Source organism: Barbus barbus, assembly GCF_936440315.1.
Source record: "Barbus barbus genome assembly, chromosome: 50".
In the NCBI taxonomy this organism is placed as follows: Eukaryota; Metazoa; Chordata; class Actinopteri; order Cypriniformes; family Cyprinidae; genus Barbus; species Barbus barbus.
Genome location: NC_136728.1, coordinates 1,414,243 through 1,486,331, shown reverse-complemented (window position 1 = coordinate 1,486,331; position 72,089 = coordinate 1,414,243). Strand labels below are relative to the sequence as shown.

At 38.3% G+C, this 72,089-nt stretch overlaps 1 protein-coding gene across 1 annotated transcript; it reads right to left on the bottom strand.

Moving 5' to 3' along the window:
- Positions 1–21,078: 21,078 nt before the first annotated feature.
- Positions 21,079–48,141, bottom strand: LOC306868191 (interferon-induced GTP-binding protein Mx3-like). Its single transcript, XM_079414262.1, has 13 exons — positions 47,845–48,141; positions 29,322–29,521; positions 28,956–29,093; positions 28,460–28,614; positions 28,235–28,373; positions 27,940–28,138; positions 27,577–27,655; positions 27,234–27,356; positions 24,517–24,649; positions 24,238–24,393; positions 23,993–24,069; positions 23,695–23,904; positions 21,079–23,598 (listed from the first exon to the last, which is right to left on the bottom strand). The coding sequence occupies exons 1-13, from the start codon at positions 47,925–47,927 to the stop codon at positions 23,374–23,376; spliced, it is 1,917 nt and encodes a 638-aa protein (XP_079270388.1). The 5' UTR covers positions 47,928–48,141; the 3' UTR covers positions 21,079–23,373.
- Positions 48,142–72,089: the final 23,948 nt, after the last annotated feature.

The following is a 72,089-nucleotide window of genomic DNA, read 5'->3' as shown; positions in this document are numbered from 1 at the left end:
TCTAAAAGAAAGAATACAATTTAGCTCAATACAAATTACTACCACACACACCAACGGTAAAGATTGTAGGTTAAAGCAATAATTTCATGAAAACACAAAAATAGTAACCTTTCCCCACAGGTACTTGCATGTACTTCAATGATGTCTTCTGAATACATGGCAGAACACACAGGACAAGGTACCTTACAAACAAATGCAGTGAAACACTTTAAAAATGCAGAAAACCTAAATAAAAACAAATATCATAATCAAGTAAAAACGAATTACCTTTAACATTAAATAACCTGAAAATTAATCTGAAAATAAAATGTACTCATTTTTAAAATTACAACATTTCCTTCTGTAAAACTGCACTAAATAGTCCTGCATGCATTGGTCTTACCTTGACATTAATCACTGCTGAAGAAGAATCCAACTCATCCCCTAACTGTGGATGTAAACAAATGTAAAATATATGATTCAATGTGAGAAATCACTTCATAATTTTTAATTTAGATGATTATTTACATTCCCACTAAAACTATAAATTTTTGTGGAAGTAGATGGCACTTCTGTATCTGTAGGGTCCTTTTATGTAAATCACGAGTTGTCAGACATGGTTGCATTCATTAGGGTAACACAAAATAATGATCTTGTACCAATTAAAAAAGTAGTAGACTTGCAGTCAATCTGACTTGTGTCTGACGTGTTAATCATGTTAAATCAATTATTAAAGGGGAATTATACATTATTCAGAAGTTAAACTGATATACGCATGACACTGAACAACCTACATTGGCATGATCATCCTCCACTTTTGTGGAAAAGGAAGGCACTTCTGTATCAGACAGCGAGTAATCTCTGGGCTCCTGTAACAAATAAAATGCTAATTAAAAATTTTGACAATTTTACTTCAAATTTTATTTACTATGAGTGAAATGAAAATATTATTTAAAAAATGAAATTGACTTTACTGATTCACAATCACTGATGTCGATACACATGTCTATCTCGCACTTCTGGACATGCACAGCCAGCAGCTGAACAGGCATATCTGTGAGACATTTAGCGCATCGTGCCTGCGGCATTTTTTCAAACTCTTTTGCGGAGTACGGTAAAGGGGAGATGTCTAGAGTATTCTGTAGAGGCATGATATAAAGACAGCCCTTTGCTCCTGCAGTTTTGATGAGATAGGACCCTGTGTATCCTTCAGCTTCCGGTGCAACAATGTTCAGCTTTCGCTGACCTGATCCACCTGAGTGAAAAAGATCAGAAGCAATTATCAGCTTATATCAAATAAATGTTTCAGAAATTATTGAATATTCTATTTCACGCTATTGATAGCCAAGGTAAACAAACTAAGACAAAGTAATTTTGTGAGAACTTTTAAAGCGGTCTTACTTTTAGCAGAGATGCCACTCAAAGTAACAATCCAGTCTAATGATGTGTTATGTTGAAGTCACAATAAAACTTAATAAAATATCAACCAAGTTATCTTACCAACAGCTTTATAGAGCATCCAGGCTCCCTCCAATGAGTCCATTTTTGTGTACATCTCCAACAGTAGTTTAGATATCTGGAGGTATTAAACACCTCAAGCTTTATTAAGACAAGGCTGGCTACATAAAACAATCAGACAATTAAATATATAACGAGACAAATTATATATAGTGAGCCTAATTAAGCTGAATGTGTAAATTGTTTACATGTCTTAACTATGCCTGCTTTTAGGCAAATAAACAGTAATTTTGAAAAGGGTCCTTTTATATGTAAAAATTGAAGTGCAAGACCTCAGAGTGGTCAGCATCCTCTGGGATGGCAATAGTCCTCCGTCCTAATCCAGCCTGTAGAAGTATCAACTCATCAGAGGCTTTTGGGGTCCTTTCAACACTTTTATTAAGCAGAAAAAACTGGATTGGCGTTGACCTGGCGGGCCTTTTTTTAGCAGTAGGGATAAAGCCTTTTCGTCCCTTGAACAGACCAGGGAATGCTCTGAGAGGAAAAACAATCTGATATGTCAATGATGTAATATTCTATCAGTCTTGAAGCATAATACCAAAGGGCTCATCTAAACTTCCAATAACAGGACTGTTATAACTTATAAATGTTTTGGAAGATATGCTTGAGACTTATGCCTAAGGTTTGCTTCATGCTACTTGAGGATTGCTACTTTAGGTATTTTAACGTGTCATAATGTTATGTCATGTTGTTATTATTATTATTTGTCTACCAGTACTTTGTTGGCACATACTTAAAATGTCAAACAGAACGAGAATTTTAAGGGTTTAAATTATTATAATGTGAACTATAAAACTGGGTTATTTGATAGATCCAAACCTGGCCATACTCTGGTCCACTGAATTTCCTGACGCAACACTAAGGGTCCGCTGTGGTCTCATTGCAGACTGCACCCTGTTGCCAGGGTTTGCCTGACCCTGTAGCATCCTGCCTGCTGTGACCTGCTCTCTCTGAACCTGCCTTTCATCTGTTGAAACCATTCAAAACTGTATACAAAACTGAATCCTTTGTGCCTATATACTACTCAAAGCAATATTACTATGGCCAATGGAAAATATTACATTCCAATGAAAGACAGGTGTGCAACGTTTATTTTCAATGAAATGCCGGACAACACAATTAACTTACCCATCCATGATGATGAGCTTGACTCACTAGTAGTTAGGGCACTGCGTAAAAGGGACACAACATGCCTGGCAGCATTCTGCAACTCAGCCTAATGTAAATGAATAGAGAAAGCATTATTAGCCCCAACTCTGAGAACAAAGTAGCAAGAAAACCACATGTATAACGTTATAAATTAGTCCAATAATAGTAATTATTCCACTGTTAATCTATTAAAAAAGTACTTACGAGTATTCGTCTATTTATTTGCTTTAATTACTAACGTTACATACATAAAGCATAGTCAAACCATGTTTATGGTTGTTGTGGTTACTAAGTTAGCTGCAAGCTAACCTTAGTTAGTTAACTGGCTTCATAGAAAACTGAACAGAAATCATATATTGGACAGCTAATCTGCACCTTTACAATGTTTTCAAACAAATAAGCATAAACCAAACATGAAAAAATAATTTGCCAATCACTAACATTACCTACGTTACCTCTCTTTGATCCATCTTGCCAATGCTGAATATTGATCGTTAATGGCTCTGGGTCGTACCTTTGCCGCTCTTGATTGAAAATAACTGGCGTCCAATCACAACTGACTTCCGGAAAAGTGGAAGTAACCAATGACATTTGATGTTATTAAAACAGTAAGTCCCGCCCCTCTACTGACAAAAATAAAACAGTTCGAGCGAGCAAAAGCGGCAGGTGAGAGAAGATCAAGCGAGAGGGCGTGGGGAATGATCATGCGTGCGCGCGAGGGCTTGTATTGCGTGCAGAGGAGATGTCATGCGCGCGCGGGGGGTTTGAATGAGCTCGCGAGTTCCCGTTTCCTCGTGTGTAGATCTGTTATGCTCTCGCGGAAGTCATTTACCGCGCGCGCCAGCATTAGTTGTGTGCTCGGTGATTATTGTCATTGATTTGCCGCCATAGTTGAACTTGTTGACTTTTGATGAGTTTGAGCGTGTGATGCGCGCTGTGAAAAAGTGTGTTGGAAACACTGTAAAACGATTTGCAATATTGTACTCAAATTGAGGACCAATCTGCGCCTTATTGATGACCTGTGGCGTTAATACTGCATCTGTGTCAGCGCGTGATGTAATAAAACTGCAGCTCATTAATAAATTATTTTTTAATTTATCTTTTTTTATCCATTTTATTCAATCCGCCTTCATTTAGCATGTGCACTCGCGCAAGTTCAACACTTTTTGTTGCATTCAGTTGTTGTGGATGCTGCTGATTCACCGAGACCGCCGCGGCTCAGCAAGAGACATGCGTTTGTGTTTTCTTTTGAAAAAGTTTCCCCAGAAATACTTTATTTCATGCATTTTTCCTTACAAATTGTTCTATCGCCATAACAATTTGAGTAATGTACATGATGCCATACTTCTAGAACAATGTGCATTTGTTAAAACTGTAACATAAATGATCAAGTCTTATTTCTTTATTGCAAAACAAAATGATGTTGTGTAAGAGCAATTCCAGAATAAATGTGAAACAGTTTCATTGTTTTCTAAACAGAAAGAACAGTTGGTATTAATATCATTCTTAAGTCTTTTAAAAGAGCACTTATCCTGGTAAATTCTATGAATCAACGTAAATGCAATTTCTCTCATTTTGTTAGTAATGAAATATTTGTGAGGTAATGACCAAACTTTCTTCCAGGAAATATCACTTACTAAACCATTCCAATAAGAGATTACATAAAGCACAGAAATAGACTCCATCTGAAACAAAACTCTCATTTTTATGCAAAGCAATGCAAAGCAAAAACTGGCACCGTTTTGGAGAGAAATGGGCTCTCATTTTAACCCATATCATGGTGTGTGATGCTGAACTCTAATGGTGTTTGTATTTGCACTATTTTAAACATTAATATTTTATGTGCAACAACAGCATGCTCTCAGTGGCCTTACACGTTATTTTAAATCTATTTTTCAAACTTTATGATTTAAATGGGGATAATTGTACTGAGAATAACTTTCATCTTTTCTTCAACTGAATACTGTTTCCATGCTGTTTTGATGTGTTTTAAAGAGTTGGCAGTCAAAATCAATCAAAACTGCTGGATTATAGATATTCTTCATTCTTTATGACAAACAAGATAATGTGAATTCCAGAATGTACAACGTTTTTTTAAAGGTGACCCTGGACCACAAAACCATAAGTGACAATTTTTCAAAACATCATTTATACAAAGCTGAGTAAATAATCTGTCCATTGATGTATGGTTTGTTAGGATAGGACAATATTTGTCTGAGATACAACTATTTGAAAATCTGGAATCTGAGGGAGCAAAAAAATCTAAATATTGAGAAAATCTCCTTTAAAGTTGTCCAAATTAAGTTCTTAGCAATGCATATTACTAATCAAAAATGAAGTTTTGATATATTTACGGTAGGAAATTTACAAAATATCTTCATGGAACATGATCTTTACTTAATATCCTAATGATTTTTGGCATAAAAGAAGAATCAAAAATTTTGACCCATACATTGTATTTTTGGCTATTGCTACAAATATTCCTCAGCGTCTTAAGACTGCTTTTGTGCAGCAGGGTCACACATGTATAAATTGCAGTGTACAGCGTTTATTATGACGGGGTAGAATCCACAGCTCAGTACTCACTACTCAATACTCAGGAGTACTTTTAAATAGGCTACTCTTTTACTCATACTCAAGTAGTTTTTTAGGACAAGTACTTTTACTCTACTCAAACTACATTTTTTTGAAGGTAATGGTACTTTTACTTGAGTATATATTTTTAGTACTCTTTCCACCACTGGTGATCAGTGTCCAAACACCGCGAGAGCATCACTACCGGGAGCAAGTGTCCATCTTCACGTCTCTGCTTTCAATTCCGCCCCCGACTGCAAGCGGCTGCTCTCGGCGATAGGTCTGTGCGGCGCTGCATGTAGTCGAACACACCTATACTTACCACTGTTGAGGATCATATGATAAGTGTTCATGTCTAAAAGCCTAAGCTGATACAGTTCTACTTGTTTTTCCCAATATTTAAGCATTACAGTGGCATTTGATATTTATCTGGCAGGGGAGACACCATGATCAAGCAGGCGGTTCACCCAGGGTGCAGATTATTGTTCGATGTTTGCAGTCCTTAACGTTTGTTCTGGTTTAGCATATATAACAGAACAACATGTCGGCCTCTTTGGTGCGAAGGAAGTCTGGTTTGAGCTTCTGGAAGGATTGGAGATGGACCGTCTGAATTTCAGCAGGAACATCTTACAGACTGTACTTGGATACTAACCCTTGCAACTGGATTATATCTTCGCTTTGCCTGGTAGGATAGTTTTTGAAGTGGTTTTCACCACCTTTTCTGCTTATGAGCTTTGTGTGGAAAGATTCAATTCAAAGAAAACTGTGACTCCCTGTCTTCAGAAAATCCAGTTGACTCCATTGTCTGAAAGAGCTAGACGTCAGAACTGTAACTGTTTTGATATATTCTGATTAAAGTAGAAGATATTGCTACTTGGTTGTCTATGCATTGCACTGTTTTGAATACCTCTTTGATGAGGATGGGATTAAAACTGGAGCATCTAAATTTCAAGTGCGTTTGAAGAAAGACGCTGAGGGTAATTACCATCACCTTCCCTCATTAATCCAATTAGGCCCAATTAGGGGCTATATTTTCTATAATGGACAAGCAAAAGAATGCAGGAAATGTGGCTCCTTAGATCATATAGCTGCCAACTGTGAACTAGAAATTTGTAGACATTGTAAAAGCAAAGAACATGGCTCCAAAGATTGCCAGTTACCAAAGAAATACAACCTTTGTGGAGCAGAAAGCCACAGATTTCGTGATTGTCCCCATGCTTACTCTAATAAAATGATACAACAGAATCATGGAGAAATGACTTTGAAGACTTGGGGAGTACTACTGGAGATCTTGTTTCTACTGGGAATCAGCAGCTTTTCGCCCACGATGGTATGGTTCCTCAACTCCAGGGGCCTCATTTATAAAATATTGCGCAGAAACCATCCTAAATTTGATCTAACGATTATTTCTAAGATGTATGTGTAATTCATAGAATGAACATACGAACAGAAAACGTGCGTACGCATCTCTTTCAGATGTGAAATCTATGAATCGCAACTGATCTTGAATTTGCATGCAATTGAATGGTTTCAGCTCTCTGCCTTGTAAACGACTCCTAATTAATATCATTAACATATAAAATATCACCAATCATAATTTAGAACAGCAACCTGCAAGCACAGCTTATATTTAAAAAAACCTGCAATACTCTGACAATAAAAAGTGCGTACGTCTGCTCAGACCCTGACGTGCCGCTAAGCACTTTTCCACGTCAAAGACTGCTTTTATAAAATTTTAATTTTATAAAAAATTTATTTAAGCGTACGCACACTTTATAAATGAGGCCCCAGATAAAGAAGTTCAGAAAGGGAATATCCTCTTGGAGGTAGCTAAAGCTTTGAAGACTTCTTCAAGAAGGTAATATACCTTATAAGTCTAATTATAGACCCTTTCAAGATAGATGGAAATATGGACATTCTATATGATCAGGTGATAATAAGAATAAGTCGTCTGGGGTAGTCATTCTCTTTAGAGGTTGGTATTTTGAGATTCAACAGGTTCAGGAAGTTGTTAGTGGGAGACTTTTGTATGTGGACGTGAAATTAAATGGTATAGCTTTTCGTATAATTAACGTATATTTCCCTCTATATTTACAAGATTTACTTCTTTTTCTCGTATTGATTTTGTATTTTCCTCACCTACAAAAGGTAGTGGATTCTTCCTTGAAACCGGTGTTCTTTTCCGATCATGCTAAAGTAGATTGTGTAGTAAAGATAAATGGAAGTAGTACTAGAGGACCTGGATTATGGAAATTAAATATAAACTTTAAAAGATCCTTAATTTTAATTTAATTCTAGTTGGAATAAGGAGGTTTTTTATACAGGAAAGTAAGAAAGCTTCGTCGAAAAGTAATTTCCGTCTTAAAAAATGTCAGAGAGATTTACAAATCTTATATTCTATGGCTCATTTTGGATTTGATGTAGTTGAAGATATAGCAAAACTTAAGAAAGAAATGTCTAAAATAATGGCTCATAAGAGTAAGATCTACATTATGAGTAGAGTTCAGCATATGGAATCTAATGAAAAATGCACTAGTTATTTCCTTAGGTAACTTACTGGTTCCTCAAGTTTGGACTCTTTAAAAATCCAAGATGACCAAATAATAAGAGGAACCCATAATATAGTATCCCATGTTCATTCGTTTTATAAGAACTTGTATAGATCTAAAAATATAGAAGATATGATGACCTTTCTCTCTGAGGTTGGAAATAATATTCGAGGAGATTTTAGAATGGATGATATTAACCTCTGTGTAAGATGACCTAACTAAAGCAGTAATGAGCATGCGTAATCATAAATGCCCGGGAGCAGATGGTCTACCTAAGGAATTTTATATAACCTTTTGGGAAGATTTAAAAGACCATTTGCTAACGAGAGTCTAATGGAGAGTCTACGCATAGGAAAACTCCCATCTTCTTTAAGAGGAGTCATCTCATTGATGTTTAAGAAAGGAGACAAACAAGATCTAAAAAATTGGTGCACCTTGACTTTATAAATATTGTCTAAAGCTCTTTTTTTTAAGATTCAGCCTATTATGCCTAAACTTATTGGTAGCGATAAAACATGTGGCATTAAGGGGTGCTCCTTACAAGATAATTTGGCATTAGCCAGAGATATTTATTTGTTTGCACATGACCGTAGACTGTCTTTGGCGATTTTAGGACTAGATCTTGAAAAAGCCTTTGACAGAATAGATTAACATTGCTATTTACATAGATTATGTGAACGTTTAGGTTTTGCCCCATCTATATGCTCATGGATTAAGCTTCTTTATACAGATTGCCAAAGTAAAGTATAGGTAAATAACTATTTATCAGACCCTTTTGAGATTTGCTTGGGCGTACGACAAGGTTGTAGCTTGTCCCCATTGCTATTTATTTTAGCGGTGGAGCCATTAGCTTGTGCGCTTAGGCAAAACCCATAAATTAAAGGGTTTCCGATTCCGGGTAGTTCAGGTAGGGAGGCTAAGGTCTCACTTTATATGGATGATCTTACCCTCTTCCTTATTGATAATAATTCCATTAAGGAAACTTTGCAAATCTGTGAAAAGTTTACTTTAGCTGCCAGTGCGAAAAAAAAGACAGAAATTTTGTATTCCTTTTGGAAAGAACCTAAAATAAAATTAGGCTTTAAAGATCAGGTAGAATTAATTAGGATTTTAGGGCTTTTGATTGGCAGCAATATGGAGAAGATCAATTGGGATCAGAGACTTAAGATTAAATGGAAAGTAAAACAGTGGGAGGATCGAGACATTACTTTGAGAGGGAAAGAGCTAGTAATAAATGCCGAAATTTTGGTTTCCTTTACCTTCCTAGCTGCAACTTTGCCGGCACCAGTCAATTTTATAAGATCTATTAAAAAAGTCTTGTTTGGTTTCCTTTGGGGTTCCAAACATGAAAGAATGAGAAGAGAGATATTGTATAAATCAGTGGAAAAAGGGGGGCTGGTTGTTCCAGAAATAGGCATTAAATTGGAATCAATGTTTTTGACTCTTATTCTGAAAGCTTGTTTAAGTGAGAATCGAGAAATTTTGTGGCATTGTTTTGCTAAGCTTTGGGTAGGCCAACAGGTAGACAATGTTTGGAAGATTAGATGTCCAAAAAATAAACCTCCTGCTGAAATTAGACCAAACATATACGAAAAGGTGTTATCTTTCTTAAGAAAAGTTAGTTTCAGACATTCCTATTAAGAAAATAAATTGCATGATGGTGCAAAATATGTTATGCCCAGAAAGCTCATTGGGTCTGATTGTATTCAAGTCTGGAAGAATGTAAGCAATGTGTTTTTATTTAATTCACATAAAGACATTGCTTGGCAAGTAGTGCATCAAAGTCTACCTAATCGAGTGTTTTTGAAAAAAAAAAAAGAATTGTTCAAAATGTCCAAAATCTAAATGTGGAGAAGATGAGTCCATCGGCCTTTTATTCTGGTCTTGTAAATATGCTGAGGAGGTATGATTTTCTACGAGAATGGTTAACTGACTTATACAGATTCCCAAGTGAAATAGATGTTCTGTATGGAGAGCTGAACAATATAGACTCTGAGGAATGGATTAGATGGTGGACAGTTATCAATGTTATCAAAGAAGGGATATATTATAAGAAATATTATATTTTAAGAAAGGAAATATTTCTTGCTTTAAAGGATATGACGTACCAGCGGGAATAGTGATTACTTAAAGTCTTGTTTCAATCAGAGACTATGTGCTAAGAGATAGAAACATTTTCTCTTTGATGGAAACACTAAAGAAATGGAAATGTTCTGTTCATTCTCCAATTTTTGAACGTCTTGGATGATGTGGTGAGTTCTCCTTTTTTTGCCTTTTTTCGAGTGATGTTGTAACTATGTATGTAACTCTTAGAATTGAATGAAAAATAAAAATGTTTTTATAAAAAAAAAAAAAAAAAAAACATTTGTTTGCCATTCAGGTTTTAATGTGGTAGATGATAATATGAGACTTAAAAAAAGAATTGCAGACATTTACGCAGATCAAAGTATGAGTTTTATTATAAGAAGTAGAATACAACATATTGAATCAAATGAAAAATGTACTCGATATGTTTTTAGGAAAGTGTTTCGGTCTAAGACTGTATAAAAAATGAAGATAATGAAGTCATAACCGAAACAGAGAATCTAATTTAATATACTAATATATTTAATACTCCTTTTAGCAAAACCTTTACTCTGAAAGGAAAATAGATGAGAGGGTTACGGGTGAGTATATTTTTAAGTGTTGTTGTCCAAAATGTTCTAACTGAGATGAATAAAGAGTTCACGATTAACGATCTTACAAGAGCATTAAGTAGTATGAAAAATAATAAAAGTCCAGGTGTAGACGGCCTGCCCAAAGAATTTTACGAAACATTTTGGGAGGAGTTAAGTGAGACGATGCTCGAAATGTTTAAAGAAAGTTTTAGTCTAGGTGTACTCCCCGCAACATTTAGAGAGGGTATCGTCTCCTTGCTATTCAAGAAGGGAGATAAATCTGATCTAAAGAATTGGCGCCCTTTGTCCTTATTGGGTACTGATGTGAAGATATTGTCAAAAGTGATTTTTTTTCAGACTCCAACCCAGTATGGTAAGCCTAATTGGGAACGAACAGACATGTGGGATAAAACGTAGATCCTTACACCAGAATTTATCATTAATAAGAGATACCTTCCTTTACATACAAGATCGTAAACTACCTTTGTGTCGTGGGGTTGGATTTAGAAAAGGCTTTTGATAGTTTAGACCACCTTTTTTACGTAAAATGTTACATAGTTATGGGTTTGGGGAGTCAATTCTTAGATGGATCAATGTTGGAGTCGCATATTGGTGAATGGCCATCTATCTCCACCTGTTAACGTCCACTCAGGAGTGAGACAGGGATGTGGTTTATCCCCTTTACTTTTTGTATTAGCTATAGAACCATTAGATCAAGCTATTAGGCAGAGTTCTGAATTGAAAGGATTATTAATACCAGGGAATAACCACTCTGTAGAAAGAGCATTACAGTTATGTGAGCTTTTTACATTGGCGACTAGGATGAAAATTAATAAAAGTAAAAGTGAGATTCTATATTTAAACTGGAAGGAACCCAAATTAAATTTTGGATTAAAAATCCAAGACAAAACCATTAAAATACTTGGGATAGTGTGGGGTAGAGATTAGGGGTGGGCGTATCGTTCTTAATATCGATACTAACGTTGGTATTGGTATCGGATCGATACTAGCCTGATAAGATCGATACTTTAGGTTAATTTTTTTCTCCTATACAATTAATAACATTGCTTAATACATACAAAAAAGTGTAGACATGTCTGTGTCTTCACATCTCGTATGCAAACATTGCTGCTCCTCCCCTGCTACGCTGTGTTTGGTTGTCATGCCATCACGTGACTCAGCGGCTCCGAGCGCAAGCGGCAAACGGATATTTTTGGCTACAATGAGAGTGGAACGGAACTCCGAGCTACAAAAGAAATGAAAAGGGGAGGAAGGAAATCTTTCACATAGTGCATATTGTATATACCTGTATACCGAATTTGTCCTTTTTATACAGTATCACTGTAAGGTGTGTACTGAGTTTAGCTTTTTAAAATTATTTCTTAATGCATTGACACTTAAAATGTTCATTATAACGGTTTTCTATGGGAGTAAAATGCTTATGTTGTTTAGCATGTTTGCATATACAGTCAGGTCCATAAATATTGGGACATCGACACAATTCTAACATTTTTGGCTCTATACACCACCACAATGGATTCCAAATTAAACAAACAAGATGTGTTTTAACTGCAGACTGTCAGCTTTAATTTGAGGGTATTTACATCCAAATCAGGTGAACGGTGTAGGAATTACAACAGTTTGTATATGTGCCTCCCACTTGTTAAGGGACCAAAAGTAATGGGACAGAATAATAATCATAAATCAAACTTTCACTTTTTAATACTTGGTTGCAAATCCTTTGCAGTCAATTACAGCCTGAAGTCTGGAATGCATAGACATCACCAGACGCTGGGTTTCATCCCTGGTGATGCTCTGCCAGGCCTCTACTGCAACCGTCTTCAGTTCCTGCTTGTTCTTGGGGCATTTCCCCTTCAGTTTTGTCTTCAGCAAGTGAAATGCATGCTCAATCGGATTCAGGTCAGGTGATTGACTTGGCCATTGCATAACAGTCCACTTCTTTCCCTTCAAAACTCTTTGTTTGCTTTTGCAGTATGCTTTGGGTCATTGTCCATCTGCACTGTGAAGCGCCGTCCAGTGAGTTCTGAAGCATTTGGCTGAATATGAGCAGATAATATTGCCCGAAACACTTCAGAATTCATCCTGCTGCTTTTGTCAGCAGTCACATCATCAATAAATACAAGAGAACCAGTTCCACTGGCAGCCATACATGCCCACGCCATGACACTACCACCACCATGCTTCACTGATGAGGTGGTATGCTTAGGATCATGAGCAGTTCCTTTCCTTCTCCATACTCTTCTCTTTCCATCACTCTGGTACAAGTTGATCTTGGTCTCATCTGTCCATAGGATGTTGTTCCAGAACTGTGAAGGCTTTTTTAGATGTCGTTTGGCAAACTCTAATCTGGCCTTCCTGTTTTTGAGGCTCACCAATGGTTTACATCTTGTGGTGAACCCTCTGTATTCACTCTGGTGAAGTCTTCTCTTGATTGTTGACTTTGACACACATACACCTACCTCCTGGAGAGTGTTCTTGATCTGGCCAACTGTTGTGAAGGGTGTTTTCTTCACCAGGAAAAGAATTCTTCGGTCATCCACCACAGTTGTTTTCCGTGGTCTTTTGGTGTTGCTGAGCTCACCGGTGCGTTCCTTCTTTTTAAGAATGTTCCAAACAGTTGTTTTGGCCACGCCTAATGTTTTTGCTATCTCTCTGATGGGTTTGTTTTGTTTTTTCAGCCTAATGATGGCTTGCTTCACTGATAGTGACAGCTCTTTGGATCTAATCTTGACAGTTGACAGCAACAGATTCCAAATGTAAATAGCACACTTGAAATGAACTCTGGACCTTTTATCTGCTCATTGTAATTGGGATAACAATAATGTTCTTGTTTGGCTCTCAGCGAAGGCGGTCGCATTTTCTCTCCTGTCCTCCCCTTATCTTCCCTGCTTGCTCTTCGTCTCGTCTTGTACTTGAGAGATTCCTTCTGCACTGCTCTGAAAAACTGAAAAATCATGGATTTGACCAACTGGTCTCGCAACGAAATTGACACCATCTTCTCGACGAGAAGCCTGGGATAGGGGGGATCGGGGAACCTGATCGGGGTCGTGTCTGGCGGCTCTTTCATGGAGGACATTGACATCTACCTATTCGGAACCACGATAACGGGTTTTCTGCTGATTGGATTTGCCTGGGTTATCGAAGAATTCAGGAGACGGAAACAGCTGTCCAAAGCCTCACAAGGCTGCCCGTCATGATTGGAAATTGATGTATTTGGAGACCAGAAAGGACTAAGAGAGTAGCCGTGAAATTGGAATGCGGCTACTCGATCCAAGACCAAACAATCGCAATCTTATCTTCTTTCGGCTCCCCTAAACCAGCTGGCTCGGCAAGGTCACTGCTGGTGTAAACAACCCCGGAAGAGCACTGCAGTGAAGACGCTCTCTTGCTTTCCTCCCCCCTTCCAGACACCTGATGTTGTTGACTCTGTCGGGGTCCTGACCAAGGCTGTTTCCGTGGCAACCTGCTGTGTCGCTATTACAATCTGCGGACTGAGGCAACTTGTTTTGAATTCCGGCGTGACGACTCACCAGGCCAACGAACACACGAACTCCACTCATATACTGATATGCATTCACCTCCCAACCCTAATCCAACGCCTTCGCCGCTTCGCACAGCCACCTGGTAAGTGGGTCTGTGACCAGCGCCTTGGGCTGCAGGACCGGATGGCTGCTTGCCAGAGCTGGATCAACTCTCCCCCCGTCGCTAGTCATGTGTCTATGTTATGATTATGTGCTTCTGTTGCTGAGGTGTTCCCTGTCTTCCTGTCCTGTCTACCCCCTTGTCATATTGTATGTATGCATGTTTGTGTATGTATGGGCAGGTTGATGGCTAATTTCGCTGGTACTTGTGACTAGTGACAATAAAGGGCTACTACTACTAATGAGGGAATAACACACACCTGGCCATGGAACAGCTGAGAAGCCAATTGTCCCATTACTTTTGGTCCCTTAACAAGTGGGAGGCACATATGCAAACTGTTGTAATTCCTACACCGTTCACCTGATTTGGATGTAAATACCCTCAAATTAAAGGAGGGTATGGAGATGAGGAGGGCCTGAAGACAGCTAGGGCCAACCTATCCCGCAGCATCAAAGAGGCCAAGAGACAGTACTCCAGGAGGATAGCCCATCGTTTCAGCGACAGCAGAGACACGCGGAGCCTGTGGCAGGGGATACAGACTATTACGGATTACAAGCCCCCACCACAGACCTGTGACAACACCATCCCCCTGCTGAACGAGCTGAATGCCTTTGCTCGCGTTGAGGCACAAAACAGCACCACTGCACAGAAGACTCCACCTCCTCCCGGTGACCAGGTGATGACGCTGTCCCCGGACAGCGTGAGGAGGTCCCGCAGCAGGATCAATTCATGCAAAGCTCTGGGTCCTGACAACATTCCTGGGCGTGTACTGAGAGACTGTGCAGTGGAACTCACTGAGGTCTTCACAGACATCTTCAGCATCTCACTAAATCAGGCTGTTGTCCCCACATGCTTCAAAGCTACCACCATCATTCCAGTCCCTAAGAAGTCATCTCCATCCTGCTTCAATGACTACCGTCCAATAGCACTCACTCCCATCCTCATGAAGTGCTTTGAACGGCAAGTCTTGCACCACATCAAGTCTATCCTACCCCCCCCTCCCTGGACCCCTTCCAGTTTGCATATAGGTCCAACCGCTCGACCGATGATGCCATCACCACTGCCCTCCACCCAGCCCTCACACATCTGGAGAAAAAAGACTCATATGTCAGGATGCTGTTCATAGACTTCAGTTCAGCATTCAACACAATCATCCCTCAACAGCTCACTCACAAACTGGCCCAGCTGGGGCTCAATACCTCTCTGTGCAACTGGCTGTTGGACTTCCTGACCGGGAGACCTCAAGCAGTACGGGTCGGCAGTAACACATCCAGCACCATCACACTGAACACTGGGGCCCCCCAAGGATGTGTGCTGAGCCCCCTCCTCTTCACTCTGCTGACCCACGACTGCACACCATCACACAACTCCAACATTTTCATTAAGTTTGTGGATGACACGACTGTGGTGGGTCTCATCAGCAACAGAGATGAGACAAACTACAGGAGCGAGGTGAGCCGCCTGGCCGGGTGGTGCAGTGACAACAATCTCTCTCTGAATGTGAAGAAGACGAAGGAGATTGTTGTTGACTTCAGGAGAGTACACACTCAGCATGCTCCTCTGACCATCAACGGTGCGGCTGTGGAGAGAGTGAGCAGCACCAAGTTCCTGGGTGTGCACATCACATCACAGAGGACCTTTCCTGGACTAACAACACTGTAGCACTGGCCAAGAAAGCACAGCAGCGTCTCTACTTCCTCCGCAAACTCAGAAGAGCCAGAGCCCCGGCCCCCATCATGTGCACCTTCTACAGAGGCACCATCGAGAGCATCCTGACTAGCTGCATCACTGTGTGGTATGGCGCTTGTAACGCATCCTGCCGCAAGTCACTTCAACGCATAGTGAGAGCAGCTGAGAAGATCGTTGGTGTCTCTCTCCCCTCCCTCCAGGACATTTACAACACCCGTCTCACCCGCAGAGCCCTCCGCATTGCAGGTGATCCCACCCACCCGACACACAGCTTCTTCAGTCTGCTGCCATCAGGGAGGAGACTGCGGAGTCTCCAGGCGAGGACCAGCAGACTGAAGGACAGCTTCATACATCAGGCTGTCAGGAAGCTGAACTCCCTCCCGTCCTTGCCCCCTCCTCCCCTCTTTCACCCCCATTTAACACAGCAACACACTCTGTGACCGGCACCTGTCACTTGTGCAGCACTGGCTGATCACTACCCATCCAACATTGACTGCAAATTACCTCTTCGGATAGTTTTTGTCAGACTATCCGAACAGTCACTTCAACTTGTCACTTTAACAGACTGATAAGCTCTTCTTGCACTACACTCATAACAAAACAAAACAAATCTGCACAGTTTTGTTTTTGTACATTCAACTGGTTTGCACTCCATCTATTCTGCCATGTGCCTTATGCACTTTATCTATCTCTCTTTTTTTATTTTTCTACAATGTCCTCAGACTGATAAGCTCTTTTGCACTACAAATATATCTACACAGTGTTGTTTTTATTTAACTGGTTTTGCACTCTATCTGCCAGGCGCCTTATGCCACATTATCTAATTCTTATTTTTTTCTACAATATCCTCATTTGTATAGTTATATGTACATATGTTTAAACTGTATCTATCTGTATCTGAACGTGTTTAATGTTAACTGTATGCACCAAGGGTCTGAGAGTAACGCAATTTCAATTCTCTGTATGTATGTGCTGTACATGTGGAAGAATTGACAATAAAGCTGACTTGACTTAAAGCTGACAGTCTGCAGTTAAAGCACATCTTATTCTTTTCATTTAAAATCCATTGTGGTGGTGTATAGAGCCAAAAATGTTAGAATTGTGTCGATGTCCCAATATTTATGGACCTGACTGTATATTCTGGGCTCAGCTGTTTGCAACATATTATATTTTATTAACAAGCTGTATACCGAATTTAGTCTTTATTTATTTATGTGGTCTTTATCACTGTCTTCCTCCATTAATTGCACCATATTAAATGTTTTTATATTGCAATTAGAGAAAATGAAATTCATCGTGTTGCATTCATGTTCTGGGTTCATCTGCTTACCTGTGCATACATAGTAGGCCTATATATTTTTATAAACTACACCAAATTTGGCCTTTTCATATCAGTTTTTTTTATTTATTGCGATAATGACAAACAAATATTACAGTATGTATAAAACACATAGAAAATACAGTACGTACATAACATACTAAAATCCTTTCAATAATAAACGAGTTATGGTTTAATAGTTCTTTTTCATATCAATGTCTTCATTCATTAAGCCACTTACGTTAAACTTTTCTTTATAATGGTTTTCTATGGGAGGAAAATGCATAATGTGAAAACTTTGAGATTTGATTCATATTCTGGGCACATCTGCTTACTTGTATATCTAGTTTGAAACATTAATAGGGGCAGTCGTTTTTTTTAATAAGGTGTATACTGAGTTTTGTCTTTTAATATTACGTTTTTAATTTATTAAGCCACGTTAATTATTTTTATAACTCTTTTCTATGGGAGGAAAATACTTAACATGAAACTGTTTATTGCTTTCATGTTCTGGGCTCCTCTGCCTGCAAAGTCCTTTTAGAAAGGCAAATAATATCCATGTAGCTTTAAGGTGAACATAATATTAGTCATATCAACATTAGTATTGTTTTTTTTTTTTTTTTATTGTTGTTGGCCATTTAAATTAGTTTTTTTTTAAATGACAAGTATCGGAAACGGTATTGGTATCAGCGATACTGGCCCTGTATTTACTCTGTATCGGATCGATACCAAAATTTGCAGTATCGCACACCCCTAGTAGAGATATGGAAGAAAAGAATTGGAATCCCAGGCTACAACAAATAGACTGTGGTAAGGAAATAAAACTGTGGGAGGAAAGAAATCTTAGTTTTTGGGGTAAAGTGCTAATAATTAATGCAAAGATTGTAGCTGCACTTACTTTTGTAGCCGCAACCTTGTCAGCCCCAAGTTGGTTTTTAACTTCAGTAAAGAAAAAGATTTTTCCTTTTTTATGGAATTCTAATCAGGAGAGGTTGAAACGAGAAATTGTATGTAGAAAAATCGAGAAAGGAGGATTAGCGGTCCCCGATATACAAGCTAAATTGGATGCTATGGTTTACTTTCCTGTGTTTATCTCATGCCTAGATGATGAAGTGACTACTTATAGTAGTTTTTGGCAAAGTTTTGGGTAGGCCGACAAGTGGGGAGAATTTGGAATAAGAGAATGCCTCAAAATACTCCCTATGCAGAAACGAGACCAGTTATGTATAATAAAACAATTCAGATATTAAAGAGAACATCTTGGTCTAATATTCAGATTGGGAGTTTAAACAGACAGTTAATAGAGGAAAAGCTACCCCCATCTGTATTTAAAATGACTCCTGTAGGTCGCCTCATTGAATCAGAATATATTATGGTTTGGAGGAATGTGAAAGATGATGATTTGCTTAATTCCCATAAGGATATCGCTTGGCAAGCTGTATTAAACGGTTTACCTACCCGGGCCTTTTTGAAGAGGAGAGGTTGTTCTCGTCTTTCTCTGTGTCCTAGAGTAAACTGTGGAGAAGAAGAGACATTGTTTGTGGGAATGTGCTTATGCCCAGAAGGTTTGGGTTTCTATTTCTATGGTTACAAAATTTGTACAGAGTGCCAAGCGAAGGTGATATTTGGTATGGAGAATTAGAAAAGGTTCATTGTAAAAAATGGATACGGTGGTGGGCAATTATAAATGTTTTTAAAGAAGCACTATGGAAATAGTGCCCATCTCTTAAAATATAATCCCCTATACATTTTAAAAGATGGGCAGAAATCGTCAGCCAATGTAATTGATAAGTTATGGAACATACCAAATTTCCCTCCTTTCAAAGTGGTTTTAAGAATTGGTTAATTTTTGTAAGGATAAAGGGTAACAGATCGATTCAAATATGACTGTAAGATATGTATTTATGGAAAATGCACTTGTCTGTGTAATGTGATATAAAGGAAATAATAAAATATATAAAAAAAAATTAGTTTGACAGGATTTCTTCACAGTTCAATAATAGCTGAATGTCAGTCAACAAACCAAAGAGAGACACCTTCATGATGTTCATTCAAAAGATTTATAAGCAGAAAGTGTAAACTAATCTATGTAAGCTTTTAATTCAACAGTGCACAAATGTTTTCTGTTAAACACTATCGCAATTGCTTAAGCAAATTACTTTGAATTATCAAACGGGTCAAGAGCCCAACTAACGCAAACACTGATCTCCATGATGGTGGCATCATTTTAACCAATAAAACATCAACATCTGATCCTCTGTAATTCTCAATAACAGCAGGTGTTCATCACTAAATCATAATTTAATTAGTCACTTAATTATCTCATTAACTTTAACTCTTTGAGGACTTGGGATTGCTTGTGACTTGAAAGGAATGACTTGGTTCCTCCTCTGGTGAAATCAGCTGCTGAGTTCATGGGTGGAATAAACATACAGCAGGACTTTTACTTTCTGACCCCTGGATCATCCACCTCTGTCTGTAATATATATGCTTGCTTTACACTCTTTGGCCACCAGGTGGTATTGTGAGCAAATGAAGCCTTCACTGGCCATCACTAATGAAAACCTATTAAAACTCAAATATACATTAAAGGGGTCATATGATGCTGTTTTTAAAGATCATTATTTTGTGTATTTGGTGTAACAGAATATGTTGACATGCTTTAATGTTCAAAAAACATTTTTCAAATACCGTACATTATGTAGAATTTACAGTTTTAGCTATATTGAGTTTACACAAGACTAGATAATGATCTGAGATATCATCGCTTTGCTGCAGAATTTCAACACCACTAACATCAATTCCATGTGACAGTATTAAAGCTAGAGTATGATTTCAACAATGAGTAGGTCCTGAAACGTGTTGTCTAACTCCAATAGAGATCAGAATGTCTATGAATGCTGATCCTAATGCATCTTTTTCATTATCGACATGGATAATCACCAACAATTAAAGGGGTCATTTGATGCGATTTCTATTTTTCCTTTTCTTTAGTGTGTTATATAGCTGTTTGTGCATGTATAAGATCTGCAGAGTTACAAAGCTCAAAGTCTCCCACAAAAGGATTTATTCTATTTAAAAGAGAAGGCTGATTCAGACCGGGCTCAAACGCCTCATTAAAACATGCCCCCATATGTCTACGTCATGATGTGTAAATGCCCAAACGCTCACGCAAAGAAAGGAGTGGTTTCAGTAACCGCAGTAGTGTTGATGCAGCCATGTCAGGGAGACGCTGTGTGTTTCTATGCGAAAGCAAAAACACTTTATTTGCAGAGGTGTAGAGTCCAGGGGCCGAAGAGTTTTTGTTGCACCCATGAACTCAGCAGCTGATTTCACCAGAGGAGGAACCAAGACGTCCCTTTCAAATCCCAAGTCTTCAAAGAGTTAAAGTTAATGATATAATTAAGTGACTAATTAAATGATGATTGTGCGTTAGAGATGAACACCTGATGTTAACAATCAACATCACTGAAGAAAAGAGAAACACAAGAACTGTCACTGACTTCAGCCACAACCTTGAATGAAAAAAAAACAAAACAAAAAAAAACATTGCCACCATAATTGTGGTCAATGTTTGCTTTAGTTGGGTTCTTGAGCCTTTTAATAATTCAAAGTAATTTGCTTTTAAGCAGTTACCGTGACTTGTTGGGTTTTACAATGTAGACTAGGCCAACATAAAGTTTTACCTAGTGATACTGCCACACAGGACACATTTGTTTAACCTGCTCAGTATATTATAATGATTTTATGTATATTTCAGTTTTAACAAGTTTTCATGTTGTCTTACACATTAAAATGGTTAAGAGGAATAACATGTCTATGTCTTTAAAGTCTGGGTCTGCCTGTAATGTGACTGATCACATGACAGGAAATAGGAAGTTGGCAGCATGTCAAACAATCATGTGCTGCGTCCCAATGTGCCTACTTATACTACGCCCTTAAATTGTGTACTTTTTTGGTGAAGGAAAAAGTACACCGTTTTGAGTGTGCAGTAGAAGAGTTTATTATTTATTTATTTTTTTTATTAAATGCATGAATAAAAAACAATAATAATAGTCATCGTCAAATCACAACAACAGTCCAGGGTCATTCAGTTTTTCAGTCCTGGGGAAGTGCGAAGTCCTTCAACAAAGACACTGCTCTTATTGCTTTCAAGTTCGTAGAGAATTCAATAGATTTAAAATACATTTTCAATTCAAGTTTGAATCTTACAAAAAGAGGTGTGCATTTAGAAACTTTACATTTATGAATATGATATTTAGCTAACAGGAAAATAAGGTTTATGAAATAAGTATCACCTTTTTTTCACATTCATGAAAGCCAAAAATGACATTGCTATAAGTAAACTCAAAATTCGGATTCACATAACATTTGATAAAGTCAAGAATATCACACCAAAATGATGTTGTGTAAGAGCAATTCCAGAATAAATGTAAAGCAGTTTCATTGTTTTCTAAACAGAAAGAACAGATGGTATTAATATCATTCTTAAGTCTCTTTAAGTCCAAAAGAGCACTTATCCGGGTAAATTCTATGAATCAACGTAAATGCAATTTCTCTCATTTTGTTAGTAATTAAATATTTGTGAGGTAATGACCAAACTTTCTTCCAGGAAATATCACTTACTAAACCATTCCAATAAGAGATTACATAAAGCACAGAAATAGACTCCATCTGAAACAAAACTCTCATTTTCTTATTGTTTTTTGACTCAGAGTACAGATTGAACCATTTTGATTGAAAAGTTGAGACACAAAAATAAAATTTTCAAGAAAAGAAAAAAAAAGAGATTTGTTTATACAGTAGATTGTTGTTATTCCAGATTAGATACGAGTGAGGTGTAAAAATGTGTTTAAAAATTAGGGACCAAGCTAATAACATTTTCCTATGAAAAAGAGATAATCTGACAGGGATTTTCATGATGTTATAGTTACAGATTAATAAGACATTTAAACCACCTAGTTTGGAAAAAACAACATTAGGGATCAGATTCCATAGAGATGAGGGCTTATTGATACAGTTTTTCATCCAATTTATTTTAAAGGTGTTGTTTAAAGTGATGAAATCAAGAAAGTTTAACCCCCCTTTCTCAATGGTGTTCATAAATACAGATTTTCTAATAAAATTAGTTTTATTCTTCCAAACAAAGTTGAGAAGCATTGTATCAATTTTTTTTAAGAATGGCAGTGTCAACATTCAAAGAGAGAACAGCATATGTTAACCTTGACAAACCTTCAGCTTTGGTTAGTAAGATTCTTCCCTTCAATGAGAGATCATCACGCTGGAGCCACATATTCAGTTTTTTCTGAGTACTCTCAATTAATGGATTAAAATTTAAGGAGCTTCTTTCTAATTCATTATTTGTTATAATAACTCCTAAATAAGATACCTGATCTTTGACTTTGATGGACATCAGTTCACACTTTGAGAGGTTCAAGAACAGGCCTGATGCTTTGAGGAATTGCTGGATATACTTGAATGCTAAAGGAACTTGGTTAGCATCTTGCAAAGAAAGAGTGGTATCATCAGCAGCTGACTGATGAGTATCTGTTTGTCAGCAATAGAGATACCATGAAGACCACTATTAGAAATATAAGAAGCCAATATCTGGGAAACTAGTAAACATAAATAAGGGGATAATGGACACCCTTGCCTAATACCACGTGACAAGTAAAATCTAGGAGAAGTACCATATTTTAATTTAATTGTGCTACTACAGTTGTAATATTCTTAATATATAATATTTAAAGTTCTTACCGCCTTACAAAAATATTCACCAAAACCTAATTTTTCCACTGATTTATAAATAAATTTATGTTCAACTGAATCAAAAGCTTTATAAAAATCCAGGAAAAGAATAAAACTATTATGTTCCAGCAAATGAGTCTAAAAACTAATCTAATATTATTGATTATATGTCGGTCCCTCATAAATACAGAGTCTCATCTACAACAGTATCTAAACAATCTTTAAGTCTTTTAGCAAATATTATGGCAAAAATGTTGTAGTCATTGTTAAGGAGTGTGATGGGTCGCCAGTTGTTTAAGTTGGTAAGATGTTTCTTAGGAAAGTCTGAGGAAAATTTGAATTTATGAAATCACAAGTTAAAGACTTCGGTGGGTTTCCCTGACACTCCCAAAAGCACAAAAGACCCTTTTGACCTTTTGTTCCTCACAGAACACGTCCTCACGTTCACAGAATGACACAGAGACTGCTTTTACATGCACCAAAATGATGCTAAAAGGACTTATACTCCATATCATAGACAGAAGATTGCTCAGACAAAATTGCACATTTTTTTCTGACCAATACTCATACGGTCCAGGCGAGCATGTAGGTCACTGCGCTTTCGACCAGCATCAGAGTCCTCAAACAGGAGTTCACTCACATTTGCCCCATCCAGTAAACTCAACATGTCAGTAGACAGGAACTGAGCAGTTTGCTTCAGCATGAAATGCATGATAATCATGGGCAGCTGGTCAGACATCCGCTGCACCACAATCTGAAAGAAAATTAAAGAGCTGCTAAGCACTGCAATCCATCCAGTCTCTGAACAAATCTTCATATTTGTTACTGAAAACTAAAAAGCTCATATTACCTCATAATACGCTTTCAGTATGTCACTGTAAATGCTTTGTTTGTTAAAGATAGGTAGCTGATCCTCTGAAAATTTATCTTCGCTAATCTCATTCAAGCTCTTCAGGTGGATGGGATCTTGAGTGAAGATCATGTTTTCCATATCAAACTGCTCTGTGATCCTCTTCTCCGCCTGTTCTAGCTGCTTAGACTGAATGTTGTAAATTTTGTCCTAAAAAATGAAAAAGTACAGAGAAAACTTGATAAAAAAATAGACAATCGTTCAGTTTTCTTTACCACTAATCAAGAGCAATATTTACCATAGTGATAACTCGAAGAGCAGGGTACTTATGGAAACACTGATTGACTACATCAGTAAACTGCTCGATGATGATGTCTTCAGGAAAAATACGTGAATTAAAAAAAAGACAAACAGCCACAAATGTCTCACAAACCAGATGCACTAAAACTACAAAACATTCCAAGTGCTATTCAGATGTAATCTAATCTTTTGGTTTTATGTTGGAATCAGAAAGATGTTAAATATGAAGATGTGTGCCGATACCTTTGATTTTGTTGAGTAAGAAGATGGCAGGACATTTAAGTGTGTCCATATGCTTCTGCAGAACCCCCTCAAACACACAGTAGCTGCTGAAGCCGAGCAGTTCCCTCCCTCTGTATTCCTGGCTATGTGTTATTTTCTCTTCAGTCAATTCCTTAACTTGTTTGGGAGAAAAAGAGATTTTTATTTAAATTAAAATTTAAATTAAATGATACTTTTTCAAACACAACAACAGTGAATTCAAATTTATATTATGTTTCTTAAATATGAAAATATACTGACAGGATGTCTTTGTATCATTAAGATGATCGTTCCACTTCTTGAATTCCTCCCGAAGCTGGACGAACAAATTCTCTTTAATGATCAGCTCTCCTGATGATATGGACTTGATTTGTCCATTGAAGCTTACTAAAGTCTATGAGAGCAAAAATAACATCTGTTACATTAAAGGTTATGTTATAATAACATTTATCACATAGAAATATAACAAAAATTATTTGTTTAGGGTGATACTGGAGGATTCCCCTGCAAACAAGCCTGCACTGGCCCTTTACGGGCTGCTGGCACAGGGCCCCTGAGAAATTTGCTCATTGGCAAAATGTTGGCCTCTTAGCACTGGCCCTGCACGGACAGCCCTAACTTAGCCTCCAGGAAGCCTAAGCTCTGTTTTATTGAAAATAATGAAGTTTGAAGTCACCTTTATGGAGGCAAGCGCTTGCTTTAGTTGGGTTCTAAACAGGGGCGGCGTTAGGGGTGGGCTAAGGGGGCTGGAGCCCTGAATGTTTTCAGTAAAGCCCCGAATGTTTTTATTACTATGCCATCAATGAGTTTCCATGCCCAATAAAGTAATTTATATTAGAATTTAAATAAATAAATAAACAAATAAATAAATATCTCTCGACTCTCACGTCTACAGTGTCTGTCAATTTACGCGTTGTCATTCACACCCGACAAAAACCGCCCACTGAGTCTAGTGCTTCTGACTGACATGTAAACTGGCCAACCATCGACGAGCGTCTGTACGATCCAGCCAATGAAATTAGATCTTTTGGAGCCAGGCGGTTTGTTGGCGTGTAGTATTTTACTAGATCAATTTATTTGAAAAATAAAATGGATATTTCAAAATTCTTCAACAAAAAAAAAGGAAGTAAAACACCCCCAGCCAATACTTGAACGCCAAGATACAACAGCTTCAGGTATCTGTAACTTTTAATCTTAGTATTATATTTCTTATTCGGTTTTAAATTGTGTCTGATTTAACGTTACATTTTGAACATCTAACAGTTAACGGTTGCGCAGCACAGTCTTTAGGACACACACACACACACACACACACACACACAGAGAGCGGTTATAATGTTGGGTTAGCATGGTCTGGCAGACTTTTCGTGTCAGGGCAACAATTCAATAAACAAGATAATAAAAAAAGACATATTTCGCTAAGGAAATGGTTCCAAACAAAGCATGTTGTTGTGCTCTGCAGCAACACACAGCGGTGTTTACTGAATACATTTGCTTGAGTAAATGATTCACTGACCCATTCATAAAAACAGTTGCTTACTTTTTTTCTGAATGAATCATCTGTTTCGAACGAATCGATTGATTAAATGACTGACTGACTCACTCATTAAGGCAGTGGCTTGCCGCCACCTAGTGGCAAAGTACCATTCTATTTTTTTTCCCATATAGTGTATAGATTTTTAGGCATTCTATTATCTCAAACAGCCTGAAAAATAGTGCATTTAGCTGACGTAAATGGGAAAAAAATCTCCCCGGGGGAGCATGCCCCCGGACCCCGTTAGGTTTGGGCTAAGCCCCGAATGTTTAAATCGTCTCGCTCCGCCCCTGGTTCTAAACTAAACTTTTAACTTCTGTTTTTCTCTGGCTGCCGTTACTGTGTGTTTTTGAAGCACATTTAGTATAGCAAAAGTTGTAAGAGGAGAAACTGATTTGATGATTCAGTCATCAAGTAATAGCCTGATTCCCTGATCTCACCCAGAGTTTGATCTGTGAGGACGTTATTTAGATTTATTTAAAATCATAGTAGCCTTAAAATACCACTGCATTAAAGCGTTCTGCTTTAGTTTGAATGCTTTTAAGTCATTATGCAGAAATTACTTAGATGAGATTATGTAGACTTGCACAGATATCAAGATTCAGCGTATGAACCTCAACAATGGTGACAGTCAACAAAATATTCAGATCAACTCTGAACATCACAAAACAAGCTTTTCGTTGAATGTCACCACTTTTGAGGTTCATACGCTGATTCTTGATATCTGTGTGACTCTACATGCTCTTGTCCAAGTAATTTTTTCATAATGACTTAAAACACAAAATATTAAAGCACGACAGTATTTCATGCAGTGGTATTAAAATACCATTAAATTATTACGCAAAATAATGTCTCTAGAGATCAGCCTCTGGATGAGATCAGTGAAGGACACTACATGATGACAGAATCATCAACAACTCACCATCAGATCAGTTTGTCTTCTCATAGCTTTTGCTGTAACAAATGTTTCAAAAACACAGTTATAGCAACCTAAGAAACATTAAAGATAAGAGGTCAAGGGTCAAAAGCTCAACTAAAGCAAGTGCTTGCCTCCTTAATGGTGACTTCAACCTTTATTATTTTCAATCAAACAGTGCTTAGGCTTCCCAAAGTGAGGGCTACCCGTGCAGGGCCAGTGCTAAGGGGCCAACGTTTTGCCAATGAGCAATTTCTTAGGGGCCCTGCGCCGGCAGCCCTAAGTGGGCCGGTAAAGGGCCAGTGCAGGCTTGTTTGCAGGGTCAGTATCGTCAGCATTGCAATAATTCATTCTAATCATTGCTGTTCCACAATTATTGGCAAAAATGTAAATTAGAAATGTATTTTATAACACTACATTGTGGCTGCATCTGACAAAATTTGGTACATAGTGACACATCAGTTCTTGGAACCAAAATAATAATTATGAGTAGCAAGATGATGTGATGGATTGAGATTCAATTCTTACTTCAGTAAGAAATAGTTTGGCTCCCTTAGTGTCCTGTGGTGGTCCAGCCTCACACTCTTTGAGCTGATTCCTCAGTTCCCACACCTGCTTTTTTATGTGCTCATTGAGCTGTGGCAATGATTTCTGACAAAAATGAGTGGAAAAAAAAATGAATATGAACAGGAGTTTAGGCTCAAAATGAATGAGCTGTCTAACTTCCGCTTTTTAGGGCTTGTTTACATTGCATATGAAACATTTAGTTAAGAAGAATATTAAACTCAGTTGTCATGCTGTGAAATGCTTCAGTGGGAATTTCTTTTCAAAACAGTACATTTAAATGCATCCCTGACATTTAGAAACTTACTTTTATATGATCAACGAGATAATGAGTCAATGTGATGGCAAGACTTTTGATAGTCGCTTTGTCCTCATCCAAGAGGCACCTGTTGAAAAACAAAAGGCACTTTTTGTGAGGTGGCATAGCTTAATAAGCAAGTATTTCTAAAAAAAGAAAGAAAAACCTGTTGCTTTGTTAAAGCAAATCTTTTTTATGGCCAGTAGGAGGTGAGTTATGCTGAAATCTCAATCTTTAGTTCAAAAACACTACCTAGCTAGAGAATTGGTTGGAATTGTAAAACAAGGCAACCTGATCCAAACAGGGCAAATCAAGTCTCATGGACACATACATTTTATAAAGCAAAAGGTTAATAATCTTTTCAGATGTAACCTGAAAAAGTTGTGCTTTTGGAAGAAATCTCTCTCTTTTTGTGATGCCTCCTCCAGAGAAATCTTCTCATTGATCTGCTGCTGTCCTCTACACTTCACCATGATGTAACCTTTGCGGAGAGGAATTGTTTTGTTCTGGGCAATTTCCAGAATTTTTGTCTCTATTCCCCTGTCTATGAGGTCTGGCTTGGTCAAAATGGCTGTAAGAATGAATAATAGTTATTTTTAAAATCTGCATTTATTGACAGAAGTGCTAAAAGATATTTGGTGACATTATAGATGCTTTGCTTCATTACCAACAGTTCTTTTGCCGTCAGGATCTGCTTCTTGTGCCATTTTTAATGCTTCTGTTGTTGCAATGTCAACATTACAAGGGACCACAACCATGTTTAACGTCTCTTGCTTCTCAATAAATTTCATGATCAGACGTTTGATCTACAAAACATAAATACAGATCATGGAGCTTTAAAACTGAATAAGTATGGTGAATGTGGCCTGCAAAACCAGATTATATGACCCACCTGTTTTCCAATATCCTCTGGTTGTCCTTGTACTGGCACTCGGGTGATTCCAGGCAGATCGATGAGTGTGAGGTCACACACATCTGGTGACATGACCTCTAAAGTGATGAGCTCATCACATATTCCTACCCCTTTCCCTGCCAGCTCATTCTGAGCTGTAATAGACACACATTGCAAGACGTGTTTCTCAACACTGTAAAAGACAACTATTTGCTAGCAAATACAAATAACTATGCCCTGGATCCTAGGTGGACACATTTGACCAAATTGTTCATGACACCCTCACTAAATGATTTTTTGCTTGGATTTTTCCATTCACTGGTGAAACCCATGCACACTTGTGCCCACCCACCTTCAACGGTTTCAACTCACCCAGTGAGAAGTTGGTAATTTTCCAAATGGATGTCATTTATTAAACAATAACAGTAATAAACATGTTAATTCACTGTAACTTTATATATTTAGTTTAAACTGAAAAACAAAACAGACTGCAAACCTTCTTCGATGTTCTTTTCAACTAATGATGAATCGTCAAATTCTTTTTTCTTATCACGGAAAGACAGAACAGCCTTCCAGTTGCCTCCATGTTTTACCTTCTTCAACCTCAGCTCTAGTGGACATCTGGTGACAATTCCTACCAAATGCAGATGTACATCATATATAAATTATATATATACACACACACACACACACACAAATACCAGTGCAAAATAAATAATTCTCTTATTGTTACCCAGACAGCAAGCAGTGTCGGCCCAGATCCGGCCCACATCTGGGCCAACACTATGTTGCTGTCTGGGTAGCAATAAGTTTGAAAATATATGAATATCCAGTAGCAGAGGAGAGGAAAATTAGTCCTCACCGCTCCCTCTTGGTAATGCAACTCCAGACAGCGCTTCTAGCACAGAGCTTTTTCCTGAACTCTGGTCCCCGATCACTGCAATAGTCGGTAATGCCAAGTCCTTATCAATGCCAACTGACCGCAGAGTGTCAATCAGATCAATGTATGGACGAATGCTCTCCTCTACATGATTGTGAACCTCTCCCTTCATGTTGTAGGATCTGGTCAGAACAAGAACACACACAAACCTATTTTCAACACATGCCTGAAGCAAGAATAAAAGCTTGCATTCCATGGCTCGCTCCGAACCCCCTTTTTTTCTCCTGGGACCATAAAATCCAGGATATATTGGGGAAAAGACATCTGGATGCTCTTAAGAGAAGAGCAACTTTAAATGCTTGGCTGGTTGTATCATAGATAAAGTCGAACGGGACAAAGACTTCTGCGTCTGGAAAAAAAGAAAAAAAGTAAAGATACTCCTTGACCTCAGTGCAGTAATTCAATAAAAGGATCGCTGAAGAAGACCTTTTACAGCTACTCTGAACTAAGACAATTCCCAGATCTCCACGAAAGTGACCTTCCCACGACCTCGCGCTTCTCCCAAGAAAGGAATGGTTTTCCTTGTTGCTCTCTAACAGACAAAGACGTCACGTATCTTACAGGGACAAAGTTATACTAGTTTCTGCTATTGAAGCAATATACTGGAAAAACACTATATATATTATATTCACAACATATATTAAGGTTGTCACGACATGTATAAACTTACTATGTTATTGGAACGTATGATATTGCTGTAATCTTCTGATGCATAACTTCACCTGATGCCTAGAGTTCAGTTCACATGCTGGATGTGTTTATGTAGAATTCAGGATCGTTTAATCTGCATTAACCGCGTAATGAATACAAAGGATATATGTATATTTCTGCATATCAAATACGTAGGTGTTTGGTTTCAGATGAACGCTGATTTCATTAATAGTAAGCTGGTATGGATGAAATTTGTTTGTTCTCATCAATGCATGATTACAATACGAATAGAAATCTGCTGTTAATAAGTTTTCATGGGATAAATAACTGAACAGATAATGTATGCACGGAGAGAGGCTTTGCAGGGCGGGGCTCCGCCCCACAGGAGGGGGGCAGATCCCAAATCGGCCCGTTAAAAACAGATACTCTTCAGAGTGTTTGTTATTGGAAACTGAAAAGAGAAGCTTAAAGGATTAGTTCACTTTTAAAAAAACTTTTGCTGATAATTTACTCACCCCCATGTCATCCAAGATGTCCATGTCTTTCTTTCTTCCGTCGAAAAGAAATTAAGGTTTTTGATGAAAACATTTCTCCATAAAATGGACTTCAATGGAACCCAAACCGTTCAAGGTCCAAATGACAGTTTCAGTGCAGCTTCAAAGGGCTTTAAACGATACCAGACGATGAATAAGGGTGTTATCTAGCGAAACGATCGGTCATTTCAAAAATAAATAAAAACGTTTAAGTTTTATAAGCACAAATGCTCGCCTTGCTCTGTTCTGTGATGCGCGTTCGTGACGTCACGTAATACGCAATTACGTTGAAAAGTTCACGGTTGACGTAAAATCCAAAATGTTCTTTTAAGCTTTTTAATATTAAAACACCCAGGATACGCACACAAAATGGGCATTTTAAACGATAAACTGACACGAAGACATTTGAATATGTGTATATGGTCCTCCTTCCGCACATTTGTAAACACTGACTCGGTACTTCCGCCTACATCAAGCGTGACCTTTTCAACGCAATTGCGTATTACGTGACGTCACGAACACGCATCACAGAACAGAGCAAGGTGAGCATTTGTGCTTATAAAACTTAAACTTTTTTATTTATTTTTGAAACGACCGATCGTTTAGCTAGATAAGACCCTTATTCATCGTCTGGTATCGTTTAAAGCCCTTTGAAGCTGCACTGAAACTGTCATTTGGACCTTGAACCGTTTGGGTCCCATTGAAGTCCATTATATGGAGAAATGTTTTCATCAAAAACCTTAATTTCTTTTCGACTGAAGAAAGAAAAACATGGACATCTTGGATGACATGGGGGTGAGTAAATTATCAGCAAAAGTTTTTTTAAAAGTGAACTAATCCTTTAAGCTCAACTTGCTCGTCTCTCATTTGCTCACGCGCTGCAAAGCGCTTCTTGCCACTAACATCACGTCCGAGCATTGCAACAGCGATCAAGACTCAGTTAAACTTCAAGAGAACTTTAACATCTGAAGCTAAAGAACTGAAACGACTTCCTGAGAGCGTCACCAAGTCAGAACGAAGCCAACCAACCACTGAAGAGTACCCTTGTGACGACGAGCTCCCAAGCCGCCAATCCGCGCACGGTCCGTCTCAAACTAAAAAAAGAGCTGAATTCAACTGAAGGCAAAAGTAAGGCAAAATCTCCTAAATCTGCTGAAACTGGTTGTATTTATCTTTAAAGAGTAAAGATAGAGTTCCTCCGTGTGTGATTTCCCTCAATTTGAAAACGAGCATTAGAACCTAAGACTCTCTTCAGATCAGAACAATCCATTGCAACGAATGTGTGTGTTTATGTCTTTTGTTTGTGTTGCTTAGCTTAGTATTGTATTAGAGTAGTGAAATAAACTTTGATTCTATTAAGAAATCTCATGTCTGTTGCTATGTGGTTTGTTTTATCGTTGGCCGCGAATGAGATAAACAAAATGGTTAAAAGATAAACGTGCTGATTTTAATACTTGCTGGACAAGTCGTTAATAAGGTATCGTTAACATTAACATAAGTTGGACATTCTGATTAATCTCAATTAATCATATAAATATTGACTCTTAAGAGTGATTCCCTAAAAGCTAAAGTTAGAACAATGCTTCTAATGAATAATTACTACAATGTTATGACTATAAAGAAGAAAGAAAAAAACCTCACAGATTGCACGTTATTTCATTTAGTTTTATATGCTTCATTAAACAAATTTTATTTCCCTTTAACCCACAAAGACTGAGACAGCTGCTAAAATAACTATTGTTCTTTTTTTGAACCGTTAATCCTATCTGAATGCTTTAGGTTTTTTTTTTTCGATTGCCAACACACTATAACTGATTCATTTGGCCCAATTTTCCAAACTATTAAGAAATGTTTTTCAAAACAGCAAGAATGGCATCATTGTATACAGGTTTAACCATGTTCTCATTCAGAAAACACAAATACACAATATAATTAACACAAGAATCACAAAATAAAGACAAATAGCACACATTTATCCCTGTGTGAACATTCAATAGCAAAACTGATGACACACCAGTCAGAATCTCGGGATGATATGAATAAGAGTACAGGTTATTATGTGGCAAAGAGGGAGTAGGTCAAAGGTAATTTGTTGCTGATTAAATATAAAGCACTATAGTTGAGCATGTTCTTGAGCATGAAATTATCACAAGGAAAGCTGGCCTGCAGGCTCATCTAATCTACTTACACATAACAATTACAGTACATAGTACACTGTAAAAAGTGAACCTATGCAGTTGTTGCTTTAAGGAGATGTTTCTATCAGATACTACATATAATTCTAGTTTTGTTGTTGTAACCTAGTTCAATCAAGATAAAGTAACATAAAACAAGAGGATGTTATTTCAACTTGCATCCATGTCATTTATCCAACACACAACTGTCAATAAAGCTCAGAACAAACACATTCAAAACACACACACACACCTGCTCCATGCTGATTAATGAATTTGGGTTCAGTGAGAAATTATGATGTTTTAAGTTGCAGCAAAGTGAAAATCACATTTCACAGCGCTACTCTTCAGCACAATGGTAACCACTGTAAAAAATAAAAAAATGACTAAAAAAATACATAAACTGTATTTTATTGTATGTATAAACTGTATACTGTAGACTGGTCCTTAAATATTTAACATCAGTTTTTTCTGACTGCTAGAACTGTGTTTCTAAAACACACTTGTTATAGCAACAGCTGTGAGAGAAACTCTGATCAGATGATCTTGATTATTTATTGATGATTTAACCATCCCGTAGCGGTCAGATTCACAGATCAGGAGTCTGATGTCTGAGAATGTTAATCGCTAGTTTTGTGATGTTAAGATGGTCAAATATTTTTTTCTTTCATTATACAGGAAGTGTTTTGTACGGAGCCCCTTAGAACTCATGGTGGTGGAAAGATTTCGGGGTGGGTGAAAAAAATTCGGGGTAGGAGGAAAAAATATTTTTCAAATCTTTTGCGTTCTCTTGCAAAACTTTTGCGTTCCCTCGAGAAACTTTGGGTTCTCTCGCAAAGATGTTTGCGTTCTTTGAACGCAAAGTTTTGCGAGGGAACGCAAACATCTTTGCGAGAGATTTACATCTGTGAATAAAGTGTTTGCATAAAATAATTAAGTTATTTATCAAAAAGTCTATGTTCTTCTCTTTCAACAGTACTCCAACGTGTATTGATATATGTTTAAAATGAAGCCAGTTTTGAAATTGAATCCAAAAATTCTGTACAAGTTCACATTGGAAAAACATATGTTCTACAGTTTCAATGTCTTTCTCACAAAACCCGCAAGAATTATTCTCCCAATTAAATATTTCATGTAAAAAGTTATTAGATGGATAAATGTCATTTAGAATGTCACTTCTTTGGCCTTTGGAAGTATTGGATATGCTAAATATCGCTTCCTTATTTTCTTAACCTCTTCTCCACTAAATTCTAGAAGAACATATTTCCTTTTAAGTTGACTGGGGAAGTACTCTTTGGATAATACCTTTCTAATAAACTTATTTGTAAACTGTTTGCTCTTTAAATTTGTACCTTCAATACAGAGTGATCTCATTTCTGGTATAGTACTAGAGTACAAAACAAACTGCTGAATCATTGTTTTCAGGGGTGCTGAGATGGCCTTCATTATTTAGTTGTATTCTCTAATTGAGCATTTTAGATTAAATTTATCACACAATTCACTATAATATAAAAAACTACCAAAATTGTAATCATAGCACAATAAAAAATCAATTCCACCCAATTTACCAAAAATTGCATTAGGGATGTTAAACCAGAAGGAGTCCTTATGACTAAGAAAGGAATTCAACCACTTCAATTTTAGTACACCATTCATCACAGAAAAATCTATAACATTCATGCCACCTTCCTCAATACTCTTAATCATGTCAGCTTTCCTAATGTAATGGCATTTTTCTTTCAAATCAAATCAAATCACTTTTATTGTCACATCACCACAGCACATGTGCCTTCGTGAGTGAAATTCTTGAGAGCGTGCTCCAGACACTGCAGAAACAATTTACATATAGACATTACCATACATACGTACAGACTTATACAGATGACAATGTGTAATATACACATACATATACTCAGTACACACAGTGTACTATTAGACAGACATACAGTTACCGATACACATTATACACAGTATGTACACATTCTACGTTATATACACACAGTAATATGCGAAGATGCAGCAGATTATATATAAACCGGATGTGCAAATGTCATGGATGTGCATTGGATGGTATCCAGTGCTGGCAAAAAGATTGTTGTATTTGTGCAGTAGTGTACTGGTAGTCCAGTTTGAACTGTATGGAATTAAAGTGCAGTGCGTGGTATATTGTAAAGTGGGAGTGTGCTGTAGGGTGTATTAGTTTTGACTGTTCATTAGCCTGATAGCCTGGGGGAAAAAAGCTATCCCTCAGTCGGCTAGTGCGGGATCGGATGCTGCGGAGACGTCTTCCTGAGGGTAGCAGAGAGAGCAGTCTGTGGGACGGGTGGCTGGAGTCACTGATGATCCTCCGGGCTTTCTTTATACACCGCCTGGTGTAGATGTCCTGGAGGGAGGGAAGCTCACCTCCAACAATGTGACGGGCAGTTCGCACGACCCTTTGCAGAGCTTTGCGGTTGCCAGCAGTGCTGTTTCCAAACCAAGCGGTGATGCAGCCTGTCAGGATGCTCTCCACAGTGCAGGTGTAGAATGATCTGAGGATGCTGGGGCTCATTCCAAACTTCCTCAGCCGTCTCAGGAAGAAGAGGCGTTGGTGTGTCTTCTTCAGCACTGCATCTGTGTGAGCGGACCATGTGAGACCCTCAGTGATGTGAACACCGAGGAATTTGAAGCTGTTTACTCGCTCTACAGGTGTCATGTTGATGGTGATGGGTGTGTGTTCTCTGCTCTGTCTCCTGAAATCCACCACCAGCTCCTTGGTCTTGTCGATGTTGAGTGAGAGGTGGTTCTCTTGACACCATTTAGTCAGGGTTCTCACCTCCTCTCTGTAGGCCGTCTCATCGTTGTCAGTGATCAGGCCTATCACCGTTGTGTCGTCAGCAAATTTGACGATGACGTTGGAGCTGTGTGTTGCTCTACAGTCGTGTGTGTACAGGGAGTACAGGAGTGGGCTGAGGACGCAGCCCTGAGGAGCACCAGTGTTGAGGGTCAGCGGGGATGAAGTGTTGTTGCCCATTCTGACCACCTGACATCTGCCTGTCAGGAAGTCCAGGATCCAGCTGCACAGAGATCTGTTTAGTCCCAGAGTCTGGAGCTTCTCAACCAGTGTGGCAGGCACTATGGTATTGAATGCTGAGCTGTAGTCCACCACAAACAGGTGTTCTTATTTTCCAGGTGGGAGAGAGCAGTGTGCAGGGTGAAGGCAATAGCATCGTCTGTGGAACGGTTTCTGCGATATGCAAATTGTAGGGGATCCAGTGAGTCAGGCAGCACAGAGCAGATGTAGTCTCTGATGAGTTTCTCAAAGCATTTGCTGAAGATGGGTGTCAGAGCAATGGGCCTCCAGTCATTCAAGCATGGGATTTTATTTTTCTTTGGTATGGGCACAATGGTGGATTTTTTGAAGCATGCGGGAACCACAGACAGAGAGAGGGAAAGGTTAAAAATGTCTGTGAAAACCCCGGCCAGTTGGAATGCGCATGCTCGGAGCACACGGCCTGGGATGCCATCGGGACCCACAGCCTTGCGGATGTTCACCCGTCGGAAGGATCGGGTTACATCTGCGACAGAAAAGGAAAGTGCGCTCGCCTCTTCTGCTACAGCCGCGGGAGCGCGCTCTGTGTGGGCGGTGTTGTGAGCCTCGAAACGAGCATAAAAGTGATTAAGTTCGTCCGGTACAGAGGCGGCAATGTTCACAGTAGCTGGTTTATTCCCTCTGAAATCTGTGATGTTGTTGATACCCTGCCACATGCTTCTTGCGTTGTTGGTTTTGAATTGTTCTTCAACTTTGTTTTTATATTGTCGTTTGGCAGCTTTGATTGATTTCCTGAGATCGTAACTGGCTTGTTTGTGATTGTCAGAGTTTCCGGATTTAAAGGCAGATGTCCGCGCTGACAAATCTGCTCGAACATCGCTGTTAATCCACGGTTTTTGGTTGGGGTAGATGCGGATTGTTTTTGTTGGTACTACATCCTCTACACACTTCCTGATGAAACACATTACAGTATCTGAGTACGCCTCTATGTCGTCATCAGACGCTGCCCGGAACATGTCCCAGTCCACGTGATCAAAACAGTCCTGTAGTATAGCGTCTGATTGGTCCGACCAGCATTGAATTGTCCTGAGGACGGGTGCTTCTCGTTTCAGTTTTTGCTTATAAGCAGGCAGGAGCAGAACGGAAGTGTGAGGTGGGCGGGGGAGCGATTTGTAGGCGTCCCGGAATGGAGAGTAGCAGTGGTCAAGTACACGATCACCACGCGTGTTGATGGTGATGTGTTGAAAGTATTTTGGAGCTATTGTTCTGAAGTTGGCTTTGTTGAAGTCCCCCGTAACAATAAACGCAAATAATGCAGCAGTCCCTTGTTTGTATGAGATGCGTGCCCGCAGTTCACAGAGTTTGTTGTCCAGTGACTGAACGTTAGCCAGCAAAATAGTTGGGAGAGGAGGTCGGAGGGGACGGCGTCTGAGTCTGACAAGGACGCCGGCTCTCTTCCCCGTTTTCCGGCGGCGTTTCCTCGGTCGCGATCGTGCGGCCCAGACAAAGGGCTCTGATGCGGTGTCTGTAAACAAGGCGCCGGCGTTCAGGAACTCAAAGTCCGGTTTGCGTTGCGCGACGAAGGAACCAATGTTTAAAAGCGTGTGTCTATCGTAGACAGTTATACTGACAACATCTAACACGTGAAACAACAAAATAACAAATAAAACATAAGAAACATAAGAAAAACTGCAGAGTTTTCTTGGAGCTCGCAACACGGCTGCCATGCTCGGCACCATCTTGTTATATCCCTTTCCAAATAAAATTTAAATTTGTTTTGTTCAATAAATTAATCATATTCTCTGAAATTCCTAATGAATAGGCATTAATAAATAGCTCTGGATATACTCTCCATCTTGGACAGTAAAACCCTGTCAAATATTGTTATATCCCTTTGTAACCATAAGTTCAGCATCTTTTTACATTTATCAATATTTTTAAGAATATTTTCTTTCTCTCTTATTTCTTTATTTCGTGTAACTGTAATACCCAAATATTTAACTTCTGTTTCAACTCTCATGTTACTGATTGCAACGCAAGAATTTCACACATTCATATTTAGCATAACACCTGATGTTTTAGAAAATGTATTAATTGAGTCTAGTGCTGTAACAATTTGGTTTTCATTTTTTAAAGAACAAAGTTGTATCATCTGCAAACTGAGTTATGATGATGTGTTCCTCTGATACAATTAAGCCTTCAGATCCACTGTTCTTTACCATAATGGACAATAGTTTAGCAACCATTATAAATAGTAAAGCAGAGCAATTACAACCTTGCCTAATGCCCCTCTTAACTGAAAATCTTGAGCAAGTACCATGTTCTAAAGATACACAACTATTAATATCATTATACAGTATACTAATTAAATTTGTGAATTTCTGTCCAAAACCAAAATGTTTTAAAGCTTCTAAGATAAATGGATGTTCTACTGAATCAAAGGCTTTGTAAAAGTCTGGAAATATGATGAAACCCCTCTCTACCAATATATCACTGTAATCGATCAAATCTAAAACAAATCTTATGTTTTTATGAATGAATCTTCTGCCAAGGAAGCCAGATTGAGTTTCACTTATTATCTGAGACAGGCCTTTTTTCATCCTAGCGGCTATAATTCCCGATAATAGTTTGTAGTCAGTGTTGAGAAGTGTAATGGGTCTTAGATTGTCTAGTAAACTTTTATCTTTGCCCTGTTTAGGAATTAGTATTATTATGCCTTGTTTCATGCTTGTTGGTAATTCTTTTCTTTCTATGCATTCTTGAATTGCTTTAAATAACAAATGTCTAACTTCTTTCCAGAAAAACCTGTAAAATTCGGTCGTGAGCCCATCAGAGCCAGGAGATTTATTCAGGGACAGTTTCAAGCTCTCCTCATCCAATTCTTCAATTCTTAAATCAGACTCACAAAATTCTTTAAATGTGTCATAAATTTTGGGTATGAAGTCCTTAATTCTATTCAAAAATTTGGAAGAATCAGAGTGAGAGTACATAGATGTGTAGCGGTTTCTATAGAAAGTAAAAACCTCTTTTTCAATTGTTTTAACATCTTTACACTCTACTCCTTTTATCAGTAAACTTAATATGGCCTTATTCTCCTGTCTCCTTTTCTCTAAACTACAGAAATACGAGGTATTCTTTTCCCTTTCCTCTATCCACTTTGCCCGTGATCTTACAAAATCACCTTGGGCTCTTTTACGATACATCTCATCTAATTTAGCTTGTAGTATCAATAATTTCTCTTTATCGTCACCGTTTAAGTCTACTTTTTCACAATATTTACTAATTTCCTGAAACAGGCATCTTTCCTATTTTCTTTTTTCCTTGATTAACTCCTCACTGAACTTGATGGAACTTTCTCTAATTTTATATTTTAAAAATTCCCATTCATTACAAAAACTATCTATTATCTCATTATTTTCAGTTTCGGCTATTATTTATTTTATTCTTTTACAATATTCCTTATTTTTTAACAGACTTGAATTAAATTTCCAATAACCTTTATTTATACCTCTTCTATTAGCTGAATTTATCTTCATTTCTATTATACGGTGATCTGTTAATGGGGCTTTAGAAATCAAAAGGTCCGAGACAAACCCAGCAAGTGCATCAACAACCAGCCAATAGTCAATCCTAGACTTGCAGGGTGTTATTAGGTTTATGCCAGGAGTATTGCCTTACTTCTGGATTTACCCTTCTCCATATATCTACCAGATAATTTCTGGTAACAAATTCTCCAATTATACGATTAAAGTGGTTACTCTCAAATTTAGAGGGCCATCTGTCTTCCCATTCATCCGGTGTCATATTCCAGTAACCTCCCATTAAAATAAAATCTGTAGGGTATAATGTTTTGAGCTCTGATAGTGTGATTGTAACATCAAGCATTTGTTTATTTTGGGCATTAGTTTTATGTCCATATATATTTGTTAAGATAAAAAAGTAACTATCAACTTTTAAAACCACCATTAACCAATGACCTTGATCATCTGCCCTGTGTGTAATTATGTCGTATTAAGTATTAATTCGATCACCCCCATTGGTTAGCCCAGAATTTAGTGTCTACTTCGGAAGAATGAGTTTCCTGTAACAAAAGACAATGTGGCTTCCGCCCTTTACAAAATAAAAACAAAGCCTTTCTTTTGACCAAATCTTTTAGACCCCTCACATTTAACGAAGCAAGTGAAATTGAACAATTGAACATTTCTGAAAAAAAAGTGTAAGAAGCTATATAAAACAAAATAAAAGAAAGAACAATGAGAACTTTGTTCTAAGCTTTTGTGTGCTGTTTCTCAATAACAGAAATAGTCCCATGCGTTCTTAATACACTCCTTTTTGTATCTAGTGCAAACAAATCACGTCTTCCTTCTGCAGTTTAACCAATCCGTCGACCCTCTATGTATCCGTGCGGTCCGCGGTAGTAAGCTCGTTTCCCCTCTCGACGGGCTTGCTCAATCTGCAGCCACAGTTGCTTTCTTGCCTCCCTGTCTTCCAGCGGTAGCATCTCAGCAAGGCGGATGCCCTTCTCCCTGCACACCTGAGAATCCTTGCAGCGCCGCCATATCTCCTCGTTGACATGTCTCCGAACAAATAAGACAACAATGTGTCTCTTCCTGATGTCATCCTTTCGTCCAACTCTGTGTACAATGTCGATTGCTTCTTCGAGCTGTCACTCTTCCATGTCGGGGGCGATCTTATTCAAGAGTTGTATGACGGCCGATCTGATGTTCTCATCCTTTTTTTCCATCAAGCCTTTAATTTTCAGACACCATCTCATCTTATATCTTTCTTGCTCCCGGATTCTTTCTTTAAGCTCTTTGTTTTCTTTGCACAAACGTTCGTTGCATTTTTCTAGCTCGCTGATCTTTCCTTTACAGTCTTTAACTTCGTTGGCATTGAACTGTACAGCTTTGGCTAAGCTAGCGATCATGCAGCTGCTCTGTTTAGATTGCTCTCGAAGATCCAATAACTGCTCATTAAAGTTCTTTTCCATGTTTTGAATGGCTACCAATATGGTTAGGTTTGAGACCTCACCTTCCATTGGTGCAGGTTTGCTCTTCTTCCCGACTGGAATTTTGCTTGGAGTTATTGGCGCGGAGTCTTTTCTTTTATTATCTATGGTCACCTCCATGGTATAATCGTGGTCGGCAGGCTGATCCAGCTCTTTCCCTTCAGTATTCATCGCAGCCTGTGTCTTTGCGCTCTCCCCTTCTTTAAATTTCAATCTGGTTGGTTTGATCATACTTCGATTTCACTTTTTTAAATGTTTGGAGTGGTTTTTAAAAGTGCACAACTGTGATTTTGGGACAATTTTGTTACCGTCGCTAATGTGAGTTACTGCTCAACACGGCATCTTGCCGGAACTCCAATTTCAGTAATTCAATACAAAGGTGCGCAAGTGTGGAACAGATCGTGCAGTGTCGTAAATCGTCGCAAAAAATAATTGTCATTTGCACATTTCTACTAAGTCATTATGCGCATGCGCCGACAGATCGTGTACTGACAGTGCATGCCGGTTAGAATTTTTTTTTTTTTTTTTATATTATTATTGAATGCCTGAAAAAAACAAACAACAACAACAAAAACAATTGTCATCGTCAAAACACAACAACCGCTCGGGGACACCCAGTCCTTCAGTCCAAAGGAAGTGCCAAGTCCTTCCACAAAGTCAGCGTTTTTATGGCTTTCACGTTCGTAGAGAACTCAATAGATTCAAAATAATTTTTCATTTCAAGTTTGAATCTTACAAAAAGAGGTGTGCATTTAGAAAATTTACATTTATGAATATGATATTTAGCTAAAAGGAAAAAAAGTTTTATAAAATAAGTATCACTTTTTTTTTTCACATTCATGAAATCCAAAAATGACATTGTCACACCAAAATGATGTTGTGTAAGAGCAATTCCAGAATAAATGTAAAGAAGTTTCATTGTTTTCTAAACTGAAAGAACAGTTGGTATTAATATCATTCTTAAGTCTTTTAAAAGAGCACTTATCCGGGTAAATTCTATGAATCAACGTAAATGCAATTTCTCTCATTTTGTTAGTAATGAAATATTTGTGAGGTAATGACCAAACTTTCTTCCAGGAAATATCACTTACTAAACCATTCCAATAAGAGATTACATAAAGCACAGAAATAGACTCCATCTGAAACAAAACTCTCATTTTCTTATTGTTTTTTGACTCAGAGTACAGATTGAACCATTTTGATTGAAAAGTTGAGACACAAAAATACAATTTTCAAGAAAAGAAAAAAAGAGAGATTTGTTTATACAGTAGATTGTTGTTATTCCAGATTAGATACGAGTGAGGTGTAAAATTGTGTTTAAAAATTAGGGACCAAGCTAATAACATTTTCCTATGAAAAAGAGATAATCTGACAGGGATTTTCATGATGTTATAGTTACAGATTAATAAGACATTTAAACCACCTAGTTTGGAAAAAACAACATTAGGGATCAGATTCCATAGAGATGAGGGCTTATTGATACAGTTTTTCATCCAATTTATTTTAAAGGTGTTGTTTAAAGTGGTGAAATCAAGAAAGTTTAACCCCCCTTTCTCAATGGTGTTCATAAATACAGATTTTCTAATAAAATGAGTTTTATTCTTCCAAACAAAGTTGAGAAGCATTGTATCAATTTTTTTAAGAATGGCAGTGTCAACATTCAAAGAGAGAACAGCATATGTTAACCTTGACAAACCTTCAGCTTTGGTTAGTAAGATTCTTCCTTCAATGAGAGATCATCACGCTGGAGCCACATATTCAGTTTTTTCTGAGTACTCTCAATTAATGGATTAAAATTTAAGGAGCTTCTTTCTAATTCATTATTTGTTATAATAACTCCTAAATAAGATACCTGATCTTTGATTTGAATATTACACATTTTTGACAAATTAAATTCTTTGATGGACATCAGCTCACACTTTGAGAGGTTCAAGAACAGGCCTGATGCTTTGAGGAATTGCTGGATATACTTGAATGCTAAAGGAACTTGGTTAGCATCTTGCAAAGAAAGAGTGGTATCATCAGCAGCTGACTGATGAGTATCTGTTTGTCAGCAATAGAGATACCATGAAGACCACTATTAGAAATATAAGAAGCCAATATCTGGGAAACTAGTAAACATAAATAAGGGGATAATGGACACCCTTGCCTAATACCACGTGACAAGTAAAATCTAGGAGAAGTACCATAATTTAATTGTGCTACTACAGTTGTAATATTCTTAATATATAATATTTAAAGTTCTTACCGCCTTACAAAAATATTCACCAAAACCTAATTTTTCCACTGATTTAAAAATAAATTTATGTTCAACTGAATCAAAAGCTTTATAAAAATCCAGGAAAAGAATAAAACTATTATGTTCCAGCAAACCACTATAATCCAATAAGTCTAAAACTAATCTAATATTATTGATTATATGTCGGTCCCTCATAAATCCAGACTGAGTCTCATCTATAGCAGTATCCAAACAATCTTTAAGTCTTTTAGCAAATATTATGGCAAAAATGTTATAGTCATTGTTCAGGAGTGTGATGGGTCGCCAGTTGTTTAAATTGGTAAGATATTTCTTAGGTTTAGGAATTAAAGTTACGATACCTTGCATCAATGTAGGAGGTAAAGCCTCTTTTTCAATACTTTCTCTAAAAACCTGAGTTAAAAAGGGAGTAAGTTCATCAGCAAATAATTTGTACAGCTCAGCTGTAAATCCATCACACCCTGGGGACTTATTGTTTTTCAAACTCTTAATTGCTCTTTGTACTTCCTCAGGAGTAACAATGCTATTCCAGAAAAATCTATCACTTTCAGATATAACATTAACATAATTAACCGAGTCTAGAAATGAGGGTGTTGTCTGCTCTGAATACCTTGAACTATAAAGATTCTTATAAAAATTGGCACTGTAGTTTGCTATTTCCTTTGGATCTTTAACAACTTTGCCATCAACACAAAGTTGTTCAATTGTTGAGAGGGTAAAATTACGCTTTTCTACCTTAAAAAAATATGCAGAATTGAGTTCTCCCTCTTCGAGCCATTTTTTCCTGGATCTTATATAAGCACCCCTAGCCTTTGATAAGTACAATTCATCCAATTTCATTTGCAGATCTGCAATTTCAGATTTTTCCTCTAGAGACATGCAATCAAAATTATTAGACTGAGATAATTTCATGATTAGGTTGTCTTCAACCACCCTTCCTTTTTTTGGCTAAAACTGTTCCAACTTTTTTTAAATAAACACCTGTCTCAAACTTAAAAAGCTCCCAATTGGTACCAAAATAATTTTGAATTGTGGCTGTTTTCCAATAGCTAGCAATTCATTCTTTAATTTTATCCTTTACATCTGGTAATTCTAACAGTGAACTGTTAAGTTTCCACAAAGAAGCTCTGCATTGGCCTGTTACATAATCTGCAATTAAAGGGGTATTATTCATGTAGCCTAATTGTTCAAAATTTAGATTATTTAAATTTTGTTTTGCCATTTCTATCGTTCATTGTGCATTTCTGTGGTGCTTTTTAGTCTGCCCGTTTCATGTAATGAACAAAACCATTTTTTGATATTACCCGAAGTTTATTGGTGTTGTTCTCTTATTCAAATGATATAACTAAACAAATTAATTAGGTTGAATTTGTCATCACATCATGCAGTGTGGTGAATTATTGCTCATCATTGTCTATTGGCTATTTTTGTAATTTAAATAACATAGGTTAATATATTATCTGATATGATTATAGTATCATATCTTAATATGTTAATTAATGACATTGTAGTATAATATTACACCACCCAAATATGTATTTACTTCCTTCTAATTCTCGCCGTGAGTGCAGTCTTGTTTATATTGATGCTATGAAAAGTGATTAGTAGCCTGCATAAAAAAAGCCTTGAACATAAAACAGGACAAAAATATAGTTGATGACTAGACAATCATTTCATTCTAGACACTTATTTGTGAAGACAGTGGCATATAATACAGTGAAATAATATGTTCTTTAGCCATATAAAAACAGTTGTAATATGCGTGGGTAAAATTGACCCGCTGGCGGTTTTAGGTATACAGCGACCCCCGGCGGTTCTAGTGTTAAAAAAAACAGCTGAACATCAGTTCACAAATAAAAAATATTGGTAACATTTTACAATAAGGTGTCATTTAATATAACATGAACAAACAATGAACATTTATTACAGTATTTAGCCTATTAATCTTTGTTTACATTAATTAATAGAAATAAAAGTTCATTGTTAGTTCATGTTAGTTCTCAGTAGGGCTGTGCGATATGGAAAAAATATCATATCACAATTTTTTTTTTGAAATATCACGATTCACGATTTTAATCACAATTTTTTGTCATGTTGGTTTGACAAGTTGTCTGAGCATTACAGCCAAACTAGAAAGACAAAGCCTTTCAAGGTAATAAAAAAAAAAAAAAAACACATGGCAGATATTTAGGCCAAAGTGGGCGAAGATAAAAATCTTTCTCATTGTTTTATCTTTCTTATTAAAAAATATGAACAAAGATGCACATTACAAATACACATAATATACAAATAAAACAAACAGTGCTTTATTATCAGGTACAATAGGTGTATTTAGCAGAGCATTCAATGAAATTGAATGAACAAGTATAAAAATAAAACACTATATAGACTGATTCCTAAAGCAACTGTATTAATGTTTTTCAGTCAAGAATAGTGAGTGATTTTTCTCTTTGCGTTTTGTTGTTTTGTTATATGGAGGACCAAACCTGCATAAATTAAATATGAATGAATGAATAAATAAATATATTAATGAATAAATAGATAAATAAATGTGATAATAGGAAAATAAATAAACGAATAAACGACTTGATAAAATAAATGATTAATTTCTAATAAAATTAATTTTTCCCCCCTTAATTTATTTTCTGCTTTTATACATTTATAAACATTTTAACTTATTTTTTCACTAATTCTTTTTTAATGTATTTTTATTATTTATACATTTATTTTGAAACTATTTATATATAGTCAGAGTCAGACACCCAGAGGATGGTTGGTTTCTAGTCTAATAACTGGGTGTCATCTCCCTAGGGTCTGACGTCGATGGTTCCAGACTTCAGCTTCAGCTTCCCGTTTTTATTTCTGGAAAATATTTTAAATATTTCGGCACTAATGCGAATAACGTTCGGTGAAAATAACTTACAACTCTCCAGCTGATCTGCCACATCCCGTAGCAAACTGGACAACGAATTACTACTTGCCGCTATTTTCTTTGAAAACTCATCTCTATGGCTTAGCTGGCCTGACGATGCGACGCGTGAGCTCTCAACCAATGATGCACTGAAGCTACACAAGCACCACCTTCCTCATTTACATGTTACACACGGAAAAGTAAAAATAAATAAATCTAAAAATAAATACATGTGGGAATAAATCATTCTAAAAAAATGAATGCATAAATATATAAATAATTTTCAAAATAAATGTATAAATAAAAATACATTGAAAAGAATTAGTGAAAAAATTAAAGTAAAAAAAAGTTTAAAAATGTATAAAAGCAGAAAATAAATTAAGGGGGGGGGGGGGGGGGTTATTTTATTACAAATTAATCATTTATTTTATGAAGTCGTTTATTCATTTATTTATTTTCCTATTATCACATTTATTTATCTATTTATTCATTAATATATTTATTTATTCATATTTAATTTATGCAGGTTTGGTCCTCCATATTGTTAACGTTAAATTAATAGTTCCCCCAAAAATAAATATTCTGTCATCTGTCTGTCAATTCATAATGTTTTATTTTTATACCATCATTTACTCAAAAGTTGTTTTAACCCTGAATGAGTTTCTTTCTTCTGCGGAACATAAATGCTATTTTGAAGAAGGTGGAAAACCAAACAGTTGCTGGTCCTCAGTGACTTCCATAGGATTGTTCTTTTCTACTATCAAAGTCAATGTAGACCAGCAACTGTTTGGTTACCCTCATTCTTCAAAATATCTTCTTTTGGGTTCAGCACAAGAAATTAATAGAGGTTTGGGACAACATGTGAGTGAGTAAATAATGACAGAAATTAAATTTTAGGGTGAACTATCCCTTTAATGACAGTCGACAGCACGTTTAGTGTCCTGTCCCTTTAAGAGCTGCACGCATCTAATATACAGGCACGCATCCGTTTCTCTCTTAACCATTTACTTTCATTTTAGACATAACCAACGGAGTCTGTATGTAAACCTTGTGTGTTTTGACAGTATTAGCGCAAAAGATAAGTTAGTTGAGTAATCGGACACTTTTAGACAGGGTTTTAGTGCGCGTGCTTCAGGTGTATGAGCTCAGTAAAAGCGCACTTCAGACCAGCGCCTGAATTAAACATTTAACCAGCAAGGCTTGTATGCAAATAATGTACTTTTGCGATCGCGAATAAATGCAGTGTCCTGTCAGAGTAACTCTACCGCTGTATGTCGTGTTGTACAGTATATAGAGACGGAGACCACAACTGTATTTGACATAATGGGTGCTGTAGCACGATACTACGATATTTCTTCAAAAGCAGATCGTGGAGACATTTTTATCGTCCACGATCAAAAATCGTCATATCGCACACCCCTAGTTCACAGTGCATAAACTAATGTTAACAAACAACTTTTGATTTGAATAGTAAATGTTGAAATTCATATTAAGATTAATAAATGCTATAGAAGTAAGCTATTGTTTATTCTATAGTTCATGTTAACTAAAGTAGTTAACTAATGTTAACTAATGAAACCTTATTGTTTCCAGAATATTGATCAAATTGTTACTGCCTTTAGTTATTATTCTGGAATAAATATAAAAATGCATAAAAACACTATGGAATGTATAATTAGTATTAAAAAGATTAAATAAAAAAAATAATATTAATAAAATACTAAATATAATTATATTTGTTCTCTTTTTATGTTAGCTATTTATTTACCCAGGAAAATGTGACAACATTAAGTGTAACGGTCACACACACACACGTATAAAACTGCCTCCTCATTTTAAAACACCACTGCAAGCCATATATATCTACATTTTATACTAACCTTTCATTTTGAGCATGCTGAAAGTTGTCATTATCATAAAGAGCACTGCTTCCATCAAAAGAAGATTTGAAATAAGAAAACATATCCTGCCTTGAAAAATATATGGAAAAAAAATGAAATTAGTTCTATTCTTCTTTTTGGGTGCCTCTGAAAAATGTTAGGTTTCATCCAAACACAATGTTTATTGTAATGTTGAAGAGAACCTGAATTTATAGTGCAGCACACCCCTTAAATGAAAAGGGAACAGGAGGGGTTTCATTGTGAGTTCCTAGACAAAAGCCTACTGGTTCCCGTTTCACTTTTGACGAGACCGATGAGCAGTCCCGGCGCCATGGGCGGGCAATGGGGGGCCTGGCCCGCCCTGTGAGTCACCCGCCCTGGACGAGCCTGCTGAGTAAAGAAAACTTTGTACTATTCAAACATCAGTTATTATTTATTTACCCTTGCATTGAGAAAAAGCTGATATCTGTTTCCTCCAGGCTGTGCGCGGCGCTCAATCTGAAAGGAGGCGGGGTGGAGTTACGAGTAGAGCCCTGCATTTCGGCCCTGGCCCGACGGGCCCCGACTTTTTTACGCCTCTAGGGCCGGGCTTTGGGCCAATTTCCACATCATAGTTCAGACGCGGGCCGGGCATCGGTTTTGGTATTTTGTGGTATGGAATTTTGTCCTCTGTTTTGGGTTTCTCCTTATTTTATATTGTAGACATCTATCCATTGGCGATGAAAAAAATTGCCGCGCTGGTGGAAACAACAGGAGACCGTGCCACGACTGAGTGCAGCTCGATGGTGTTTAGTGTCCCGCAGCAGCAGCAGGTGCTCAAGTGACTTCAGCACAGCTGAGTAGTTCTGTGTTCAAATGCACGCAATAGGCTAAAAGCTTGCTGCAAAACCCCAGCAAACATAACCATGAATGTGTCTGCGGGAAATAGTAAGGAGATATTTTAATTATTTACTACTAAACTAATGTTTTCTGAGTCCATGTCGCAAGGATGAAGTTGCTGATCCTGACTCTCGTCTCCTCATTACATGCGCCTTTAGAGAGAAATGCATCTTTATTGATTATGATTAAAATTATAATAAACGAGTTTTTGTTTTCATTTTTTTTTTTATTTCGTTAAGTGATAATTTAAAGCTTTCTATAGATATATGTATCATGTCTGTGAGGCATGTATTCGCTCAGCTTCGGTTCATTTTTGTGAAGCGCTCCTGTTCAAGACGCAGAAAGCGCATCATGTTTGTTTTCTTTGCGGGCTCGGGTTGGACTCGGGCCAGTAATTCTGATAAACTGTCGGACGGGGCTAGGGCCTAAATTTGAGGCCAGTGCAGGGCTTTCGCTGAGATCTTGAGGATCCAATGGCGTTACGAAGTTTTACTGACAAGCTCTTTTTAATCTCCTTGCTGAACGTGATCGATTTCAAAAGCGAAAGTGAAACCAATAAAACAGCGCACATAAGAAAGCGATTGCATGCTTTAGCGAGCGTCAGCGACCCCCCCAACACACACACACGTGATTTGTGCCCCCCCTGGAAATTCAAATGCCCCCCTGATGGAGGTGCCCTGGCGCTGGCTCTGCCGATGAGACGTTTAAACCAGTAACATAACGTTACATTTAGTCATTTAGCAGACAAATTTTTTCCAAAGCAACTTACAAATGAGGACAATAGAAGCATTCAAAACTAACAAAAGAGCAATAATGTGCACATTCTTTGTACTGTAAATATAGCACACACACGCTCAAACTCAAACTGTTGAGTTTATTTTGTAGCCAAGCACTTCTCACATGTACTGTATATTTGTGCAGAACTGAGAGTCGACTGTCTAGGGGAGGCAGAGAAAGTCTTTTGTCAGAAGACGAAGAAACTGCTTCGTGCTATAACAAATAAAGATATTACCAATACTGTAATGCAACTTGGCAGAGGATGCGCACGTCCTGATTTTGCTGAGTTAGATGTGAAACTCCCCAGAGTAAAATTAACTCTATTCAGAGAACATTTGGTCCCACTCTAAATAGAGTTAAATTAACACTGAAGCAGAGTTCAAGTTAATGAGCTAATTAAGTGACTAATTAAATGATGATTGAGCATTAGTGATGAACATCTTCTGTTAACAAGCAGAATCACTGAAGAAAAGAGAAACACAAGAACTACAACTGACTTCAGCCACAGATGAAATCAACTGAAATAAAGTAAGACATTAAATCTCACAAGTTCTTAGCAGAGGAGGATTAAACAACTGCTTAATTATCACCTCATTGCTGATAAATATAACGTAGCTTTTAGCGATTGTATTTTCAAAATTCACGGGGCAGGGGTTGAAAACCAGCTCCTGAATGTGCAATTTCTTAGCTATATAAAGTTTCCATTTCAATAAAATGCGATTAAAAATGCCATTAAAAATCTTTATGAGCAAACGTGTCACCCTCGCATTGGGAGTTCTGTGGAGAATCGGGTATGTGTGTTTAGACGTAGGTCGGATGTCCAGATATCGGATATTAGTATATATAGTATCTGATTTAAAACCACATTTGGAAACGGCTCAGACCGGATATGAAAAATCGGATCTTGTGCGGATTTTTGTGTTTACACGTGTGCATCAATTCCGATCTGTGGAAAAAGCCTAGGTTACAACAACAAAACTAGAATTATATGTAGTATCAGATAGAAATATCTCCTTAAAGCAGGGGAGCGGCCCGCTATCACTCCTGTGTGGCTCTCTAAAGAGAGGCGCCTAGTCTATTTTTGACGGACGCCGTGTTCAAGCTGCACAGAAAATACAAAATAAAAAGTCAAAATAGCTATATACACTACAAAACTGGCACCATTGTAAATAAGTTACATGTTTTAAAAATGTGAAAGTGTTCATTTGTTTTGAAAAATGCCTTGTATTAGAACTGTTTTAAAAATGATTAAAAGACTTTCCAGTATCAGAACAAATGCCAGTGTTATCCTCCTGCTGAAATAATTTGTCGTTTTATCTTGCAAAGATATTCTTTCTTCTGTTTTCCACACACATTTTTATGAAAATGGATATAGTACAGTTTTTCTGGATTATAAATTGCGTTTTTTCATCTGAAATGTGCTGCGATTTCCAAGGCGACTTCTATAAAGCAATCAAGGTCAAGTGCAAAGCGCACACATTAGGATTGGTGATGAATGAGAAAAGGCAAGTTTGTATTGTGCATTTTCCAGCAGCCATGCCGCTAGTTTCAGTTTTGCTTTAAATATTTAGGCTGGGCAATTATAATATATGTTTATAGTGAATGCCACTATAATTTGTGTTTGTTTTTTACTTATGTTTTCGTTCTTTTTTCTATTCTGAACACTGATAAATTTACAGGATTCTTTGTGGAGTGTAGGGAAAATAAATACACGTTTCTAATGTTTGTAAACGCTTCATTTATTTTACATTATTTCTGAATGAAATTATAAAATGTGTCTTATACATTAATTGATTTGCACACTGATGCAACTTATCTGTGTGTCATAAAGTGCTCATAAAAATAGGTAGAGATGGTAGAAGAATAGAACTGCCATGTAGGTACAAGTATACATAGTACAGTAGAATTAGAATTAGAATTAGAATTTCTTTATTGTCATTGTACACAAGATACAACGAAATTACAGAGCTTCTGCATAAGGTGCATGGTACATAATAGAAAAATATAAATAAATAAATATACATAATACAGTGATGTACAATTAAAATGTTTAAGCTAAGACAAAGAATAAAGAAAATAAACATAGAAAGAGTTGCTTGTATATATATATATAAAAGTAATAATAATAAGTCACAGTTTGTCAAAAAGATTATTGCACTAATATGAGGTAGACTTCTGGCTCTGAATAAAACTATTTGGAATGAGAATTTAAAAACATTGCACAAAAAGTGAATATATTTCACAGGAATACAAGGCTGTACTGGACTGAAGGAATAAAGACTAAGAATGGAGATTGCACAGAAATATGGTACACAAATACACATATTGTACGGAGTAAAATGTCAGTGCATGTGAGTGTTCAGTGCATGTGTGTGTTCAGTGTGATTATAGCTCTGGGGAAGAAGCTGTCCTTGAGTCTATTGGTCCGTGATTTAATGCATCTGTAGCGCCTGCCAGAGGGCAGCAGTTTAAACAGGTGGGAACCAGGGTTTCCTGTTGGCTGACCATTTGAGGTCTGCTGAGATGATTGTACCAAGGAATTTGAATGTTTGAACCCTCTCTACGCAGTCTACATTGATGTAGAGGGGAGCGGGGTCTGCCCTGTGCCTTCTAAAGTCAAGGATGATTTCCTTTGTTTTGGTGGTGTTAAGTGTCAGGTCGTTGGCTGAACACCACTCTGACAATCTCAGGATCTCATTTCTATAGGCAGCCTCATTCTGATCTGTGAGTTTGCTGAAGAAGATGTCCGGTATGATGGTATTGAAGGCTGAGCTATAATCAATAAAAAGCATCCTCACATAGCTCTCCTGATGTTCCAGATGGCACAGCGCATTATGGAGAGCTATGGCTATTGCATCCTCAGTCGATCTGTTAGCTCTGTAAGCAAACTGATGTTCATCGAAGGTAGAGGGGAGGCAGGTTTTCAGGTGGTGCAACACCAGCCTTTCGAAGCACTTTGTGATGATCGGTGTGAGGGCGATAGTCATTGAGGCTATCCGTGGCTGATTTCTTTGGTATGGGGATAATTGTGGAGGATTTCAAGCAGGATGGAATTGAAGCTTGTGTCAAAGAGAGGTTGAAGAGGTTTGCGAGGACTCCTGAGAGCTGGTCAGCACATCCCTTGAGCACCTTGCCTGGGATGCCGTCAGGGCCAGCAGCTTTCCGTGTGTTCACTGTTCTGAGCACCCGCCTCACTTCATGCTCCTGGACAGTGAGTGGGGGGGTACCAGGGTCTGTTGTAGACTGAGGTGGTGTAGTTTTTGCAGCTGTGGTTTGTCAAAACGAGCAAAGAAGCAGTTCAGTTCCTCTGCCAGTGGAGCCGAGCGGTTTCTAGTTGCACAGCTGCTGCCTCTGAAGTTTGTTAGGTGCTGGAATCCCTGCCATACCTGTCGTGGTTTGCCGTCTGTTAAGTGATCTTCTACCTTATTTTTATAGTCCCTCTTTGCATCCTTAATTCCTCTCTTCAGGTTGGCTCTGGCAGCACTGTAAAGAGCTCTATCACCTGACCTGAAGGCAGCTTTCCGGTCTTTAAGGAGCTTGTGGACTTGGCTGGTCATCCAAGGCTTCTGGTTGGGAAAAACCCGGATGATTTTATTCACTGTGACGTTGTCCATACAGTACTTGATGTAGGCCAGTACCTCCAAAGAACAATAAACCCTCTTGCCTGAATGACTATCGCCCAGTTGCCCTTACATCTATAGTCATGAAGGTTTTTGAGAGACTTGTAAAGAGCCACATTTGCTCCTCCATCCCTGATACTCTGGACCCTCTTCAGTTTGCCTATCGCCCAAACAGATCCACGGACGATGCCATTTCTCACGTTCTCCACTCTTCCCTCACACACTTGGATAGCAACAATGGAAATTATGTAAGGCTGCTATTCATTGACTATAGCTCAGCTTTCAACACTATAGTCCCCATCAAGCTGGCATCTAAACTCACAGACCTCGGCCTAAACTCCTTACTCTGTGACTGGATTCAAGACTTCCTCACCGGCAGACCTCAAGTGGTGAAAGTTGGCCAGTTCACCTCAAACTCCATCACTCTGAACATAGGAGCCCCACAGGGCTGTGTCCTGAGTCCCCTGCTCTACTCTCTCTACACGCATGACTGCGTGTCCTCTCACAGCTCCACATCTATTGTCAAATTCGCTGATGATACTGTGGTTCTGGGCCTCATCTCCAACAACGATGAGACCGCATACTTGGATGAGGTAGAAAGACTCACATCATGGTGCCAGGACAACTGTCTCTCTCTGAATGTGAGCAAAACTAAAGAGCTGATCATGGACTTTAGGAAGAGACAGCAGCAGCCCTACACTCCTCTTATGATCAGTGGGACCCCTGTGGAGAGGTGTAAACATCTCCGAGAACCTGACTTGGACTAAACACATCCAAACACAGGTTAAGAAAGCCAGGCAAAGACTGTACCATCTGCGACAGCTGAGGAAATTCAGGGTCTCACCAGCAATCCTGAAAACTTTCTATTCAGGGACCATAGAAAGTGTATTGACTCAGTGCATCTCAGTGTGGTATGGAAACAGCTCCAATCAGGACTGCAAAGCACTACAGAGAGTTGTGCGCTTAGCTGAGCGCATCTCAGGGTCTGCTCTCCCCTCTCTGCAGGACATCTACCTCAAACGCTGCAAAAATAGAGCTGTTAAAATCTTCAAGGACTCTAATCACCCTGGTTACCGTCTATTCACTTTGCTTCCATCTGGTAAGCGCTTCCGTAGCCTGATGGCAAAAACTGAGAGACTTAGGAGGAGCTTCTTCCCCCAGGCCATCAGGCTCCTAAACTCTAACTCTGTGTCATAACATCACTTGACTCCATGTAAATATCACCATATCAATAAGCTATTCATAATTTTTCTCTACCTCATTGCTGCTATTTATATACCCTGTACAACTTTTTTGCACATTATTTTGCACATTCCTCTTAGTACTATTTAAGTCAACAACATACTGACCTGCACATTTATATTTATATTTTTTATCTTATCTTTTTATTTTATTCTTTTATTTTATTTTTTCTACTTTTCTTCTCTTAATATTTGTATACTTTATAATTGCATTGTCCTTGGAGCGGACCTGACCTACATTTCACTGCTGGTTATACTCTGTATAATTGTGTATGTGACAAATAAAACTCTTGAATCTTGATCTTGAATCTCATTGCGCCAGTAGTAAGTGAGTGTCAATTTAGAAAAAAAATTTAAATAAATCAAAGCTTCACATTATGCGGCCCCTCACTTAATGTGGAAAACCTGATGTGGCCCTCGATGTCAAAAAGTTTCCCCACCCCTGCCTTAAAGCAACAAATGCACAGGTTCACTTTTTGTGATTATTAGAAAACAGTAAAAATTGAAAAAAAAAAAAAATAGTTGCACGACCATGGTGTAGGCTTCCTTAATAAGTAAATATTCTCTGGCACTAACAGCAAGCCTTGCCTCGAACTCGACAGTTTCTTCTAAACTGAGTGTTCCTGAGAAATCAAAAGCCAAAGTGAGCAAAAGAGCTGGCAAAATCACTCTGGACCCCTCACATCCAGCCCACTTTCTCTTTGAACTGTTGCTGTCTGAGCACTGAGCACACTGTAAAAAGTGAACCTGTGCAGTTGTTGCTTTAAGGAGGTATTTCTGTCTGATACTAACTGTAAACACATACCTGGCAATAAAGCTCTTTCTGATTCTAACATTTACATTTAGTCATTTAGCAGACACTTTTGTCCAAAGCGACTTACAAATGAGGACAATAGAAGCAATTAAAACCAACAAAAGAGCAATAATATGCAAGTGGTATGACTTGGTTAGCCTAACGCAGTACACATGGCAAGGTTTATATATACACTGAACAAAATTATAAACGCTACACTTTTGTTTTTGCCTCTATTTTTCATGAGCTGAACTCAAAGATTTAAGACTTTTTCTATGTACACAAAAGGCCTAATTTAAAAAAACATCCCAACATTTCCGGAATTGAGTTGTAAACTGCTTGAATTAGAAAACAGTCAAAATTGGAAAAAATAGTTGCTCGACCATGGTGTAGGCCTACTTGAGTGCCGAAACACTCCTCCCCAACGTGCCTGAATGACTACCGCCCCGTAGCACTCACACCCATTGTTATGAAGTGCTTTGAGCGACTGGTCCTGGCACACCTCAAGAACTGCCTCCCACCCACACTGGACCCACACCAATTTGCCTATAGAAGCAATAGAAGCACTGAGGATGCAGTAGGCACAGTACTGCACTCGGTACTCACACACCTGGAAAACAACAACACATATGCACGGATATTGTTTGTTGATTTCAGCTCAGCATTCTCCGTCATTCCCTCCAAGCTGACCACTAAACTTGGAGACTTGGGTGTTAACACCTCCCTTTGCAGCTGGATTATGGACTTTCTGACCAACAGACCTCAGCATGTTAGGTCAGGCCTCACCTGCTCCACCACCATCACACTCAACACCGGCGTACCACAGGGCTGTGTGCTGAGCCCATTTCTCTACTCCCTCTACACCCATGACTGCAGGCCTGTGCATGGATCCAACTCCATCATCAAGTTTGCTGACGACACCACAGTGATTGGCCTCATCAGAGACAACGATGAGACTGCCTACAAGGAGGAGGTACAGCACCTGGCTGCATGGTGTGCTGACAATAGCCTGCTCCTCAACACCAGCAAGACAAAGGAACTTATTGTGGACTTCAGGAAGAAGAAAAGTGGAACGCATGACCCCATCCACATTAACGGGATGGTTGTTGAACGTGTCTCCAGCTTCAAGTTCCTGGGAACCCACATCTCGGAGGACCTGACCTGGACCACCAACACATCCAGCCTAGTCAAGAAGGCTCACCAACGCCTCTTCTTCCTTAGGACACTGAAGAAGAACCACCTGTCTCCAACCATCCAGCTGAACTTCTACCGGTGTGCAATTGAAAGCATCCTGACCAACTGCATCACAGTCTGGTATGGGAACTGCTCAGCTGCTGACCGCAAGGCACTACAGAGGGTGGTGAAAACCGGCCAACGCATCACAGGGACACCACTTCCTGCCATTGAGGACGTCCAGAGAAAACGCTGTTTACGTCGAGCTCGCGGCATTCTTAAGGACTCCTCTCACCCTGACCATAGACTGTTTAACTTACTGCTCTCTGGGAGGCGCTTCAGGAGCCTCCGAACAAGGACAAGCAGACTCAGGAACAGCTTTTTCCCTACAGCTGTTTCCCTACTAAACTCTGCCCAGTGATACCCCCCTCACACACCACTACAAACTCTTCACCCCTCACCATCATTAAATCGATAAAAAAAAAAAAAAATAACCAATGTACACACTGAGTACTATGTACTGTAAATTTTTATTTCTATGCACTTTCAATGTTCATTGCACTAGTGTTTATATATCTTAATTTATAGCTTATTCATATCCATTTGTAATTATGTTCATAGTTTTTGCTCACAGTGTACATACATTTACTGCACAATCCATCTGTATAGTATGTTCATATCACCCATATGTATATCATACTGATAGTATTTAAAAACTTGTAAATTATGTCCATAGTACTACTGCCTTATCTGTATATTCTGTACATATGTAACATATTGTAGGCACTGTATATCCTGTACCTCTGCTTATTGCACTTCTGGTTAGATGCTAACTGCATTTCGTTGCCCTGTACCTTACATGTGCAATGACAATAAAGTTGAATCTAATCTAATCTAATCTAATCTTGAGTAAATATTTTCTGGCACTAACAGCAAACCTTGCCTTGAACTCGACAGTTTCTGGGAAAACAAAGTGAAAATGAAAGCAAAGTTAGATGGATGCTATAACGAGAATGCATAGGTTTCTTATAAACTCAGTGTTTCTGAGAAATCAAAAGCCAAAGTGAGCAAAAGGGCCCCTCAAACCCAGTCCACTTCCTCTTTGAACTGTTGCTGTCTGAGCACTGAGCACACTGCAAAAAGTGAACATGTGCAGTTGTTGCTTTAAGGAGTTTTTTCTGTCTGATATTGTTGAGGTTCATATGAAGATTCATGATGTATGTGAGTCTATGTGAACCAATCCCAATTATTTCTGCGCTATGATTTAAAATGTTCAAAATTTCAAAGCATTACAGAATTTTAAAATGTGAAACTAATTAATCTCAATAACACACTACAGATGTGAGTTGTTACCTCTACTTAACAATTGAATCCTCATTGCACTGATTTTATTGAACACGTTCAGCTGCAACAAATGCGCTTTAGAAACATGCAGTAACAGAAAACAAATAAAAACTAATACTGAAATATCAAGGTTCAAGACCCCAACTAAAGCAAATGCTTTTCTCCACCACGTTGATTTCAAACTTTATTATTGTAAATAAATTTTATTTATAGAGCACATTTAAATTCAGCTTACACTGACCAAAGTGCTGTACAAAACAATAATAAAATACAGTAAAGTATAAAATAAAATACAAATTAAACTCCAAGATAAAAATACTAATCCATAATCCATAGATTAAAATTCAGGAAAGGCCATAGGATAAAGATGCGTTTTAAGTCTCAACTTAAAAACCGAAATAGACGGAGCACTCTTAATGTCAGGTGGCAACTGATTCCATAGCCGTGGTGCAGCTACTGCAAAGGCTCTGTCACCTTTAAACTTAAGTCGTGACCTTGGGACATATAAAAGAGCTTTATTAGCAGATCTGAGGGACTTAGGAGCAGAATATTGGCAGGAACTGGAACACGCTGTCGTATATGCCGATCCAGAGGATCCCAAACATGCTCAATGGGTGACATGTCTGGTGAGTATGCTGGCCATGCAAGAACTGGGATGTTTTCAGTTTCCAGGAATTGTGTAAAGATCCTTGCAACATGGGGCCGTGCATTATCATGCTGCAATATGAGGTGATGGTCGTGGATGAATGGCACAACAATGGGCCCCAGGATCTCGTCACAGTATCTCTGTGCATTCAAAATGCCATCAATAAAATGCACCGGTGTTCGTTGTCCATAACATACGCCTGCCCATACCATAACCCCACCGCCACCATGGGCCACTCGATCCACAACGTTGACATCAGCAAACCGCTCACCCACACGATGCCATACACGCTGTCTGCCATCTGCCCTGTACAGTGAAAACCGGGATTCATCCATGAAGAAAACACCTCTCCAAAGTGCCAGACGCCATCGAATGTGAGCATTTGCCTACTCAAGTCGGTTACGACGATGAACTGCAGACAGGTCGAGACCCCGATGAGGACGACGAGCATGCAGATGAGCTTCCCTGAGACGATTTCTGACAGTTTGTGCAGAAATTCTCCGGTTATGCAAACCGTTTGTTGCAGCAGCTGTCCAGGTGGCTGGTCTCAGACGATCTTGGAGGTGAAGATGCTGGATGTGGAGGTCCTGGGCTGGTGTGGTTGCATATGGTCTGCGGTTGTGAGGCCGGTTGGATGTACTGCCAAATTGTCTGAAACGTCTTTGGAGACGGCTTATTGTAGAGAAATGAAAATTCAATTCACGGGCAGCAGCTCTGGTGTAGAGCCCTGCGTGGGACTGTTTTCTTCATCCCGCTCCCGCCCGCGCCCGCCAAATTTCTGACCATTACCGCCCGCTCCCGCAACGTGTGTGTTACACTCCCACCCGCTCCCGCAATATGTATGTCCACTCCCGCCCGCACCCGCAAAACTCTGAGAATTTATTCCCGCACGATAATAGAGATGCATTGATTTTGTGTCTTCTCCCGTCCCGCAGGAAAAAAAAAAACGTATTGTATTGCTATTTTTAAAGAGATTCATGTTTGTTTCTTTCCCTGACCTGCATGTATTCTGACGCACTGGTAGGGAAGATGAATATAGCCTGGGCTATCGGGGACATCTAAAACGCTTAGGCTACCGCGCGTTTCTTTAGACTTCAAGTACTTTGATTTTGTTGACAATGACATCATGTCGCTAGGCTACCTCCCGATCCCGCAGTGTTTTTTTTTTAGCCGCCCATTCCCGCCCGCAGCAAAGTTCAAACCGCCCGCTCCCGCGAGATTTGCGTTGGGTCCCGCGGGACCCGGCGGGTCCCAATCCCAATGCAGCCCTCTACTCTGGTGGACATTCCTGCAGTCAGCATGCCAATTGCACACTCCCTCAAAACTTGCGACATCTGTGTGATAAAACTGCACATTTTCGAGTGGCCTTTTATTGTGGTCAGCCTAAGGCACACCTGTGCAATAATCATGCAGTCTAATCAGCATCTTGATATGCCACACCTGTGAGATGGATGGATTATCTCGGCAAAGGAGAAGTGCTCACAAACACAGATTTAGACAGATTTGTGAACAATATTTGAGAGCAATAGGCCTTTTGTGTACATAGAAAAAGTCTTAGATCTTTGAGTTCAGCTCATGAAAAATGGGGGCAAAAACAAAAGTGTTGCATTTATAATTTTGTTCAGTGTACTTGTCTTTTTATTATATGTATTATATGTGTATATATATTATATTAGGGATGGGAAGATTCCCTGATTCGCTCGGTGCATACAAAGTTAATGATGCGATGCATCGGTTTAAAAAGTGTGCATCGGCTACAATTTGGCATTTGTATCGCGATGCATCGTTTCCTACATATTTTTATTGGTAAAGAATTATTTATTTATATCTAATTACTAGTGGATGCGCTATGCTTTTATTATTTAGAAAGTGACTAATAATCTGTGACTGATTTCTCCCCTCTAAACTGTTTCTCAAGCTCTGTATCGAATCACAACACCACGGAGACCTGAGGAAAAGCAGGGATTAGTCCAAAACCTGACTTGAAATTGCCTAACAAATTAATCAGGGCTAAAGTGGTTCCATAAACGACAAATTAAATTCACACAATCTCACTAATTTGTGCACGCTTATTCTTAAGCAGCCCTTAATGTCAATCATGGATCAAATCGATCCACCGTGGCAAACAGCGAATATATGTGTGCTGTTTAAATCATTTAAGACGTTGTGTTTTCCTCCATGCATAACTGACATGTCACAGGTATATTTTTCATCTGTAAATGTTAAAAGTCATTAAAAATATATATCTTGCTGTCAGGAGTGGGCGAGGCTAAAATATTTGTTGTTGGACATTAAATGTGTCTTTTGTAGAATTTTAAACCTACATATAAGTGTATTTTTTTTATGATAGCAGTGACTGTAAAGGCATTATTGTAATAGGTCAGTAAAATGTAAGCTAATACAGTACTAATACGCGCAAATGAATTAATGTGTGTTTCTTATAGCAGTTAAAATAGTCATTTTCTTTATTATCTATTTTCATTTTTAATTCAGTGATTTTAACTTAATTTAGTTATTTTAATGCTTTAAAGAGCAATTTTAGATTGTAATGTTCTAATGTTGTGCTATCTGTTCTGCAAAATATAAGAGGCAGCTGTCATAAAACCAGAGAGAAAGGCTGCATGGCAAGAAACTGTAAAAAAAACAAAACAAATAATAGTATGTGAGCCAGTGGTCAGTGTTAGAGGAGCTCAGCTTAGTCTGACAGTTAGCCTGCTTTAGACCAGGGCCCGTATCCCTAAAGAATTTTTGTGCAAAAAGTGGCTCCTAGCGGCCAAATTCTAAGAAAATTCTCAGAGTCATGACGTTTTCTTAGAATTTCCCCTAAAAGTGACACGAAAATCCCAGTTAATATAAAAGCTATTCCTCAAGATTCCTAGCGCTTAAAAGGGCTCCTAAGGCGAGATCTGCTAAGAGCAGGGAAGAGGACTTTTAGCTGCTTAGGAGTTCCCCTAAGCAGCTGCACAAAATGGCCAACAGAGGAGGCAGGAGAGATGTCCTGCAAACACTGGATGACAGGGAATTATTGAGACGCTACAGATTGGATCGTGCAGGAATCATGTTTGTGGTGGATCTCCTTAGAGATGCAATTACTTCACCAACTCGACGCCACAACGTTATTACACCGGAGAAGAAAGTAATCACAACCCTGAGGTATTTGGCAACAGGGAAAATGCAACAATGCAGCAGTGATGACTTGGGTCTGTCCCAATCCTCCGTCAGCAGAGTCATCACCCAAACACTGACAGCTTTGTCACAACCTAATATTGTGACACAATTTGTTTTATTCCCGCTGGATGCCCGCACTTTACACACACATAAAAGGGCATTTATGGACATTGCAGGATTCCCTGGCGTTGTGGGTGTAATAGGATATTAATATGAGCAAATAAGACACAAATCATTATTTGAACAGGGTGTAATGAGCTTAAGTTTTCACATATTTTAGATTCTAATGTTAGGCTATAACCCCTACAGCTTACTATTCATTTTCCAGATATTTTCTTGAATGTGAAATATTATTTACAATTACAGTCTGCATAAGATTAGAGTGTATAATTATGTTTATTGATTTGAGGGTACATCCTTTGCTCATTATCACCAAAAGTTCATTTTCATCAAACTTGTAGGATCAACCAATCACGGCTTTTGAAATGATGACTCATACCTAGCAACGGGGTCAACCACACCTCCTCACTAAGATAGGATTTTCCATCCATTCCTTGCTCATAGTTCACTGAAAATGTTCTGGAATCACTTCTAAGCTAAAACTCCTGGCAAGGAATTTTTAGGTTAAGTTAGGAGCTCTCTGAGAGGATTCTCAGAATCTTTAGGGATACGGGCCCAGGTTAGTAGGGATGGGTATCGTTAAGGTTTTAACGGTATTACTACTCTTATCGATACTGCTTATCGATCCGGTACTTTAACGGTATTCTTATCGGTACTTTTTGTTTTACTTTGTTTCTTTGTTCATATTCTTACAGTATCTTATCTTATGTATATAAAACACTAAAAATGCCTGCACTTCATCAATTTGTAAATGCACCAGTGTGCAGGTATTTTTAGTGTTTTATATACATAAGATAAGATACAGTAACAACATGAACAAAGAAACAAAGTCAAACAAACTGACAAATACAATAAAACAAACACACAAACGAAATGAAATAAACAGTGCTTTCATTTTTCCATGAAGGTCTACTAATATTAATGTTCAGGTAAGTAATAGTTACAAAAGTAATCAAATGTAAATGAGCACTGCATAGTTTTCACTGTATGTACTGATAGATTCATGCTTATTAAAGCTATAACGTTGTTCAGATTAAGAGCTGTGGGGGATTTTCTCTTTGCATTTTGTTCTTTGATTAACATTGATGGCTCAAGCTCCAGTCTAACACTTTAAGACAATATACTGACACGCATCGGATTTTCTCCCAACTGTTCTCGTCCAATTAAAACATAAAAGTGAAGACTCTCATAACCGGCCATTTTGACACATTGTGTGTGTATTTTTTGGCATGTTTTTGTGTGTTATTTCGACACGCCCGAAGCTCAAAGTGTACTTTGCTTGTCCGTTTTGGAGCACGCCGCCGCGCAGGCACACGCGCGCACACACACATTTCAGCCTGGGGAACAGCAGATTGTACTTTCAACGTTTTACTATCAAATATGTCCTGCAATGTAGCAACAGTAAAGACGGCATTTTATAACAATCACTGATTGAGCTGATTCAGATGTTAAGTTTTGGTTCGGAGGAGCGAATCCGCGCCGCTATGAAGGGAAGGGAGTTGTGCTAGAAGAAATGCGGCTATAATCCTTGGAAGCCAAAATCGAAAAAAAAAAAAAAAATACTTAGCTTAATATAACAGCCACAGGCCTAAAGTGTGAGCAGATGTTTGAATAGTTGGTTCTCTCTTCTATCATAATTAAACAGGACTTTCATGTTGCGTGTGCTGAAGCTCCTCCGCGTGAGCGTGATCTGGCTTCTGAATTGCGCATAGCAAAAATGCATCATAGACAAATGTTTGAATATTATTACACATAAAAACAGCTGGCGACATTATATATATATATATATATAGAGAGAGAGAGAGAGAGAGAGAGAGCAACAATAAATGTATGTGTGTTTTCTTAATTTCTCCAATACCGACAGAAGTACCGATAACGTCAGAGCTTATCGATACTCCGGTCTTTCATAATTTAGCCCCGAGACCGATTTAATACCGAGTTTCGGTACCCATCCCTACAGGTTAGTTTCCCAGCATAAATTCCCACAGTGATTACGTTTGATCTAGGCCTATGTTAAATTTGCTTTATGGAGCCAAATCATTTGACAATGAGTCAGACTGAATGAAATAAGCCTGGCTTATTTCATTTTCACTTTTTCCCAGAAACTGTTGAGTTCAAGTTAAGGTTTGCAACAGCATAAGGTCCAACAAGTTGTTGCCTAATGGTTAGAGAGTCGGACTCGTAATCCAAAGGTTGCGGATTTGAGTCTCGGGCCGGCAGGGATTGTACACTCCAAAAAATTATTTGGTCTAAATTTGCATTTTATGTAATTCAATTGCATAACAATTTTCCATCCATTTATATTGCATAGTTTTAACATAAAACAAATCAGTAAACTTAATGTGATTCATTTACATCAGTCACACGTGGATGAAACAAATAACTTATTTTATGAAACAGGCCTCAAGGCATTAAAAGTGATCATATGTTCTCCATTGCATCGTATTGCATCGAATTGCATTGTGTTGAATCGAATCGAAATCAGATCGCACTGTATCGTAAAAAGGGGTGAATCGTATGGCATCAGATCGGTACCTGCTTCATATATATCGTTAATGTATTGTATCGTTGGCTATGCATCAAAATGCGTATCGTATCGGCCTCAGTCATGAGATGCACATCCCTTGTGTGTGTGTGTGTGTGTGTGTGTGTGTGTATATCTTACTGTTCAAAAACTGGTTAAAAAAAAAAGACTGGTAGTGTATATTATTTTTATTCTCCTCAGATTTTAACCTGAAATAGTCATGGTTTTGGAAGAAATCTCTCTCCATTTCTGCTTCCTCCTACAGAGGAATTTTATCATCAATCTGCTGTTGTCCTCTACACTTCCTCTGTCCTCTATCTGAGCCACATAATCTTCATTTACTATTTATAGAGTCCTCTCAGCTTGTCTAAGCTTATCAAAACTCAAAGTACAAAACTCCCAGCATGCATCACAGCATGAATAAATTATGCAGCTGAATATTTATTTTGTATTTTTTACTGGGTTATTTGTGTCTTTTAGTAGCTTTGTGCGATGTCCAGAATTGATCCGATTAGCTGAATATTGTTTTCACCATGGTAGAGATTCATATGCTGATTGCTGATATCTGTGTGTGTCAGTGCAATTTACCTTTATTTTTTAAACATATTCAAACTGATTTTGCAACTCGCATTGCAGTAACATGAGTTTGTAATGTGAAAGAACTAAATCACACGGGTTCAAGATTCTAATGACTTTAGTGAATCATGCCATTACACAATAATTGTGAATTTATCAACAGCAAACTATTACATACTGCAAATGTGCAAATCGCATTATCACTGCAGCCAAAAAAAAGACAAAGCATTAGTGATGTTACGTTCGTGAACGAATCGTTCTTTTTGAACGAATCTTTTAGGTGAACGAATCATTCTCGTTCACGTAATCCATTGACTGAGACTCATATTTCTCGTTCACTGAAACTCCTCCCTCCACCGCAGCGCGCCGCTATTGCGCGCATGCGTAGCTCTGGACCGTTTCCTCTGTCAAAGAATGACTAAACCTCGAGCCAATAGCCTTCGAGTATGATACGAGGACGGAGCATGTGATTTGTTGAATCTAGTGAACGAATACGCCCTTCATTGAGTTGCTTTGAGTTTGAAAGAGTCAAATGAACTGTTACATACATACATCTCGTCTCATTATTACGTTCGTCGTTCGAACAACTGGTTCTTTGTTTTATTTTTTTATATTAGTGTTGTTTTATGTTTGAACAGTTACATACTTTTAAATAAAAAAATATTTCATTATGTTAGTCATGTCATGCACTTTTGTTTGTTTAAAAACTGTGAAACATAAAAAAATATGGCAGTATTGATTATTTGCGTCACGTCATCCCATCTCATTTGCGTCACGTGACTCACGTCAGCAAATAGCATTTCAGCTCGGGTTTAGAAGGGGCATGTAATTGGTTGGATCGAACGAACGAATATAATAGCATCATTGACCGAGATGGCTCTGTTTTGAGTCTGAACGAGAGAGAGATCTCCCGTTCGTGAACGAATTGAACGAACTGGTAGCTATACCCAGTTCGTTGACCGGGTAGGTCGGCCATTCTGTCAATCTAGTTCATCAATCAGCAGAAAGCGGATGCAAAGCACAGGTATCAGTACTGTGCATGCACGCTTGTTTATATTCATATTTTACATACAGAATAACTCCTCGTTTAACATAATCTCAGATTTGAACGTGTAAATCTCTGCCTAAACAATTAAATGTTAACTAGCCTAGTATGCAAACAAATAAAAAAACACTTGTGCTTTGGTCATCCGAAAAGAGTGTAATTTAAAAGATAAAAAGAGTAATGACTTTGATCACTTATTTAGACTTATTTTATTCATTTAATGAGAAGGGCACACTTTTTAATGAAGCCAAATCGGTTTTTATTTTGTAACAAGTAAATACGTTAGTTGAACGGCACATGCTGACGTATTTGTGTAATATGGAAAAATGGTCACTGAACGAGTTAGTGAACGAATCTGAACGAATCATTTTGGGGAACGAACGAAAAATGAACGAGTCTCTGGAAAGAACGAAAATTTCCACCACTACAAAGCATTAATAGTAAGAATTAAGAGCCCAACTAATAGAAACACCAACCACCATTATGGTGACTTCAAATGAAACAAACATTAGATTTAAACCCCTGTTAATTCTCAATAAGAACTTCTGTAGACCTAAAAGCCAGAAATAAAGCCAGACTGGTTTGTGTGAAGCTGGTAATGCTGATTGTTACCACACAATCAACCACGATCAGATGATAAGAGCAGGTCATTTGTAATTCTAATGAGATCAGTCTCAGTACTATTATATGGTCTATATAATAATCTTATATCATATCATGACTAAATCCTCACAGATACCATTTTTCTCTAAGAAGGAATATACTTGTGAGTATACTTCCTTTTCTAGTATCTTTGACAGAAAAGGGAGAGTCGATATCGGTTTGTAATTAACTAGATCTTTGGGTCAAGTTGTTTTTTTTTTTGAGGCTTAATGACAGCCAATTTGAAGGTTTTGGGGACATTCAACAATGATGAATTAATAATAGCCAAAAGAGGATCTATGACTTCTGGAAGCATCTCTTTTAGTAGTTTAGATGGAATAGGGTCTAACATACATGTTGTTGGTTTAGATGATTTAACAAGTTTATACAATTCTTCCTCTCCTATAGTAGAAAATGAGTGGAATTGTTCCTCAGGGGATCTATCGTGCACTATCTGATGCGATACTGTAGCTGACAATGGTTACAATTTTATCTCTAATCGTATCAATCTTGGAAGTAAAATAGTTCATAAAGTCATTGCTACTGTGCTGTTGGGAAATGTCAACACCTGCTGATACTATATTTTTTGTTAATGTAGCCACTGTATTGAATAAAAGGGAGCAAGTGCAGTGTTGACAGAACCGGGCTAATTTTGTCATACTTCCTGGTTCTAGTAAGAACTCTAGCTGCTGCATTTTGAACCATCTGGAGTAGGGCTGAAATGATTCCTTGAGTAACTTGAATACAAAAAATCATAGATGCAAATTATGTGCTTCGAAGAGTCATTTAGTCCATTTACTAGGGATGCGCTGAATTTTCGGCCGCTGAAAATATGCCGCGCCGCACTGCCAAGCAGCGTTCAGGTTTCACTCTCATCACTGCGCCGCATGACACTCCGTTCAATATTCCACTCTATCAATGTGCATTCGGCTCATTTACTGCTCATGATCACCGGAAAAGCTAAGTCCGCTCAAAGTTCCTGTTTGCAGTAGCGTTACTGTACTGTGACATGCTGTAGTACAGCTGTACTGGGCAATGCTGGTAAAATCTCCTTCACTGATCTGCTCCTCGCTGCTCTGCTCACATGCGCTGATAATAATAGCTTTGCCAGGATTTTTATATTTTTATACATGTTTGCTTGACACATTTCTTTACACAGAATCATAATTTCTATTCATTTCCCACTGATTTACACGATCTGATGAGCATTATAACTCATATTACGCGATCATATCTCTGTATGAATGAATGGCAGAGACGCGTGTTTTCCTTTACCACACACAGACTGACGCTCGCGGTGATTTCAGCGTCTGCCTCTAAATGAGGACATAAACACATGAACAACATCTCCAGAACTGCTCTGAAGGAGTCACTTCATGAGTGTTTCACCGTTTCATTTGAGTAAAACTAGGGTCACATTCACACCGATATTTAAAGGTATTCATGGCAACCCGTCAAAATAAGTTTAATTTGAAGACATTGCAGCAGAAATATATTTGTTCGAACGTTGTCTCATGGCAATTCGTACGTATTTTACGAGGTGGCTAATTCGTACGAATTCATACGACCTCACTCGTACGATTTAGTACTATTTGTCTAAACCCCAGTGACGGGTAGGTTTAGGGGCGGGGTTAGGTGTAGGTCATTCGTACAAATTCATACAAATTGGCAACTCGTAAAATACGTACGATTAAGCAAAAATCATATGAATTTGTAGAGTGAGGTCGTACGAATTAGCCACCTCGTAAAATATGTACGAATTGCCGTGAGATAGGGCTGATTTGTTCAGCAGAATGTACATAGGCCTACTACTACTAAAATTATGAAAACTTTATTTTTTAAGGAATCATCACACAACATTTCTTCCATGTTTTAATTTTAATAGTAAATCCCCTTTGTTTGCCAAAAAGTTAAATTTTCAATAATTTAAAGATAAATGAAATTAATGTTTCATGCCTTCATTTGATAACCAGATACACAACACAGAATTTCTGAGGAAAAAGAAAATATTTCATGAGGCTATTTTAACAATAAAACATTAGGTGAGAGAAAATAAAACATAACTTTATAATTGTCATTTTCTTTAATAATAGCTATAATTATTATAACACCTAAAATATGTTGCATGTACAAAGTGTTTGTTTCAGCCACTTGAAGGGTGGGTACATTGTGTGCACGTGATCAGGATGGTACCACCCCCACCGCATTTTGAGAAAGGAAAAGCCCTGTTTGCAGGACTATACATTATTTGGATAATTAGTCAAAAACAACAACAACAGTTATATCTGATTCTGTTGCATAGAACTGAATAAAAATACAATGATATTTAATATTAATATATTTTCTGTCCAGTTTTCTTTCAATAAAAGTGTGGTTATTTTATTGGCTTCTGTTTTTCAAATTCTGTGTCATTAAAATTTAGTTAAAAAAAAATTTAAAATCTTACAAAATAACTTTATATTATTTAATAAAGTAAATAATTATTACAAAGCATTTTCGGTTTCGGTTTTCCACCAAGCACATCCAGAATTCTCGGTTTCAGCCCAGAATTTTCATTTCAGTGCATCCCTGCCATTTACTGTAACTACATACAGAGCACTGTGCTTGCAACCACATGCTCCTTTAAAGTATTACACACACACCAGTATGCAGAGAGACATTTAACAGGGTTTATTCTCCAAATAACTTTAAATTCATGTTGCTGAAAAATGTGTTGTTAAATGTTGTGTATAGACTCTGTTTTCGTTCCATGTTAGCTTCCTGCCCACTAGTTTTTGCCTCTTACAAAAGCCACAAAGCCTTCTAAGAATTTTGAATGTAATATGGCAATTAAATGCACTAAATGGGTTTAGCTTTTCGGTTCAGTTATTTATATATGTTCATTTTTCTAAAAAGGAAACAAATTACTTGTTCATTTTAAGAGACCTGTCTCATTGTCTCTTGTATATTTAGTCTATTTGATGGTGATTTCAAACAAAACTAAAGCATCTAAAAACCAAAACCCGCAACTTTTGGATTACGAGTCCGACTCTCTAACCATTAGGCAACAACTTGTTGGACCTTATGCTGTTGCAAACCTTGACTTGAACTCAACAGTTTCTGGGAAAAAGTGAAAATGAAAGCAACGTTAGATGTATGCTATAAAGAGAACGTATGGGTTTCTTCTAAACTCAGTGATTCTGAGAAATCAAAAGCCAGTGTGGACAATAGGGCTAGCAAAATCCCTCTAGACCCCCCACATCCAGCTCACTTCCTCTTTGAACTGTTTGAACAATGTCACTTGCAATCGCTGCTTGCATACTTTGCTACCTGTGACATCACTGGCAATCCACACAAATCGTGTATGTTGCCAATGGAGAAAAGACGCTGTGGTGTTAAACGATTAAAACTAATTTAGTACTATAATATACAGGGGCCTAGTAGCCATTTTAAAAGTGGGGGGGGGCAGCTGTCAGGTGATGTGACCCTCGATAACTACAACTACATAGTTATAGAAATAACTACAAAGTCCTGTTCCTGTAACAGAGTGAAAAAGATGTGAGACGTGCGGATCCAAGTGCAAGCTTTAATTTATAAACCTAGTCAATAAACAGTCAGGGTCAAACAACGGCAAACAGGTATGGTACGGGCAAGACACAGAGCAATCCTAGGGATAGCGAGAGTTGACGATCGGCGAACAATATCCAACAGGGCAAGGCAGAGAGATAATCCAGGTATACGAGCAGTAGTCCAAGAGAGGTGCAAACAGAGTGCAAACGGCAAGGCAAAGGATAAATCCAGGAAACACGGGCAAGAATCAAAACACTAGAAAAACACACAAGGCAAGAATACGACAACAAAGTGGGTTCTGTATCGCAGCTAAAACTAGGAGAGTTATAAATGCAGAACAATACTGGAACTAAACAGAAAAACACGGCTCGGTAAGGCAGCTAACACTAGGGGCGTGCTATACAAAGAACAATACTCAGCCCAGAGGAAGCGGAAGTCCATGGTTTATGTAGGGTGTGTGATCAGTGCAATCAGCTGTGTGATCAGTGCAATCAGCTGTGTGTCATCAGTGCAATGGATGATGGGAATTGTAGTCTGAGCTGGCATGCAACAGTTAGTGTGGTGCAAGAGTCCATGTGGTGAGCGAGTGACCTCTGGTGGTGAGTTAACGGAAGTTCATAGACCAGATTCATGACAGTTCCTGTCTGCCGTGCTGCAGAGAGGTTTGCAACTGTAGCTCCGTGTAGCTTCGCTTTTCTGTTGAATCTCTACCTTACTATCACTCTCCGTTGTTTAAAGTGATCAAATATTACTTAATTCCCACCATATTTCTGATATTATCTATCAAACTTACAATGAGGCTCTTCTGAACGGGAATATGAGCGAGTACAAAGCATCGTGCTATGCTCTCCGACGCGCAGTAAGAGCCGCTAAACACAGATACAGAGAGAGAATTGAGTCTCATTTCCAGCTCAATGACTCTCGACGGATGTGGCAGGGACTGGAGACCATCTGTGCCTTTGGAAACAAATCCTCCGCGGAGGTGAGAGCAGATCCGTTGCTGGCCGACGAGTTAAACACCTTCTTCGGCCGCTTCGATGGCAACGGCGGCGGCACGTCTCTGCCGTCCGACGCGTCTCTGCCGTCCAGCGCGTCAGGAAGCAGCAGGCAGAGCAGCGACGATCCTGTAATCACCGTATCGGAGGAGGAGGTTCGGAGGGCGCTAAAGAAAGTGAACGTCAGGAAAGCAGCCGGACCTGATGGGATAACCGGCCGTGTTCTGAGGTCCTGCTAGCTGGTTTGTTCGTCTATCTTTAATGAGTCCCTTGCTACCCTTTCCCACCGCATTTAAAAAATCCATTTTTATCCCTGTGCCAAAGAACAATAAACCCTCTTGCCTGAATGACTATCGCCCTGTTGCTCTCACATCTATAGTCATGAAGGTTTTTGAGATGCTTGTAAAGAGCCACATCTGCTCCTCCATCCCTGATACTTTGGACCCTCTTCAGTTTGCCTATCGCCCAAACAGATCTACGGACGATGCCATCTCTCACGTCCTCCACTCTTCCCTCACACACTTGGACAGCAACAATGGGAATTATGTAAGGCTGCTATTCATTGATTATAGCTCAGCTTTCAACACTATAGTCCCCATCAAGCTGGCATCTAAACTCACAAACCTCTGCCTAAACTCCTCACTCTGTGACTGGATTCAAGACTTCCTCACCGGCAGACCTCAAGTGGTGAAAGTTGGCCAGTTCACCTCAAACTCCATCACTCTGAACGTAGGAGCCCCACAGGGCTGTGTCCTGAGTCCCCTGCTTTACTCTCTCTACACGCATGACTGCGTGTCCTTTTACAGCTCCACATCTATTGTCAAATTCGCTGATGATACTGTGGTTCTGGGCCTCATCTCCATCAACGATGAGACCGCATACTTGGATGAGGTAGAGAGTCTCACATCATGGTGCCAGGAAAACTGTCTCTCTCTGAATGTGAGCAAAACTAAAGAGCTGATCATGGACTTTAGGAAGAGACAGCAGCAGCCCTACACTCCTCTTATGATCAGTGGGACCCCTGTGGAGAGGGCGAGTAACTTCAAGTCAGGGGCGTAGCCATCATTTCAAAAGTGGGGGGGGGACGGAATGTCTAGTGTTATACCTGTTTTTTTCAGTTACCCTTGTCTAATTGACAGGTTTTATTTTTAAT

Bases quoted from the DNA above. Each gene is read 5' to 3' on its own strand.
- LOC306868191 (XM_079414262.1), bottom strand. From the start codon at position 47,927: ATGTTTTCTTATTTCAAATCTTCTTTTGATGGAAGCAGTGCTCTTTAT. The intron at 29,094-29,321 runs GTGAGGACTAAT...TGCATTTGGTAG, and splicing joins TGCATTACCAAGAGGGAGCG to GAATTGTCACCAGATGTCCA. The intron at 23,905-23,992 runs GTAAATATTGCT...TTCATTTTTTAG, and splicing joins CTCTTCGAGTTATCACTATG to GACAAAATTTACAACATTCA.